Here is a 71,406-nt window from a genome sequence, read left to right on the forward strand (position 1 = left end):
ATGAATCACTATATATGCAAAATGGATTTGAAATCCATTTGCTGAGAAATAACTGATGATAACACGTCATAGGTAAACACCATGATGAAATCAAACCGAGACATGAGTAGGATGATAAAATTATCATTTGATAAGAAGTTAATTCCTATCAAGGCATAGTTAGAAATTTAGAGAAAATAAGAAGAAAAGTAAAATGAGAGTAACGACTAACTTTTCTAGGAATCTAATTAAATACAAAACAATATAATTTTTAGTTTGGATAGAACCCTTAAACTAAGAAGAGTCATACAAGTCACATCTTCCTCACACCTAGAATAAAAATAAATGCATGTGGCAAAGCCCATTATGAATGAGAGGCTTCTATCACAGTTACTTAATATCTCTGCCATATGCATCACAAGGACTTAGGTGTGATTTAAACTTTAGTTTACCATGAAATCGTGGCTATATGCTAACGCTTCTTAGTTGAAAAGATATTCTCTTTGGCTTAGAAAGACATTCCTCTTGTTATCGTCTTTACTCAAAATAACTTCAATTTCTCAACATTTCTCTCTCTCTTTTTTCATAATGCTATTGAGCCAGTTTCCTCTAGCAAGGACAAGGACTATGCAACAAATGAAGGGAAGAAAATGGAGAATTGTGGAGGATCCCTTGCTAAGCACATGCACCGAGTCACATTCACAGCCACAAGAACAAACCTGGAAATTACTTTCTTACAAATCACTGTCTATGTCTCGAGTAAAAGATCATTGCATAAACAGTAAAAAATTTCAAGGTACTACAATGTAGGATGTATTTTTTGCTCAGTAATGTACACTACTGGCTGGGTAAATCATTGAAAAATATACACAAATAGTTGAGAAAAATGCATCTACAAGTTTGACCAATCCAACTTTATCAGTTAGCTAAACAGTACTTTTAATTCACAATTCAAATAAACAACCCTTGGTTTCAAGGTCAGTGAACTTCCATCTACAGTCATAAGAAAAGTTATATTCACTTCTCAACTCTTAGTAAGTGCTAACGTCCACGGTTGCCAACGGGTTTCCAAACAAAATGTCTCGAATTGACCGCTTGATGTTCTTGAGGCCTTTCTTGTAATTGCTGCATTGGCATTACTTCCAAAGGAGGAACTGGATGTTGCTGAGAGGCCAAGACACTATCCCCTAAGGTGTGTTTCCTTTCTTGTAATTGCTGCATTGGAGCATCCAAAGGAGGAACCATAAGCTGCTGAGAGGTCAAGCCACTATCCCCTAAGGTGTGTTGCCTTTCTTGTAATTGCTGCATTGGAGCATCCAAAGGAGGAACCATATGTTGCTGAGAGGCCAAACCACTTTGTTGAATTTCTTGTAATTGTTGCATTGGAAAATTCAAAGGAGGATGCCCATTTTGCTGAAAGGATAGTTGCTGCACATTCAAAGGAGTAGTACAATTTTGCTGAGGGTATACTTGATGTGGAAAATTCAACGGAGGATCCCCATTTTGCTGAAAGGATAGTTGCTGCACATTCAAAGGAGTAGCACAATTTTGCTGAGGGTATACTTGATGTGGAAAATTCAGGGGAGGATCTCCATTTTGCTGAAAGGATAGTTGCTGCACATTCAAAGGAGTAGCACAATTTTGCTGAGGGAATACTTGATGTGGGAAATTCAAAGGAGGATCCCCATTTTGCTGAAAGGATAATTGCTGCATTGGAAAGTCCAATGCATCAACTTGATTTTGCTGAGAGGATACTTGCTGCATTGGAGCATCCAATTGTACCCCATTTTGCTGAGGGGATAATTCCTGCATTGGAGCGTTTAATTGAGGAACTTGATTTTGTTGAGGAACCAAGTCAGTGTCATCAATGGTTAGGTCATGGATGCTTGCCCTTTTTCTCCTTTTTGGTGTACTATTCAGGCGAAGATAATACTTTTGAGCATGACTAGCAATTTGAGTTGGAGTTTTTGATGGGAGAAATTCTCTTGAGATGGTTTGCCATTGTCCTTTGCCATATTTCTTAAGCCCCCTCAGAAAATTCCTATAAAATAAAATAAATGGGATGTTAAATTTTTGAATATAGTTTTTCACACATCTAAATGAGTATTATTTGAAGAAAGACACAAAATCACATCTTTACTATATTAAATTATTAATCTAAAGAGCACAGCTATATTTGACAAGAGACTTTCATATATAATTTCAATTAAATCAAAATCTCAAAATCCACCAGAAAAAGAAACCGCGATGCTACATATTTGCACAAGCACATCGTGCATTTCGTGCCACATAGCTTTTTCCTAAACTAAATAGTGAAAGACATCAAAATATTATTTTGACTCTTTTCATTATTCAAGAAAATAAAAATTTACATGTTGTATGGAGAAAAGATGAAAACATATTCTTTGAACAATAAATCACTACTAACTATGTACTGAAATTTATTTTAATTTAATTCGTGTATAAAAAACAAAAATCTGTTCTAGCAGTAAAAAAAAATTTAACAATTACACTGCATAAAAAAATCTATACTAATAACTTTTCTTTTCAATCAAATGCATGAAAACATAGTGAAATAACAATTATCATTCCTAATACAAGTCAAATGAGCTTGGAAATAAAATCAAGTCAGAATAATAGACAAATGAAAGATCATCAATTTAATGTTCATACCTGTGTTCATCGTCAGTCCATAGTACTCTTTTCTCATTTTGATTAGGAGAGATCTTCTTTGTGATTTTTTGTGAACTACTAGGATCGTTTGGAACTGGCTCTGGAACCCTATCTACAATGAAATCTGGAGCAGGACCTTCTTCAATATTAGGAGAGATCTTCTTTGTGATTTTTTGTGAACTACTAGGATCGTTTGGAACTGGCTCTGGAACCCTATCTACAATGAAATCTGGAGCAGGACCTTCTTCAATATTATCAACGTGAAGTACGAGCAATCGATACCTTTCCATGATCTCCGCTGGCGGACGACCAACTGCAGCGGCAATTTGTTCCCACCGGTCTGGCGCATCATCAGGGACAGTTGCGAGGGCTAGCTCTAAAGCCCGGTCTTGGGCTGGAGTCCAAGAATCCGACATTGTAACACTTATACTTCTGCAAGGCTTCTAAATTTTGAATTGATCTGAAACACAAGATCATATATGTGATTTATTTTTAAAGTGTAACAAAAAAAAGAATGTGATTTTAATCTCAATTAATGTTTAATTATACTCTTAAGTCCCAACTATTAAGTTCATAATCAACAGTCACAAATCCACACTTTAACCTCTAAATTGTACAATAGTCTAGAGTGAAATTAAATTCAAGAACCCTAAACCCTAATAAAATTATGAACAAACTTGTATGAATGCATGAAGAACAAAATTCCATATTACACTTCTTTTTCTTTCTTTAGCTTTTCATTCCTAATTCTTGAAATGCATTTTTGGTAAATGAACTCTTAAAAAAGAACGCATGCAGAGCCAGACACGATGATGATACAATAAGAACCAGACAGAAAACTCAACGAAATCTCAAGACTATAGAAAATACAAGGTTTGGAATTCTTCCCAGAAAAACTAGATGAATCAAAGTAGCAGAGTGTTGGTAACGAGAGATATGAAAGAAAGATAAAGAAATTATACATACATGTTGCAATTCAACGCTGAGTGTTCATTGCCGATCATACACGTTACGAGACAATTTCAACAGAAAAACCTGAAACTTCTAGTCTCTGTTGAGTTGAATGTGCTTTTCGTTCTCTATCGTGATATTATTGTTCTGATTTTATTTTATAGACTTATAATAATATTCTCACGTTTTATCTTCTATTTAAATTTGAAGTAGTTGTTATCACTTTTAATTAATTAAAAAATGGGCTAAAAGTACTTGTTATCTCAGATCAAATTAATTTGTCTAACAACTTTTATATTTCTGTTATCATCATGTTCAAATTTTGAGAAAAGACTTGAGTCTTATCATCATTTTAATTTTCTATTAATTTTAAAATTATCTATAAAATAAATTGGGAAAACAAATTACAGAATGAGACTTATCATCATCTATTTAAACTAATTTAACAGTCACTGTATTATTATTATATAATTTTTTTAAAACATTATTATTATATTACTCAAAGGATAGTCATAGTTTTCGAAACTTAGTTTTCTAAAACTGAATCAGTATTATATCATCTAAGAACTAATTTAACAAAATTGAATCAGTTTTGACCCAATACGGGTGAGTTTTGACAAATTTACACGGTTTTGTTTTTTGACATTAAACTAACACTGTTATTTTTCGACATTAAATTAACACACTCTTGTTAAACAGTTAACGTGTATGAATATTATATATATATATATATATTGGTATAAATATTACATTAAGCAAATTTCCTATATATATATATATAATAAAATATCTTAATCTATTAGAATAAAATTAAAAAAAAATTCTTAATCTATTGTTCTCTTTGTTAGGAGGATTTGATACATGTATATTAAAACACTCAAAGGATTAGAGATGATTTTTAACATAAAAACTGATTCATGTATATTCAAGACAGAGGTTTTAATTCAATCTTTCCTGTACCCCATTTCTTTTAGTATAAAATTTGTTAGAAACTTCTAAAAGTGTGCTAAACAATAGTTTGATAAGGAAACATGGGAAGGTTGTATTTTTTCAATTTACCTTGTGTTGCAAGGATGCAGGAATATTATCCACTCGCTTAACTTCCTTTAGGTCAATTGTCACCTTAGCAACCTTTGATTCCAGCAATGCAGTCTCATTTTCAGAGTCAACTGATCCATCTAGTAAGAATCACAGTTCAGTTTATGTGCACAAAGTAAGCACCATAATATTGACATGGTTAAAAACTTCAAAAAGCATACAGGCTTACAGGCAAGCAGAAAACAAGATGCAAGGGGAATAAAAGAGAGGGTATGAATAATTACATGGCAAATTAACAGTAGTAGCACTTCCCTGTATGCTTACACTAGTGCCATCACAGATGGCCTAAATGACCTGAAACTAAGAATTCTAGAATGCGAAAACAAATAAGAATTTGTATCTTTGAAAGGTTTGTCTTTAAAAGGGCATGTGGAGGAAAACTACATAGATTGTATAATGGTTGGCCTTGAACAGAACAAACTGTATGGCTTTTGTAACAGCATAATTTTTAAACACTAGCTAGTTTTTATCACATTACCGTAAGAAACAAACAATGTCTTAATCACTCCAACACAAGAAACATCTGTCATCCACTCTGCTTACCATATCCTATCTTCTCCAACTTTGAGGCAGCTGTAGTAAAAGCTTTTTGTATATAATAGAGTGCCCTTCCCTGCAAGATCAATGGCACAACCACCAGTATTAGTCAAAACCACCTCTCCCAAAAAAAATATATTACTTAAAGCAAAACAGCTGAACCGCATTAAGTTTGTCGAATCAGCCTCTAAGTACAAAGCATTACTAAAATTTCTTTCCATACCATAGTTCCGCCTGAAATTCAAAATGCCGTACCTCAACACATTAAAGACTTATGATACACTCACACCTAAGTTTCAATTACATCTCAATTCCACCAAAATTTTCTTATTGTCTCTTTTTTCTTTTCCTGATCATATAATTCATTTCTCTGTCCTATCTTCCTATCTTGCTCTAGGTGAGTAGAATTCAAGTGTTGACATACTTCTATCCCACATTTAACAGTCGGAACCCAACCACAGCTTCTGAACTCAACATTTCAGGAATTAACAACAACATCCATGCCTCAATTCTAATATGCAAGTGAGTGAAACCACATAGAAATCTAATAATGTTTACACGGGAATCATGGACGTACGATTCGAGTGGCGAAAACATTGCATAGTTGTGGAGCCTGGTAGATTAAACCATCCAAGATGGGGGTTCCATAACTTCACAGAGCACAAACTCTGTTGTGCCTGTCATTTTCCTGAAGAATCAACCAAACAATTGTAATCACAATCAACCACTTCAATACAAATTTCAAAGCGAGTGAATCACAAAACCCTAGTTACACAAATCAGAGAAAAAGTTCAATAGAGATTGAGATGAGAGGGTTACGTGAGTTGAGAGAGATCGAGAGGGTGGAGAGAGCGTATTCGGAGTTGCTCGTTGTTGCAGGTCCAATCAAAGGGGAGAGGGCGAAGTAATCGAAGACGAGGTTGCGATCCAAGGGGTACGTGTTGAGCCACAGTCATGTCCATCCCCGGAGGTTGCGGCGGCGTTCCTCCTTCCATCATTGCCGCCGGCGTCGCCAAACCTTGTGTGCAGTGCCACCCGCCTTCAACTTGGTCCCTAAACTTCTAAAATATCTCCCGTGGTCCCTGAATGTGGCAAAATCCATTCACGGTAGCTCTCTTTGATTTTGCCAAAGCCTTCACGTCCATTGAAGAATGTGACAAACTTTGTCTGGGATTTTCAATTTACCATTGTTTTATTGGGAAAGATGGAAGCTTTAACGGAATTGAACTTAGTTGATTGCAAAAATCTGGGTGAGAGATATGATGATTTTAGGGTTTTGATGAAGGGTTGAGTTCCTAGAACCTCTGGGTTTTTTTGTTTTATGGGTTTTGAGTTGAGATTTCAGAGCAGTGGTGGTGGAGTGGGTAGACAGTTGGGGAGGAAGATGGGAGGAAGAGAGGTGATGGTGGTGGGGAGAGGTAGAGGAAGATGGGGGAGAGACTTTTCAATTATAGGGACTAAATTGAAATTTTTAGAACTTTCTCAACATTCAAATGCCACGTAAGCTTCAGCTTTTACAAAAAAGAAATCCAGGTCACACTTCCGTTTGCATTTTTAAGCTCAGGGACCACCGTGAATAGGTTTTACCACATTCAGGGACCACGGAAGACATTTTAGAAATTTAAAGACCAAGTTGAAGGCGGGTGACACATTTAAGGACCAAGTTGGTTATTTACCCAAAATCTACATTTCACCTAGTTAAGAGCTTATTGAAAGATGATAGTACTTTTCAAAAAAAAAAGGTGATAGTAAAATTCTCTCACTTTAATTCAAAATTAATTATATTCAAGGTAAGATAGAGGATGCTAGAATTATCGAAATGGTTGGGTGTAAAGCGTTTGTAGGTGATTATTTAAGTTCACCGTCAAATGTTACTAGAAAAGTGGTGAAAATTACGAAGTTGGAATACGATACGGATAGAGGGAATTGTCAGAGAATGTGAAATACGTAGAGATTGAAAAGAATACCAACGATGAAAGCACCCTACTGGACTGGCTCTGACACGGAGAGAAGAAAGCTAGAGCTACATTTGGATTGAGGGAGGGGATAAAGCGAGACGGAATGAAGGTGTAGAGGAAGAAATCATTTGTTTGAATTGTTTAAAAGTGGAAGGAACAAGATGGAATCTAATAACACACCTTCCATTAGATACCACTTAATTATTTCATTTTTGTTCCCCTAATTTAGAAGGAATGAGATGTAACAAAAAAATGTTGAATCATATAATTATAAAATTACCAATTTACTCTCATTGAAACCTTGTTCACACGTTCTCTTCTTGACTTCGTTTGGTCCCGCTTCCATATGCACATCGTTAGGTTTATTTGGCATCTCTCACCCTCCCACATTACCTCTAATTTTGCTGCTCTTCAAGTTGTTTTCAATTTGTGAATTAAATTAGTTCTTTTATTAAACCTCCTGACTCTCTGCACCTTTTGAATTCAACATTTTTTATTTAATATGAATTAACATCTTAATTTTGATATACAAATATTTTACTATGATTATGTTTGACATGTCATTTCAACTAGTTTAATGCTTATTTGATTAGCTTAAAAGCTCTATAAAAGTGTTTGGTGAAAGAACTTATTTCAGTAGCTTAAAGCTTTAATCTATAAGCTATCTCAGGTAGCTTATAGCTTATTAAATATGTTATCATTTTTATCTTTATTATTTTATTAAAATTCCACCTTTAGCCTTATATGTTTTTTACTAAACCTACTCACTTATCAGTAATACACTTGTTTCATAGAACACAAATAATTACTACATTGGAATAAAACAAATAATTTTATATTACAATTTTTGTCTTCATCGGAAAACTTATATTACAAATTATTTGTTTTATTCTGTTTAATTTAATAAAAATATGGAAAATTAAATAAGTAAAAATTAATATTATATTTTTAAGATGATAAATAACTCGAGTGAAATTAAAATATTTATAATAACTAGTGTTTTTTTACCCGCGTGTTGCACGGGTAATACGTCTATTGTATTTGATACGTCAATTAATACCTTGATTATTAAAAATATATTAAACAATGGATGAAATAGAAGACTCATAAATGCTAAGCAAAGTTGACATAAAGACTTCTCTTATAAACCTAGTTGAGATCAACAGGAACTCGTTTTACATTCTTCGTGAATATGAAGACAGTAACACAAATCATAGATATAAGGAATTAGCAACAAATTAATCTTTAAAAAAATAAATGTGATAGTAGCACAAATTGGGATTGTGTAAGATAAATCATAAAGTATAACATTATTGTGTTTATTCCAACTAAGTAGGGATGACAATGGGTAGGGTACTATAGAACCATCCTCATACCTGCGTTTTAAAAAATTACTTGTTCCCGTCCCCATACTCGCGTGGGTAGCAACTCGATGCTCTCCACCTTTAGACAATTCAATGTCATTACAGGAAGCTCTTCATCTTTGCCAAAATCTAAATGTAGGGATGGCAATGGGTCTCGGACCCATAGGGTCTCGGGCCCATATGGTACCCGCAAAAAATACTCACTATGGGTAGGGTAAAAAATCGCTAAATGGGTATGAGGTTGGATATATGTAATTACCCGCAAAAAGTAGTGGGTATGAGTGCGGGTATGGGTACTATAGTACCCAACCGGCTCATACCCGCACACATATATTATTATTATTATTATTATTATTATTATTATTATTATTATTATTATTATTTTTTTTTTTTTTTTTTTGGTAATATATTAACAAATTAACTTAATTTATAGCTTTCAAACTCACTCTTTTAAAAAAAAGTTAGGGACATTAATTCTTAGTGACGTGTCATTCTCACGTTAATTCTCATAAAAAAATTCAACGTGTCATTCTCAGGTTAATTCTCATAAAAAAGTACATTTTTAAAATTTAGATTTGATTAGGATTTAGGTTGTTTTTTTCTTGATTTTATCTTAATTTATTTTTGATTTATTTTTAGAGTATTAATTAATTTGATGGTATATTTATTGAATTTTTTTAAATAGAGATAATATCTATTTAAATAGAGATAGGTTTAGATATATTTAGTTTCTTTTTATCTCTTTGTTAGATTAATAATAAACTAAATCTTAACAGAGATTCAACAGAGTCCTTATACATCTTTGGCTTCTATGCATTTTCAGGAGTTAAATAACATGTGTGATTTTTTCTCCTTGATTTGTAGGTTGAAGAAAGTATTCGTAACGACAGGGTTAATCCCATGGTAGAGCGGTGTGATTACCTTTGAGACTTACGATATGGCTCAGGTTGGTGCTACGATCTATGATGGAAAATTTGATATATGGATTCTCATCATTTATTACTTTTTCCCTTTTTTTTTAGATTTATGGTTCTGAAGAGTGATATCATTTTCTCTTCTTATTTTCAAATTTTTTTGACGGCTCAAAGACATGTCAAGGTTGATGGGGATAAGATTAAAAAATGAAAGAAAACCAAAACACAGGTTCTTGCTGAAATGCTTTACTACTCTTGCTATTTTATTTTGTTAAGCCAGAGAAACAGATTGGAATTGATATATCATTCATCTTTTGAAAACCATCACCAAAATAAAATTTAAGTTTCCCTTCAACTAAGCATTTCATCAGACACAAAAAATAAAGGGGAAAAAAAATTAAGTTACCTCTTTGCCATCGTCGTTGAGGAGGATTGTGGGAAAGCGAGAGGTAGAGGTCCTTCTTCAGAGAAGGAGATTATGCTGTTGAGCCTCCTCTGGGGGTAATCATCTTCCCTGTCGATGATCCTATGCGACTTGTGTAACACCCCATTTTCTGTTATTAGGTTATTTATTATTTTATTTTAATTAGTATTATGGTATATGGTAATTAAGTGATTTTATTAGATAATTAAGTGATTATGTGATATAGATAAATAAGGTTTTAGGGTTTAGTGTGAGTAATTGAGAGTGGGGCCCATTGTATGGCTATTTAAGGGTTAGGAGTGAAATAGAAAGAAAGAAAAGAAAAAAAAAATAAGGATTAGAAGAGAAGCAGAACAAGAAACATGTGAAAGCAGAGAAGGAGAGGAGAAAAGAGGAGAAAACTTAGAACTGATCTACAAGAGGTAAGGGTTTGAATTCATGTTTTATGAATTGGTATGATAGTGGATAATGATAGAAAGCATGATTTAGGAACCCTAGGTTGCAAAAATTCCCAAATTGAAATAGTTAGGGTTTGTCTTTTAGATGATTTTGGGGGTAGATGATAGGCTTGCATGATGCGCAGAAATTTACGTTCTCTTGTACCCTTTTTCGTGCTATGTTAATGGCCGAATTTGAAGAAGTAGTCTTCATAAAAGTTGTAGGTTTTTCTGTTACAAAACGTTTGCCACTGGTTTCACGTCATTCCGACGTCTGTAGCTCGAGTTATGTGTATTTTAGTGAGTATAGGTTAAGCTGTCCAGTTTCTTACGAACTGCGGTTAGTGTACGATTTTTCCTGATTTTTGTACTTTGAATTGTGACTTTAAAATTTATAGAGGTTTACAAAACGTGTATACGGAACCATGATAAAAATATTAGATTTTTCTGAGTATATTTGATAATTTACATCTGTTTAATAGTTCATTAGATGTGTGGTGCGCGCACATGGCGAGTTGCGCAGGAAGATGTCGCGACATGGCGAGTTGCGTAGGGAGATGTCGTGAGATGTCGCGACATGGCGAGTTATTCAGCGACATGGCGAGTTGCGTAGGGAGATGTCGTGAGATGACGCGACATGGCGAGTTGTGCAGTGAGATGTCGCGAGATGGCGAGCATGAACATGTCGCGAGTTTTTGGGAAAATTTAGAGAGAAATCAAGTCTTTAGGAAATAGTTGCAGAACCTGTTATATATGAATTATATTTAATTTACATCTATTTTTAATAATCATTATATGATGTTGTTTCTGAATTGATGTTATGTTTGAGATGCTAAGTTGTTGTGATTGCAAGTTGTATAATTGATAACATGTAATATGTGTTTTGTGCAACTGGTGATGAATATGCTAAAATAATTAGGACTTGGAGATGGTCTGAATATGCATATGTTAGTTGAGTTTTGCACAATACACTGCATAGTTGTCAAGAGGCAATGTTTGCTAGTTCTCGTGGAGGCTAGTGACTTGTCCCAAAACTGGAGTGGTTTTGAAGCCTAGAGCGAGGGCTTTATTGGTGGTTATCTGTCTGGAGTGGACGCGGTGATACCGCTAAGGATAACAACTTTGGTACCAAAGGCATTTGCACGGGTCTCACTTGAGTCATATGTGTTATGGTGATATTTTTGGAGAGATTTGATGTGGTGGTAATTAGAGACTATTATATATGTTCTAATTGAGCTATAATTTATGGAGTATTTGCCATAACTGTGAACTTGATTAATTATGTTAAAATTACATAATTTATTATTTGTTAGTGAATGTGAGTAATTTATGTGGAGCATAGATAAGCTTTTACATTATTTATTATTATGCTTATCCATATGATATGAGTTCTCACCCTTCTGTTGGAATGATGTTCTATGCGACATCGCTCAGGTACCGAAGATAGTGGAGCTTCTCGCGAGGGTTAGTTGGAGGAGCTAGTCTTTCATTTACGGTTTAGTTAGGGGAGTCATGCTCTGTTATGTAACATCGGGAAACGTTTAGTTTTGTACCTTGATGTTAAGAGTTACCTATGAACTCTCTTTATGTTAAATTTTGGAGTTGAAATAAATCCGCTGTGCTATGCATATGATGTTGCGACATTAAAGTTGGAAAATTTATATATTTATTATGAGCATGACAGGTGTTTTGATTTATGTTTATGGAGAATAAGTGTGACACCCTCTGTGTTATGCATTTTACTCTGATTTATGATATATTATTATGCGGGGTTTAGAGGGTGTTACAACTTGTGAAAACCCAAATCGGCGTTGGTTTCAGGGGCGGAGGGCATGTCCTTGAGGAGGCTTTTGGGGGCCGGGGTTGAAGAATTGAAGTGTGGTATGCGTCCCTGTCGCTTGCGCCATAGAGATCTTGTGATTGTCTACTTATTTCTTTTTCTTCTCTATATATGTTACCATACTTGTCTTTCCCTTATTGCATTATGTTTTGGTTACTTTTTCTTAATCGTAAGTTAAATGAGTAAAAATTGTACTTTACCCGTTTAAATCAAATTATCATTTTTCTCATACCATCTCATGGCCTTAATCAGTGTAATATGTGTAGTTTATCATTTTGCCCTCTCATGTTTACAATGGTGCCATCATGTAGCAGGCTGACATAGATAAAACATAAGTATCTAGTGCAGTTATCTTGGTAATGAAGGAATATGTATAATTGGCCGACTGACCATTCCTGTTTCATGAGGATTATATTAGAGTGATAGATAATTCCTTCTTTTAGAATTAGGACTTGTGGTTGTGTCTTAACTTAGTAGACAGAATCATAGAATTTATTTCTCATTGTATTTTTGTTAAAAATATATTCTAATTTTGTTATCGTAATTAAAGTCTAAGATACTTGAAAACACCAACAAAAAATCAAGAAATAAATCACCTTAATCCTAATCAAATCTAAAATTAAAAAAGATACTAACTAAAGATAGATAAAAACTACCAAAATCTAGCAAATCACAATAAAAACTCATAAAATCATGAATTAAATAAAAATCCGAAAATTCAATAAAATACCATAAAAATTAATTAATACTCCAAAAATAAATCAAAAATAAAATAAAAGACCAACAGATAAAACCAAGAAATAAACAACTTAAATCAATAATAAGATAAATTAAGATAAAATCATGAAATAAACAACCTAAATCATAATCAAATCTAAAATTTAAAAATGTACTAAATAAATATAGATAAAAACTATCAAAATCTTGCAAATCACAATAAAAACTCATAAAATCCTAAATTAATTAAAAATCCGAAAATTCAATAAAAATACCATAAAAATTAATTAATACTCTATAAATAAATAAAAAATAAATAAAGATAAAATCAAGGAATACACAACCTAAATCTTAATCAAATCTAAAATTTAAAAATATATTTTTTATGAGAAATAACTTGAGAATGACACGTGGAATTTTTTTATGAGAATTAACGTGGGAATGACACATCACTAAGAATTAACGTGAGAACGACACGTCACTAAATCAGCCTGATATGAGTTCTTCTTTTCTAATATATATTGATATTGATTGATTTTAATATTAATATCATATAGGTATTAATGTGAAAATAAAGTAATGTTAAATATAAAAAGAATTATACAAGTATGTCTTTTTATGTCATTTTACAATTTTAGCTTGTTCAACAGCTAGTTTTACCAAACACTTTTGCTCCAATTACGTAACTTTTAAGCTTTCAGCTAGCTTATAAGTTTTCAGCTTTCAGCTTCAGGTAGCTTATCAGCTAGACATGTCAAACATAGCCTATGTTTTATTTGAAAATGGCTTAAGAAATTTTAATATTTATAAGATATCTTAGACTTACTTTATAAAATAAAAGAAATAACAATTTGTTATTTCATTTAACAGTTAAATAAATTATTTAATACAATATTAAATGTTAAATTAAATAAGATTGAGTCAAAGAGAATATTCCATTAGTATTTTTAATACGTTGTTAACTTATTAGAGGGAGTGAGATAAGCAGTAAGGTGTAGTATAAATTTTGGATAAAAGTTAAATTGAGTATTATCACACAAAAAGTGAATGTACTTTTACACAACAATGTATTGTTTTTACAGAAAATGAGCAAATAGTACCTCTAATCGCAGTAGTGATGTAAGATTGAGTGTGAGTGATATGGTTTGAGAAATATGGAGTTGAAATGGTGTTGGAAGAATTCTTATACAAAATATAGGGTTCATTTTCCCTGAAAGAATGGATGATAACACATAATTGATAGACACATCATGAAATCAAACCAGAGATATGAGTAGAATGATAAAAGCACCAATCGATAAGAAGTTGATTCCTATCAAGGATGAACATTAAAGACCTAATTAGAAAAATTAAAGCAAATAAGAAGAAAAGTAAACATAAAGCAATACAATTTAGGGAAAACTATGGAAATGGTCCCTGATGTTTGAGCGAGCGCTGGTTTTGGTCCCTTCCCGGAGTAACTTCCGGAAATGGTCCCTCCGGTGGCCAAAAGCACCGCGCCTGAGTTTTGCACCGGCCACCATGCACACATGGCCACGCCACGTCAATTAATGAGATGACGTGGCATTTTTTTTTTTGTTTTAAAATAAAAAACTAAAAAACCTTAAATTAACTAAATTTAAACCTAATCTAATATCCTAATCCAAGTACACCAAATGTAAACCTAAATTCATGCTACTTAACATCTGAATTCCCAAATCCTCAATTCATGTCTTAGGGTTCTGAGTTTTCCCCAAATCCGAGCTTCTTCCCCAAATTCGAGCTTATCTCCCCAAATTCGAGCTTCTCTCTTCATCATCCCAGCATCTTCATCAACACATTTATCATTGTGTGTGCTAATCGTGCATCATCATCACATTCGACCCTTTATCTTCATCCTCCACGAATCTGACATGATGGGTAAGGCTACATCTTCTGGTTCTGGTTCCGCCTCCGCTTCCGGTGGTCGTTCTTCCGCTGCTGCCGTTATGCGTCGTGGATTCTGTGACTGTGGAGAAAGGGTTCTTTACTTGACCTCCCACAGTGACGCGAACCCAGGAAGGAAGTTCTGGAGGTGTAGTAATTGGAAGGTATGTAATCAATCATCGTTTAACACTTGCATAGTATTGTTCCTTGTTGACACTTTTCTCGATTTCATTTGCAGTCACCACCTGAGTGTGGGTTTTTTTTGTGGGATGATGAATATGCGTTTGAAGGAGCAAATACCAGAGCTGTAGTTGAACTGACCAGAACATTGCGTGAATTGGATGTGATGAAGAATAAACTGGAAGAGAGCAAGAAGACCTTGGAGGAGTGTAAGATGAACTTAGAGGATTTGAGGAGGAAGAATGATAAGGTTCAGAGGAAGCTTGAGTATGAAATGATGAAGAAGAATATGGCTATTGTTTGTGTTATTCTGTCATGGTTTTGGTTTGTGTTTATGTCAGGAAAACTTAATGTTGTTGTGTAGGTAGTTGAAAGTCAGGGATGTAATATTGAAGGATGATGAAAAATTGAAAGGAATTGAAGTTGGTTGTTGGATACAACCTAAATGTATCTTTGTTTTCATTAATGTATGAGACTTTTGTTTACAATTATCTTACATATCTCCTTTTTTTCTTGCTTTGCTTTTGGTTCTAGTAAAAGACAGCACAAAAGTGAAAGATTCTTGCACTGACAAAATAGAATAGACATATAACAAAATTGAGAATCTCAACTATTCATGTACTGGCAAAATTCAGAAGTGAAGGGAAATGGTCCACTTGGTTAATATTGTCAACAAAAGCACATGAATAATCCATGGAAATGACAATCTCAATGATCCTTGTTTGTGGTCCAGCCACTATCAAACAACAACAACAAGCATTAAAGAAAGGGAAATGGTCATGGCCTAAGTGGTCCACAATACATAAAGTATATCAAAAAATGCACCCCATGTGCAGGATTAAACTATTACAACCATTTAAAGACTCTAGATCTACTCCTTCTCTCTAACTATCAGCAACTCTTTTTCCTTTCTTGAGGTGTTTTTTTCCTCTCTGACCAGAACCTTCAGCAGCAGCTTGTGTGACACGTTCAACATGGACTTGACTTCCAAGATTGTTTGCAGCAAGGCCCTCCACCCAGGCTGGCTCAGAAGCTTGTTCTGTGACACTAAGCTGCATAAAAGAAAATGAAAATTTAAGGATGCAGAAGCTCAGAAGAGAGGTATGTATCCCAACAAACATTATAGATCTGAGTAGAATTATTACCCTTTGAGTTTGGTCTTGAGCAGGGGTTGAGGTTTTGTTCTTTGAAGGTCCTCTACCTCTTTTAGTCCTCTTGACTTGTCCAGAAGCTTCAGCAACATCAATACCTTGATCCTGTGTGATACTTGCCTGCATTCAAGAATAAGAATATCAAAGCTCCATAACAACAGCTCAAAGGTATGTCTATGTAAATTTAGATCTGGGCAAGATTTATACAATCTGAGATTGTTCTTCAGCAGGGGCAGGGGTATTTTTCTTAGAAGCTCCCCTTTTATTCTTTCTCACCTGCACACAAGGCTACAACTCAATTAATTGTACAATAAAAAATGGAACTTCAATGATAATGGATAGATCTGTGCAGGTTACTTACATTGGAATTTATCTGAGTAGGATCAAGCACTTGACTACCACTTGCATCTCCCTCAACAACAGTGTTTTCACTGTTAGCATTGACCTGTATGCAGGTAAAACACAAAGATGATTGAATTAGTTTATCCTTTCATGATTGTATGTAAAAAAGATAGAAGGAGAGTTGGTAATTTTACCCTGTCAGCAGATTGTCTTCTAGGTCTAGCAGCAGCCTGATTGCTACTTTCAGGGACATGGGAATCTGGGGAGACCACTGGATTCCTGCAGCTTCTTGAATTATGCCCAAACTGCCCACACCTACTGCGTAACCTTGTCTGATTGTCAGTTGTGTCTTCATGTGGATCTCTCCTCCTTAGCTTCTTAGGTCTCCCTGGGGCTCTCTTGTACAAAGGAGGCAGGATGTAAGGATCATTGGTTGTTGGCCAAAGTTTTTGACCATTAATGGGTGTGATGACATGGCCATAAGTTGCCATATAGGCTTCCCTCCTGTAGTATGGATGGACAAAGTCTTCTGGCCTTTGTGAACTGTGTGAAATGGCAGCAACTATTGGATCAAGCGCTTACCACTACGCCAAAAGCAATTGCTGTTAGTGAGGGCGCAACTTTATTTCCTTATAGCACAGAGTCCTCAAGGGGCTGCGATGTTAAGCGCCATGGGGTGGGATGTTAAGCCCATCGAATCCTAAGGGTGACGCTGGATTAATAAATCCAACAATCTCCCCCCCAGTGTTAACCGGGGGATTCGAACCCATGACCTTGCTCTGATACCACTTATTGGATCAAGCGCTTACCACTACGCCAAAAGCAATTGCTGTTAGTGAGGGCGCAACTTTATTTCCTTATAGCACAGAGTCCTCAAGGGGCTGCGATGTTAAGCGCCATGGGGTGGGATGTTAAGCCCATCGAATCCTAAGGGTGACGCTGGATTAATAAATCCAACAATCTCCCAATTGTAAGATCAAGTTTTGATCTAGTAGTACAACTCTATGTTTTGATGATTACAAGTTAACCTTTTGATATGAACAATTGTGGTACTCTAACGTGTTTTTCTGAGTGTGCTATTTACAGGCTCTGACCTCAACTCAATCTCACACAAATCAGAAGCACTGTGTATAAAGGGTAACCCAAGCAACGCTTTCGCATTCACCATGTTCAGTATGAACAGTGGAAAAGCTTCAGAAGTTCTGAAGCTATACAAACTCTGATGTGGACTCAGTCGCTAGAAGCTCTGAAGATCCAGAAGTTCTGATAACCAAGAAACACTGAAGGTTCAGATGTTCTGATGGTGTAGAAGACTCTGAAGATCCAGAAGCTGAATAGTGGAAACTCTGAAGTCCAGAAGCAAGAAACTCTGAAGGCCATGTTCTTCCCTCTGAGTTCAGAATCAGAAGATACAATGGTCAGAGGATCTGTGCTTTCCCTCTGACTCTGATCAACCGGCTTCACAAGTTCCAATATGAAGTATTCCCCTGATCAGAAGTCTCCTAGGTTAAAAGGTCAAGTCGCTATCCAAGTACAAAAGCAAGTGTACCTTCCTGACGACCTACCTAACGTTCTCAGCCACAGCAGAAGCTGGATTTTCCAGAACTGCCCTCCAACGGTAGCATTTCCCATGCAACGCTCAACCCTAATCCTTGGAGTATATATATAGAGGCTGAAGATTGAAAGAAGTGGCTAGAAAGAAATACACACGCGCAAGACATATTCAAAATATTCTAAGCTTTCTTTCATCTGAAATTCATTGAGTTTACAATTAGCTTTTTAGAAGCAAATCTCTTGTAAACAATTCTTTGATAAACAGTTTGTTTAGTTCCTTTAGGAGATCAAGGTTGATCGGATCCTAGAGAAGACTAAGAGAGTGAATCTTAGTGTGAGCTAAGTCAGTGTAATTGTTAGTCACTTGTAGGTTTCAAGTGCAGTTGTAACTCTTACCTGATTAGTGGATTGCCTTCATTCTAAGAAGGAAGAAATCACCTTAACGGGTGGACTGGAGTAGCTTGAGTGATTTATCAAGTGAACCAGGATAAAATCCTTGTGTGCTTTTCTATCTCTTATCTTTAGCACTTAAGTTCTCGAAAGATTTACCAAAATCTTTAAGGTGGAAGTTTTGTACTGAAAACGTTATTCAAACCCCCCCTTTCTACCGTTTTTCATACCTTCAGCAACTGCGTGCCTACAGGGGATCCCCACCAATTCCCAGAAGTTACAACTGCAAGTGTGCTCAGCCAGATTAACAACAAACTGGTCTTGGCTGACCATGTGCTTGACCTCATACTTGTCTTCACCACAACGTGTAGCAACCCAGTATCTCACCATTTCAATCTCATGCTCCAATCTTTTCAATGGCTTTGGCATGACTTCCCCCTTATACTTCTCCAACTTTTCATTCATTGTAGCAAACCTCCCCATAATGTAACTTCTGATCCAATCCACCATTGTCAGAACTGGCTTATCCCTGACCAACAATATGGTAGCATTAAATGACTCCGACAGATTATTCATCAACACATCACATTTTGGATAAAATGTGAATGCATGCTTGCACCAAGCCCTTGTAGGAATCTGCATCAGCCAAGTGTATGCTTCTGGATGCAATGCCTGCAACTCCATCATCTTTTCAGTCCATAGCTGGTGATAGGTTGCCTTTGCAGCAGCCATCATGAGGTTCCTTATGACTACCCCTCCTCCAAACTTCTTTTTAAAGTTGGCATACAGATGCCTAAGACAGAATATGTGTTCTACTCCTCCCATGAGGTCATCAAAAACAGTTAGCAAACCCTGCAAAATTTAGGACACTTCATAAATGGGTTCAACAAGGAAATTAGTGAAATGGACAGTTAGTGAAATTGACATTTTACCTTCTGTTGATCAGAAATGAATATCCACCTCCTATCTGCCCCAATGTCATCTAATAAAATTTCAAGGAACCATCTCCAGCTCTCCTTGCATTCTGATTCAACAACTGCAAAAGCCAAAGGGAAATACTGATCATTGGGGTCCCTGGCCACAGCACACCGTAAGATTCCCCCAAACTGTGTCTTCAAATGGCAACCATCCAACCCTATAAATGGCCTGCACCCTTCAACAAACCCCTTCTTGCAACCCTCCAAACACATGTAAAATCTCTGAAACCTATGATGTAAGGCTCCAGGAAACCTTTCAATGCCAATCTTACATGTGTTTCCTCTGGACTTACTAATAAGCTCTGCACTAAAGCGATACAGGTATGTGGTCCTATCATTGTTTTGATACTAAAAGTTGCCTTTCCACCAACTTTACTACAAAGCATGACGAAAGCACAATCTTCTCTCCTACACTTGATCCTGTACCTAATGCCATCATTCTTCACAGTCCTTATCTGCCTACCATTCAGCACAGTATGGTCCCTGACAGCATCTTTAAATTGTTTCAATGATCTGAATTCCATCCCAAGCTGGAACTTGAAATCCTCCCTCATGTCTTCCTCGTGAAACTGTGTGAAATTTCTGTTCTCCTGTAGCATATCATCATCATCACTGCCAGACACACTACCAAGGTCCTCAGAATCATAGGCATTCTCCATTTCATGGTCACTGTGTAAACCGGTTCCACCATCAGCATCACCAAGGATCACACTAGGCCCACTCCCAGCAATTTCATATGTCCCTCCCTACATCTTCCTCAGCTGTTCATTCAACAAAGACTCAGCAATGCCAATATTGTTATTCTGAAAGCCATCATCCTTGTCTACTGCCCTCTCTTCCTCAGAATCACTAAAGTGAATATCCTGCACAGAATCCTCCCCATCAGTCTCAGACTCATAACCAAAATCAATGTCCTCTTCTTCTTGTCCACCTTGTTCAACATGTGGGATTAGAGCTGTCAATACGGGCCAGCCCGACCCATATGGGTCAGCCCGTATGGGTTGGGTTGAAAACGGGTTGGGTTGTGTCAACCCGGGGCCTTAACGAGTCAGGAAAATATGAACCCAACCCGGCTCGCTACGAGCTCGCGGGTTGGTGGGCTGGCTCGCGGGTTGGGTGAAAAAAATATAAAATATAGATAAATTGGATTAGAAAATGTTTTAAAAAAATAATTTCACAAAAATACTTAAATAAATTGGTAACAACTCATAAGAAAGAGGTTTATCAACCCATTAATTTGTATGTCACATTTGAAATATAGTAAAGTAACTTTTTGGTTACAAAATATAGTAAAATAATTTAATTGACAAGATTTAAAAACACAATTATTTTATTGTCACATTTAAAATAAGATAAATAATATAATAACAATAAATAAAACACAAAAAATTGTCTCAAATTTAAAGAAATGAAAATTTCCATTTTTCTATCTAAAAGTAATCTATAAAACTAACCTTAAATTAAAGACAAATAAAATAATTTTTTTAATAAAAAATAACTCTAACCCGACGGGTTGGCTCGCTTGACCCGCGGGTTGGCCCGTCTAACCCGCGGGTTAAACGAGCCGGGTTGCACTAACCTAAGTTCTTTTCGAGCTGGAATTTAACCAACCCAACCCGACTCATTTAGCCAACCCGTCGAGCTGGCTCGCGGGTTGGAACCCATATTGACAACTCTATGTGGGATGTTATCAGGTACTTGATCATCACCTTGCACTTAAAATAAAAACTCTCAGTTAGATATTGAAATTCACAATTCACAATCCAGCCCCAATTTAAATTCACAATTCAAAGGAAGTAAATATCACACCTGCAACATTACTTTCTTGCTGCTGCACCCCCACAGCTTCATTAACAACTTCAAATTTATCACCACATAGCATGTCACCACTAAGCATGTTCTCAGGGACTTGATCATCAACTTGCACTTCAAATAATGACACATAATTTAGGGAAGGGAATTGTATGACATATAATTAAGGGAAGTAGGAAATTGACAATTGAAAAGAAAAGAGAGTCAAACCTGCAACATTAGGTTGCCCCAATTCTTCACCAAGCTGCTGCACCCTTATAGCCTCATTAATAACTTGACTCTGACCACCCATTTGGCTTCCTAGTCCACCTTGACCATTAGGAACCACTTCACTTTCAGCACCAATGTCTTCTTCATCACTAGACAACACCACAAATGCAGGCTGGCTATTTTTCTTTTTTTCTCTCCCAAGCCATTGCACTCTATTTGACCTTCTAAGAGGCTGTGTAGCAGGTCTCTTGGCTGGAGTAGCCTTCTTTGGTGGAACAAAATTCTTTGGTAACATCATACGTGGACCATCCTTCTTTGGTAACAGCATACGTGGACCATCCTTCTTTGGTGGAAGAGAAAATGGACCTACCTTCTGAGATGGACGCTTCTAAGATGGAGGCTTCTGAGATGGAGGCTTACAGGGTTTTTCAGGGTTCTTGGTTGGTTGGGTGGCATATGGAGTAATAGTCAGCTCATCATCATCATGCTCCACAAACATGTGGGCTAACCCTCTATTGTCAACTGCATATGTGCCCAGCACCATAGCATCATTATCGGTCAACAAAGGGCGAAATTTGCGAGCAATGGCATCATCTTGTGTCCTCCACCATAGCTTGAACTTGCCTTCTCTATACCCCATATTCTCAACAATATCAATACATTCAAGGTAACCCCACTTGTCCAGATCAACATCAGTAACGGTTGTCACTCGTCCCTCTCTGTAATGAGGGTGTGGGTCCGAAGAAAACAACCCAGAATGGTGCACAACAACTGTGAATGCCATATCCTACAACAACATAAGCAAAAATTCCAATAAATTATGTCTTTACTACCACTGATGTTGAATCATTGAAAAACCCTAAAGTGAAGAACCCTAAGCAGTGAATCAACATTTTGAGATGAAAACCCAAAATAGAAAGGGAGTATTTTCGAAATGGAATCCACTCATTAGGCGCGGTGGTTTCGAAAACAAAGGAAGAAAGGGACCAACCTTTTAGGCGCAACAGTCTCGTCGTTCTCTCACATGCACCAGTCGCAGCCACCGTCACAACCAAAACTCAGTCGCAGCCACCGTCACAACCAAAGCTCAGTCGCAGTTCGTTCGAAGAAGGTAAGGGACAAGGGATGGATAATGGGTGGGTCAGAATAGATAAGGGATGGATTATTAGGATTAGGATTTTGTTTAGATTAGGTTTAAATTTAGTTAATTTAAGGTTTTTTAGTTTTTTTATTTTAAAACAAAAAAAAATGCCACGTCATCTCATTAATTGACGTGGCGTGGCCATGTGTGCATGGTGGCCGGTGCAAAACTCAGGCGCGGTGGTTTTGGCCACCGGAGGGACCATTTCCGGAAGTTACTCCGGGAAGGGACCAAAACCAGCGCTCGCTCAAACATCAGGGACCATTTCCATAGTTTTCCCTACAATTTATATATATATTTTTTAAGTAAAAAGATTTTATTTCATCATGAAAAACTTCAAGGTCCGAACAAGGGACAAAAAGGGGAGACAGTCGAAATAAAAAGAAGGATCCAAAACTTGTATAGAGCAGAAAAATAAAAGCCCAACAAAGTAATTTATAGTTAGGGTAAGGCCCTTAAGGTAATGTTACGTCTTCCCCATACTAAGCCTAAATTTAATAATAACTAATGGAATAAACTAAAGGTAATAAAACTGTAAAATATAAAAATAAGGCTAAAAAACATTTTTGCCCCCTGATGTTTCAAGTTTGTGCAGATTCTGCCATTACTATATTTTTGTCAACGTTTCTACCCCTCATGTTTTCAAACAGTTCACCGTCTACCCCTCCGTCAGTCAGACTTTCTCATGAGGGGTTCCTGAGTGGATTGGAGAGATGAAGTGATGAGGACAAGGACAAGGACAAGGGTCATGGAGCACTAAAAGGACTTGGAGGACCAATGACTAGGGCAAGGGCTAAAAGGGCCAAGGAAGCACTTCAACAGATGATAGCATTAGCTCTTGAGGAAGGAACCCATGTGCAAGAACTTGAGCCCAAATTGGTGAATTTCCTCATGAACTATGAAGAGGAAGTCGTCCAAGATCAGCCCAATTAATTGGAGCTGAGTTCGAATTTTATTTCTAGTTTTTTTTTCAATCCAATAAGTCCCTAATACACCAAGGATGCATTAGCAATTAATGGACCTGAAGTGGAGGCATGTGGGGCGTGAATAAGAAGGCTTTAAGGGAGGAATATTCCAAGTTTGCATCAGCTCTTGATGGCTGAAGTAAAACTCCAAGAATCTCCTTCAATTGAAGTTAATTTCCTGTTTTTGTTTAATGTTATGAGAGAAAGTTTAGGGGCTGTTACAAGCTGAGCTTGACCAGCTCATTAGGAGTTTTTATTTGAATTTTCAGCTCAGAATTGGATGTTAAAACTCCATAATTAGTCATTAATTGGAGTTAAGACCATGTCTCACCTTTGTAATTCAAAAACAAAGCCAAACTCTTTTAAAAGGGAGGGACGGCCAAGCATGGAGAACATGAATGAATAAGATTATTTTTTCTGAGTTAGTTCAGTTTGTTGAGAGTGATTCTCATATCCCTTGAGTGATTCAAGACCTTGACTTATCAAAGGTTTGCCACCACCTTTGTGAGACGTCTGCACTTCCATATTCATAAAGTTTCATTCCAATTATGTCCATATTTTCCTTGCACGAAATTCTTCTTTGTTTTTCTCTTCCAACTCTGATTTCTCAAGTCCTAAAATCATCCTAGACGATCCATCAAGCCCTTGCATCAACTTGGGGCATATCATTTGGTAATCAGAGCTCCGGTTCTAGGATTTTGGTTTCTTTTCTTATCTGGAATTCTGGTTAGCAACTCTTTGTCATTTCTTGTTACCTTGATTTTAGTTTTTGTTTCTTTTGGCTGAACCATTGCAAAAGTTAAGCCTTGTTAATTGTTCAGAATCAAAAACAAATTACAAAACGAAAATTCAAAAAAAAAAACGAAAATTCAAAAAAAAAATGGCTGAATGGTTCTTGTTTAATTAGCCAAATTCAATTGTTCAAGGTAATTTTGTTGCTAGCATTCCAATTTATTTTCTTCTTTCTGTTTGTTCTTGAATTCTTCTTTAGTCTCTAAATATTTTGAGTCCTTTCCATTTCTGTTGTGATTTGTCTTGTCTTCTTTTGTTTCATATTCTAAAGTCTATTCTAATCTGTGTGATTCTACACAAATTTGGTGGCATAATTCTTTGTGTGTCTTAACTTTGATTTACTCAAGAGATTGTGAGAATTTTTGAGTGGAAAAAGGCAAGAGTGCACATCATAGAAAAGCCAATTTGAGGGAAACACGAGTGAAGTGAGGAAAACACTAACATTTGTTTGTTCTACTTGAATCTTATCATTTGTCAAAGATGTCAGGAGAAGAGGAGGAGCAACCAGCAGTGCGACTCTCGACCATCGAAATGCGGGCTCTTACACAACATCTGGAAAACTTAATGAGGAGGCAAACTGAAGAGATCCACGAAAGGCTGGATCAAATGGAGAACCGGAACAATAGTGACAGTGAAGGCGGGAGGCCACGACGAATTCATGAAAATCCTAGACCTGCTCGGATTGAAGGAGTCAAATTCCAAATTCCTCCTTTTAAGGGAAAGAGTGATCCAGAGGCATACTTGGAGTGGGAACTCAAAATAGAGCATGTCTTTGCTTGCAACAACTATGAGGAGGACCAAAAGGTGAAACTTGCAGCTGCTCACTTTTCAGACTATGCTCTTGTCTGGTGGAATAAGTTTGCAAAAGAGAGATTGAGAAATGAGGAGCCAGCGGTGGAAACATGGGCTGAAATGAAACGAATCATGAGGAAAAGATATGTCCCTTCAAGCCATGCTAGGGATGTAAAATTTAAACTTCAAAAACTTACCCAAGGCAGCAAGAGTGTTGAGGAGTATTACAAAGAACTTGAGGTGCTTATGTTGCAAGCCAATCTTGAGGAGGATGAAGAGGTAACCATGATTCGATTTATTAATGGTTTATCTAATGATGTTAGAGATATTGTAGAACTTCAGGAATATGTAGACATGGAGGAATTGCTGCACAAGGCCACTAAAGTTGAGCAACAACTCAAAAGGAAAGGGCTTGCAAGGAAGAGTTCTACCAATTCCAATTCATCTTGGAGAGACAGAATGAAGAATGAAGGGCCGAGCACCCTTAGCAAACCAGCCACCAAACCACAAGCTTCAGCTTCTTCAAAACCTCTTGAACAACCATCCAAAAAGAGCAAAGAGGTCAAGTGCTTCAAATGCCAAGGTATGGGACATTATGCTTATGAATGTGCCTCCAAAAAGACCATGATTCTTAAGGATGATGGAGACTACACCAGTGAGTCCGAAGGAGAACAAAGTGAAGAAGAAGAGGAGGCAGCCATGAATGGTGAACTGTTGATGATCCGGAGAATGCTTGGTAGCCAACAAAAGCCAAAGAAAGAAAGCCAAAGAGAGAATATCTTTCACACAAGATGTTCTGTCAATGGGCAGATTTGCTTGATGATTGTTGATGGCGGGAGCTGTACTAATGTGGCTAGTGAAAGAATGGTGGAGAAGCTGAACCTGGTCACAAAACCACATCCTTGGCCATACAAACTTCAATGGCTCAGCCACTATGGAGAAATACAAGTAAGTAAGCAAGTTGAAGTTGACTTTTCCATTGGCAAATACAGGGATAAGGTTCTTTGTGATGTTGTTCCCATGGAGGCTAGTCACATACTGATGGGAAGACCATGGCAATATGACACCAACTCTGATCATAATGGCAGCACCAACAAGATCTCATTCCAACATTATGGCCAGAAAATTACGCTCAAACCTTTGAGCCCTAGGGAGAAGCGTAAGGATCAAAAGAAAATGAGAGAAAAGATTGAACAAGAGAGAAAAGAAAAAAGTGAGACACTTGAGAGAAAGCAAAAAGAAAAGAGTGAAACACTTGAGAGAGAGCAAAAAGAAAAGAGTGAAATACTTGAGAGAAAAGAAATTTGTTTGATCAAAAAGAGAGAGGTGAAAAGGATGATAGCTTCAAAACAGATCCTATACTTGATGTTTTTCAAAAATCAGATTTTGAACACTAACACTTTTGAAAATTTTGAGCTGCCTTCTAGTGTTAAATCTCTTTTGCAGGATTATGAGGATGTGTTTCCAACAAGTGTTCCAAGTGGTCTACCACCACTGAGAGGAATTGAGCATCAAATTGATCTCATTCCGGGAGCTTCTTTGCCTAATAGGCCAGCATATAGAAGCAACCCACAAGAAACCACTGAAATTCAAAGACAAGTGGAAGAACTCTTGAACAAAGGGTGGGTAAGAAATAGCATGAGTCCTTGTGCTGTACCGGTGATTTTGGTACCAAAGAAAGATGGGACTTGGAGAATGTGCTCTGATTGTAGAGCCTTGAATAACATCACCATTAAGTATAGGCACCCTATTCCTAGACTTGATGATTTGCTTGATGAATTGCATGGAGCATGTTATTTTTCTAAAATTGATTTGAAAAGTGGTTACAATCAAATAAGGATTAAAGAAGGGGATGAATGGAAAACTGCTTTCAAAACTAAATATGGTTTGTATGAATGGTTGGTTATGCCTTTTGGTTTAACTAATGCACCTAGTACTTTTATGAGACTAATGAACCATGTTTTGAGGGAATTCATTGGGAAATTTGTGGTTGTGTACTTTGATGATATTTTGGTCTATAGCACTACTCTTGAGCTGCATGTTGAGCACTTAAGTTTTGTCTTGAGTATGCTTAGAAAGGAACAATTGTTTGCCAATCTTGAGAAATGCACTTTTTGCACTAACCATGTTGTGTTTCTTGGTTTTGTTGTGAGTTCGAAAGGAGTGCAGGTTGATGTTGAAAAGATCAAAGTCATTCAAGAGTGGCCCACTCCTAAATCCGTGGGTGATGTAAGAAGTTTTCATGGCTTGGCCAGTTTCTACAGGAGGTTTGTAAAGGACTTTAGTACCTTGGCAGCACCCCTAAATGAAGTGGTGAAAAAGAATGTGGGTTTTCATTGGGGAAAGAATCAAGAAGAGGCCTTTGCTGCCCTAAAGCATAAGCTTACCCATGCACCTATACTTGCTTTACCTAACTTTGCTAAATCTTTTGAACTTGAATGTGATGCTTCAAATGTAGGTATTGGTGCTGTGTTGCTTCAAGAAGGCCACCCAATTGCTTATTTTAGTGAAAAGTTAAGCGGAGCTGCCCTTAACTATTCTACTTATGATAAGGAATTGTATGCTTTGGTGAGAGCTTTGAAGACTTGGCAGCATTATCTTTTGCCCAAGGAATTCGTGATTCATAGTGATCATGAGTCGCTGAAATACTTGAAGGGGCAAGGTAAGTTGAACAAAAGGCATGCCAAATGGGTTGAATTTTTGGAACAATTTCCCTATGTCAAAAAACACAAAAAAGGGAAAAGTAACATTGTGGCTGATGCTTTATCCAGGAGACACGTGTTGCTTTCCATGTTAGAGACTAAATTGCTAGGACTTGAACATGTGAAAGAAATGTATGAAAAAGATGATAACTTTGCTGAAATTTTTGTGGCTTGTGAGAAAGTTTCTCAAAATGGATTTTATAGGCACAATGAATTTTTATTTAAGGAAAACAGGTTGTGTGTGCCTCAAAGTTCCATTAGAGAACTGCTTGTTAAAGAATCCCATGCTGGGGGATTAATGGGTCATTTTGGAGTCCAAAAGACTCTAGAAACTTTACAGGAACATTTCTATTGGCCCAAAATGAAACATGATGTGATCAAGTTTTGTGAACATTGCATTGTTTGCAAGAAGGCTAAGTCTAAGGTGATGCCACATGGTTTGTATACTTCTTTGCCAATCCCTGAATACCCTTGGGTTGACTTGTCTATGGACTTTGTTTTAGGCCTCCCTAGAACAAAGAATGGTAAGGATTCCATTTTTGTGGTTGTTGATAGGTTTTCAAAAATGGCTCACTTTATTCCTTGCAGGAAAGCTGATGATGCTTGTCACGTTGCTGATTTGTTCTTTAAAGAAGTTGTAAGACTTCATGGGATGCCTAGAAGCATAGTTAGTGATAGGGACACCAAGTTCCTAAGTCACTTCTGGAGGACTTTATGGGGGAAGTTAGGCACTAAACTTTTGTTCTCTACCACTTGCCACCCACAAACTGATGGGCAAACTGAGGTGGTTAATAGGACCCTAGGCACCTTGCTTAGGACTGTCCTTAAGGCCAATTTAAAGGCTTGGGAGGCGTGTTTGCCTCATGTTGAATTTGCTTACAATAGGGCTGTTCATAGCACTACCAATTGCTCTCCATTTGAAGTAGTGTATGGATTTAACCCTTTGACTCCTCTTGATTTGTTGCCTATGCCTAACATTTATGTTTTCAAGCACAAGGAAGGACAGGGCAAAGCTGAATATGTCAAGAAGATGCATGAGCGTGTGAAGGCTCAAATTGAGAGAAAGAATGAGAGTTATGCTAGGCAAGCTAACAAGGGAAGAAAGGAGGTGGTGTTCCAACCCGGAGATTGGGTTTGGGTGCACATGAGGAAGGAAAGGTTTCCAGAACAAAGGAAATCCAAACTCCAACCTAGAGGGGATGGACCTTTTCAAGTGCTTGAGAGAGTCAATAACAATGCCTACAAAATAGAGCTTCCAGGTGAGTATAACATCAGCTCAACCTTTAATGTCTCTGATTTATCTCTCTTCGATGCAGATGGAGGAGAATTTGATTTGAGGTCAAATCCTTTTCAAGAGGGAGGGAATGATGAGGACAAGGACAAGGACAAGGGTCATGGAGCACTAAAAGGACTTGGAGGACCAATGACTAGGGCAAGGGCTAAAAGGGCCAAGGAAGCACTTCAACAGATGATATCATTAGCTCTTGAGGAAGGAACCCATGTGCAAGAACTTGAGCCCAAATTGGTGAATTTCCTCATGAACTATGAAGAGGAAGTCGTCCAAGATCAGCCCAATTAATTGGAGCTGAGTTCGAATTTTATTTCTAGTTTTTTTTTTCAATCCAATAAGTCCCTAATACACCAAGGATGCATTAGCAATTAATGGACCTGAAGTGGAGGCATGTGGGGCGTGAATAAGAAGGCTTTAAGGGAGGAATATTCCAAGTTTGCATCAGCTCTTGATGGCTGAAGTAAAACTCCAAGAATCTCCTTCAATTGAAGTTAATTTCCTGTTTTTGTTTAATGTTATGAGAGAAAGTTTAGGGGCTGTTACAAGCTGAGCTTGACCAGCTCATTAGGAGTTTTTATTTGAATTTTCAGCTCAGAATTGGATGTTAAAACTCCATAATTAGTCATTAATTGGAGTTAAGACCATGTCTCACCTTTGTAATTCAAAAACAAAGCCAAACTCTTTTAAAAGGGAGGGACGGCCAAGCATGGAGAACATGAATGAATAAGATTATTTTTTCTGAGTTAGTTCAGTTTGTTGAGAGTGATTCTCATATCCCTTGAGTGATTCAAGACCTTGACTTATCAAAGGTTTGCCACCACCTTTGTGAGACGTCTGCACTTCCATATTCATAAAGTTTCATTCCAATTCTGTCCATCTTTTCCTTGCACGAAATTCTTCTTTGTTTTTCTCTTCCAACTCTGATTTCTCAAGTCCTAAAATCATCTTAGACGATCCATCAAGCCCTTGCATCAACTTGGGGCATATCATGAAGATGAGTATATGAAGTTGATGATGATCAAGAAAATGATATAAATTAAATTTTCTTGATGTATATATCAATTATGTATGTAACTGAACTGGTTAAATGCATGTTTTGCTACTTACAGGTCTTGAGTTTGAATCTCCCATGCCTCATTTTACCAATTTCACTTGTAATTTCCACGTGACAAGTTCAAAAAATATTTAAAAAAAAACCAAATCAGCTCATTACATTAGTTTTTAACGTCTTACTGACGGAGGAGTAGACAGTGCACTGTTTGAAAACATGAGGGGTAGAAACATCGACAAAAATAAAGTAGAGGCAGAATTTGCACAAACTTAAAACATTAGGGGCCAAAAGTGTTTTTTAGCCTAAAAATAAAGGCTTGTAACCAAGTCCAAACTAGAGGTAATGAGGCTTCTATCAGAGTGACTTAATCGGTTCCTTATTTCTGCCATCACAAGGGCTCAAGGTGCGATTTAAACTTCAGTTTACAATGAAACCGTGCCTATATATGCTTGCTTATTTAACTTTGAAATGCTGAGTTTAGGTTTGGTTTACCATGTTTCGTAGTTGTAAAGATATTCTCTTGTTTTCGTTTTTACTTGAAATGGTTTCAATTTCTCAACACTTGTCTTTTTTTTTCATAATGCTATTGAATTAGTTTCCTCGAGCAAGGACCATACAACAAATGAAGGGAAGAAAATGGAGAATTGTGGACGATCCCTTGGTTTATAGCACCCTGCCACATTCACAGCCAACAGGACAACCTAACCTAGTATAAATCAACAGCAAAAATCACAGCGACAGACCAACAATAACAAGAGGAAGAACATGGAACATGAAATAAAACCAAGATAAAGAGGCATAACCTTTGTTGTATGATGACAGAGCATTGGAAATTATCCATCAGTAGAAGAAAATGTATACTATTGGTTGGGCAAGTCATTGGAAAATATACTTAAATAGTGAGAAAAATGTATTTAATTACAATTTTAATGAATCCTACTTTATCAGTTAGCTAAACGGTGCAACTTTTAATTCAAAATTCAAATAAACAACTATTGGTTTCAAGGTCAATGAACTTTCATCTACAGTCATAAGAAAAGTTATGTTCACTTCTCAACTCTAAGTAAGTGCTAACGTCCATGGTTACCAACGGGTTTCCAAGCAAAATGTCTCGAATCGATAGCTTGATGTTCTTGAGGCCTCTCTTGCAATTGCTGCATTGGCATTACTTCCGAAGCAGGAACCACATGTTGCTCAGAGGCCAAGACATTATCCCCTAAGGTGTGTTGCCTTTCTTGCACTTGCTGCATTGGAGCATCCAAAGGAGGAACCAAATATTGTTGAGAAGCCAAATCACTTTGTTGTATTTCTTGTGATTGTTGCATTGGAAAATTCACAGGAGGATGCCCATTTTGCTGATAGGACAGTTGCTGCACATTCAAAGGAGGAGCAGAACTTCGCTGAGGGTATACTTGATGTGGAAAATTCAAAGGAGGATCCCCATTTTGCTGAAAGGATAATTGCTGCATTGGAAAGTCCATTGCATCAACTTGATTTTGCTGAGAGGATAATTGCTGCATTGGAGCATCCAATTGTACCCAATTTTGCTCCAACGGAGCATTCAATTGAGGAACTTGATTTTGTTGAGGAACCAAGTTAGCGTCATCAATGGTTTGGTCATGGATGCTTCCTCTTTTTCTCCCTTTTGGTGTACTATTCAAGCGAAGATAATACTTTTGAGCATGACTAGCAATTTGAGTTGGAGTTTTTGTTGGGAGACATTCTTTTGAGATGGTTTTCCATTGTCCTTTGTCATATTTCTGAAGCCCCCTAAGAAAATTTCTATAAAATAAAATAAATGGGATGTTAAATTTTTAAATATAGTTTTTCACACACAAAATCACATCTTTACAATATTAATCTTAAGAGAAAAAGTATTTGACTTGAAACTTTCATATATAGTTTCAATTAAATCAAAATCTCAAAACCCTCCGAAAAAAGAAACCGAGGTGCTACATATTTATACAAGGACATTGTGCATTTCGTGCAACATAGCTTTTTCCTAATCTAAATAGTGAAATGCATCAAAATATTTATTTGACTCTTTTTATGATTCAAGTAATTTATGGAGTAAAGATGAGAAGATTTCTTTGAACAATAAATCACTCCTAATTGTGTGCTTCAGTTTATTTTAATTTAATCTGTGTGGAAGAAAAAATAAAAACAAAACAAAAATTTGTTCACTCCGTAAAATAATATATACATTTTTGTTTTATCAAGTACTATAGCTTTAGTTTTGGGTATGATTTCAATATCCCAAATAGTTTGTTGTTTTAGGATGCCAATGCATTTTTCCCCATTTTTTAACCACTTATACCCTCATATAATACATTTTCTCTCACTTATCACCTTTCATATTAACCAACCACAACTCTTCTCTATTAATTACATTATTCTCTATATAAGTATAATTTAATAGTTGCACATCATACCAGTAAAATTAAATAAGGGCAATCTAGTCAAATTATACTATCAATAATTGATTTCTTACTCTTTGTGCCACAACCTTAAACTACAAACTTTCTGGAACGGAGGAAGTAACCATTATCATTCCTAATACAAGTCAAATGAGCATGGAAATAAAATCAAGTTAGGAAAATAGAGAAATGAAAGATCATTAATTTAATATTCTTACTGGTGTTCTTCTCTAGTCCATGATACTTTTTTCTCACTTTTAGGAGAGGTCTTCTTTGTGTGCTTTTGTGAACTAGTAGAGTCTTTTGCAATTGGCTCTGGAACCCAATCGTCAATGTAATCTGGAGCATGACCTTCTTCAATATTTTCAACGTCATGTGCGAGCAATTTATACTTTTCCTTGATCTCCTCCAGCGGACGACCAAGTGCATCGGCAATTCGTTCCAAATGGTCTTCCGGATTGGCATCATCAGAGAGGGTTCCGAGGGCTCGCTCAAAAGCCCGATCTTCGGCCGAAGTCCACCGATTCAACATTGTAACACTTGTACGTCTGCCTGGCTTCTAAATTTTAAATTAATCTGAAACACAAGATCACATATGTGATTTATCTTTCAAGTGTAACAACAAAAAAAGAATATGTGATTTCAATCTCAATTAATGTTTAATTATACTCTTAAGTCTCAACTATTAATTTCATAATCAACGGTCACAAACTCACACTTTAATCTCTAAAATTGTACAATAGAGTTCAGAGTGAAAATAAATTCATGAACCCTAAACCTTTATAAAATTATGAACTAAACTAGTATGAAAGCATGAAGAGCAAAATTCCATATTACACTTTCTTTTTCTTTCTTTAGCTTTTCATTCTTAACTTCTTAAAAAAAAATTGGTAAATGAACTCTTGAAAAAGAACGCATGCAGAGCCACACACGATGATATAATAACAATAAGAACAAGAGAGAAAACTCGACGAAATCATAAAATTGTAGAATATACAAGGTTTATATTTTCTTCCCATAAAAACTAGATGAATCAAAGTAGCAGAGTGTTGGTAACAAGAGATATGAAGGAAAGATAAAGAAATTATACATACATGTTGCAATTAAAACGCTGAGTCTTGAGTGTTCTTTGCCGATTATACACGTTATGAGACAATTTTTCTGGTTTCTGTTGAGTTGAATGTGGTTTTCTTTCTCTATGTAATTTAATTTATAGACTTAAAATAATATTTTTCACGTTTTATCTTGTTCTATTTAAATTTTGAAGTAGTTGTTATGGTTTTTTTAATTAAAAAAGGGGCTAAAAGTACTTGAACAACTTAATTTGTCTAACAACTTTTATGTTTCTGTTATTATCATGTTGAGAAAAGACGAGTGAGTCTTATCATAATTTTAATTTTCTACTAATTTTAATATTATCTTTCCGGTATCTAGAACAGAATGAGACTTATCATATTGCTCAAACCATAATAGTCAAAACTGAATTAGTTTTAGAAAACTGAAAGCCCTATGGTCTAGCCCACATAAGCCTAAGGCCCAATAGTCTGTTGTTCTTCTTGTTGTGTGCAAGCTGCAATGCAATGCAATACCTTCATCCTGATTCACGATGAGAAGAAACATTCGATTCTCAGGCACAGATCTCGATTTCGTGAATATCGCTCACAGTCACCTGATTCACTCTCAATGGGAAAATCTTCATCCTCTATCAACCTCTCTCACACCCTTCAGAGTCAAACACATTCTCCTCAAACTCAAAAACGACGACGTTCTCTCCCTCGAGTTCTTCAACTGGGTTCACAACTGCAACCCTTCTTCTCACACGCTTCAAACCCATTCCATTCTCCTCCACACGCTCGCCAACAATCGCAAATTCAAAACCGCGCATTCAATTCTCCGCAGAATCATTAATGTTAATGTTGCTTCATCTTCCAACACCCTATTTGATGCATTGCTCTGTTCCTACCGTCTCTGCGATTCTTCGCCGCTTGTTTTCGATGCAGTTTTCAAGACGTATGCTAACTTGAACAAGCTCAGGGATGCTACTCACACGTTTCTTCGGATGAAGGAGTATGGGTTTCTCCCCACTCTGGAGTCCTGCAATGCGTTTCTCAGTTCACTGCTTCAGCTTCGTAGAGCTGAGGTTGCTTTAGCGTTCTACCGCGAGATGCGGCGCGATTGCATTTCTCCCAATGTTTACACACTCAACATGGTTATCTGTGCTTATTGTAAATCAGGGGACCTGCCAAGAGCTCTTGAGACGTTGGAGAAGATGAAGGATATGGGTTTGAGTCCTACTGTTGTGTCTTTCAATGCATTGATTTCAGGGTATTGTAACAAGGGTTTGCTTGGTTTGGCCTTAAAGATGAAATCCTTGATGGGAAACTATAGGGTGAGTCCAAATGTGGTTACCTTTAACACTCTTATTAATGGGTTTTGTAAGGAGGGGAAGCTGCATGAAGCCTACAGAGTTTTCTCTGAGATGAAGGTTGCCAATGTGGCTCCCAACACTGTAACCTACAATACTTTGATAAATGGGTATAGTCAGATAGGTAACTGCGAAACGGGGATGAGGCTTTTTGAGGAGATGGGAAGAAATCAGGTTAAGCCTGATATCTTGACTTACAATGCATTGATTCTGGGACTGTGTAAGGATGGGAAGACAAAGAAAGCGGCGAATCTGGTTAAAGAACTTGATAAGGACAACTTGGTCCCCAATGCTTCTACATTTTCTGCCCTTATTACTGGGCAGTGTGTGAGGAACAACTCTGAGCGTGCTTTTCAGATATATAGAAGCATGACAAGTATTGGTTATAGTCCAAATGAGAGTACCTTCGGAATGTTGATATCTGTATTCTGCAAGAATGAAGACTTTGATGGAGCTGTGCAAGTCTTGAGGGACATGTTGGACAGATCTATGACTCCTGATTCTGGTATCTTATCTGCGCTCTACAATGGGCTTAGTAGGTGTGGAAGAAAGCGGTTGGCATTGGAGCTATGTAGTGAGATGGAAGCTAAGCGTCTGTTGCCAGAAGGTTTTGGCCAAGAAAAAATAGCCATCACCAGTCCAGAAAATGGGACAAATAATTGAACTTGTGATGTTGTTTGTCTATGTGTTCTATGTATGACTTTTTAAGCTGTCCATTACATGCTGCACTAAACTTGAGAAGCTTCACTGTAAATAATATTTCATTTAAACCAACCACAAAAGATAATTTTTTTTAGCTTGAGCTGCATTAGCTCCAATTGCTTCAGTTGGCATTCATTACTGTGCAGTAGTTCTAATTCAAAATCAACTTGCCATTACTCCATATAAAGAAACTGATAAAGTATAGTACATGATAAAGTATGCTATTACTCCATATGAAACATGTATCTGATTATTCCGTATGAAACTTCTCTTCCAACCCAAAGGGAGGAAAGCACAAAACTACCCTATAACACAAGGAAAAAGAAACTGATAATCAATATTGATTATCATAAGAAAGCTCTGCCACTTATCAGTCATCATTACCAGTATCTCCCCATCGTACATTGTGCTTTGCGGCAAGGTAATGTGCTCCAATTGGTCCTCTGCTACCATGGGGATAGAGCTCTGGAGCAATCTTCTTGTCTTCTACTTCTTTAAGCAAAGGAGTGAATAGTGCCCAAGCTGCATCTAGCTCGTCACTTCTAATGAACAGCCTCCGCTCGCCTTCAATAGCATCTAAGAGTAACCTCTCATATGCATCTGGAATTTCCGTTGGATACCTTCAAGAAATTAGAGCCGCATGTTAACAATTTCATCGAAACATGATTTATATCTCTACCAATATCGTGATCATATTTTTAGCTTATGGATGTTTTATGATTGTTAAGCTATATTTTCACAAGCAAGAGTTCTATCCAAGTATAATTATAAAGAAAGAAATGTCAAAGAGGATTAACAAGGGACAAGACAGTGACTTCTAAATGAAACCTTCCCAGTAATATTGCAGGGAAGTGTAAGTGTGTAACATTGTACTTTCTCGGGAACCTCCATGGAAAAAGGGGAAAATAAAACTTATGCTTCCATGCAATTAACATGATATAACTATTGCATTTAAATTTAACTTCAATTAGCAATAATATTTGAATTAAAACACAACTTAAGAAATGCTAGTAACACATTCTCTATCACACTCTTTCTAACACACTCTTACTGATTGAAATTCATGATGCATTCACTAAATTATAGAGGCCTCACACCAAGTATGGAGAGTCACATTCCCATTCCCATTCTGGCGGAACCCGTATGATTTTCAATGAATAAAAAATAATATGTTGGAAAGAGCATGTTCGATAGTGTTTCGATAACTCTTCTCCACACAACTTTTACAATCGAATTTAATATGTCAACTCTATGTAAAAAATACCTAGAAGATCTCATAAGAACATGGATAGAAGATCTACCTTGCTCGGTAAAGCAAATTGAGGTCACTCCTGTCTAATCTCATTCCTAGACCCGGAATTTTGTTGTTGACCTTCAAATATATAGCTTCATCAGGTTGTACACGAAGCACAAGCTCATTTGTAGCCTTATCCATATCAGCTCCAAAATTTCGCTTATACAAGTTACCTGGGACATGTCTGAATTGTACTCTGATTTCTGCACTGCACATTTTTTTTTTTTTTTTTTTAATCACAATTTCATAGAATGCATAGAGAATTAAAAAGCAAAGTTAACCTAAAGAAAGAAAGAATATTCCATACCGTTTAGTATGTAGAGCCTTGCCAGCTTTCATGAGAAAAGGAACCCCATCCCATCTAGCATTGTCAATAAAAAGAGCTGCTGCTGCAAATGTCGGAGTAAGACTACCCTTCGGAACACTTGGATCATCTGCATAACCTGGATATGATTTACCACCTTTGCTGTGGCCCTTATATTGACCGGTAACAACATTTTCAAGCTGCAGTGGTCTCATTGATCTCAGAACCTTAACCTGAGTTGAGATCATTCTCAGTAATCACTGAACATAATGATGTTGGCTGAAATCTTTCCATAAGATTATAGGAAATTTAAGAGAACTACTTGAAGCAGTAGTATAATATTATTAATAAGGTATATACCTTTTCATTTCTAATGTCCTCAGCATCCAAGCTGACAGGTGGTTCCATTGCAAACAACGCTAGTATTTGCAGAAGATGATTTTGCATTATATCGCGAATGATTCCGTAGTTATCAAAATAACTAAAGAAAAGTATAAAGACAGTCTGATTAGTTGTTTGAATTATCATTTGTATATGCAATACCATCAAGAAACATGCTATTACATTATGACTCACCCTCCTCTGCCCTCTGTCCCAAAATCTTCAGAAAATATAAATTGTACATTGCGAATGTAAGCCCGGGACCATAGAGGCTCAAAAACAAGGTTTGAAAAGCGAAGCACAGATAGATTCTCCACGAGCTCCTTACCCAAGTAATGGTCAATCCTAAAAAAATATCAATGAGTCCAAACTTTCCTCTCTAGCTTGTCAAAATAAAACAGAACTAAATGCACCTGAATATCTGATCTTCAGTGAGGTACTGCTTCAAACATCTTGTTAGCTCGTTAGATGATTCCGAGTCACGACCAAATGGCTTTTCAACAATAACCCTTGTCCAGCCCTTTTTTGAAGAAGCTTTAAGGCTAGCACATCTCACCACATTCACAAATATGTTTGGAGGTATTGACAAATAAAACAACCTGTTTGAACGTTTTCCACCCTAGGAGAGATGTCAGATATGTCAAAATTTAGTCTAAAGATGAATGCTTAAGCATAAACCTACCATGAAAAGTTTAATCTTAGTTTGTATGATAGATTTAGTTATGGAAAATAAAAAAGTCTAAAATTCTTTTTATCGAAAATAGAACCCTTTTGCACATCACAGTTTTGATTTTCAAATCACCACCATCTGGTCTAGAGGTTTTTGTGTCCTATTCTAAAGAGAGAAAAGATCTCCAAAACCCAGCATTATGTTTTAAAGGAATATTGAATTTTATGAAAGTTACTGACTCACTGGCGATTGTTACACGGTCTATTAGATGAGATTCATGTTTAGGGTTATCTAAGTGTTTTAAATTTTAAGAATCAAATAGAAAATAAGAATCGTATAAAATATCTTTCAAATTTTTTTCTTTTTTCATTTTCTGATGCATGAGTAAAGGGAGCTCAGTGGAGGAGGGAAATAAAGTAAAACATCGTAGATATACTACCTCTTTCTCCTTCATCTTGCAATCCAAATCTGAAAAGCTGCCCTCAGAATTGTATAGACCAGAATGGTAAAAGCATCTTTTCAAGAACTGATCCATTTTATCTTCGCAGTTTGCCCTGAAAGTTCAAAATATGTATAAAGATCTACAAATTGAAAGTAAATGTAGGAAAAGTAGAAGGTAAGGTTTTACATCATATTAATAACATGAAAAATGCTAAGTGATATGAATTTGTGTTAGTGATGAATAACGATATTTACTTTTCAAACCTTACTTTTTTTCCCTCTCTAACCAAGATTGTGTTACTTTGGTTAGAGACTTACAACTTTCATACAGATTTTAAATAGCACTGCTACATTAACAAGTACATCTTACTAATTCTGCATGAGCTTTCGTACAAATAATTTCATACCAAATAGTATTGCTACAATAACAATTACCTCTTATCAATTCTGCATGTTAAAGTCCTGCTAATCATGTTCCTTAATTCTTCACTGGTCATTTTGGTCCGAGCAAATCCAAACACCAGGAAGTTCTGCTCAAAGATTACAAGAATAGAGCCTCAAACGTCATAGTCATGAATATTAAAATCATTTAAGACAACTCAATTCACTAATGTTCAAGCATCACTGCAAAATGACACTGAATACTGTGACAAGTTGAACCTCTGGTAGGCAATCTTCATAAAAAAGAGCAAAAAGAGCTGGAAAAATCTTCTTTTTGGCAAGGTCTCCAGAAGCTCCAACAACAGTTATGCTAAGGTTGGATCCAGTGCATTCTGAGTCTGAGGAGAGAAATGGTCCATCAACTGGTTGGGGCTTGCTATCTTCTTTGGTCAATGAGCTTCCAGCTAAACCTACTTAAAATACGTCAATATGATATATGACTTCGTCTAAGCTTAACTTTTTTTGTGAAACTTTAACTGAACACCTTTAATTAAAAACAAATATGCACAGGTAGTCAACACTCAACAGTCATATAAACACTTATTGCAAACAAGTAAATGGGCCAGCTAAGATATGAGCTCAGTGCAATAGCAGAAAAACAAAAGAATACACTTTATCAAGAGGTATAATATGATTATTGGAATTACTGTATAGTACATAGATTCAATCTCGAACTGAAGAGTTGAATCAGTACTGACAAACTGGAATAACAACAAACCAAGAGGTTAAATGGGGGGAGAAGAGAGCAAAATGTTGCGATGCAATGGCAATAAGGAACATGGATTTTCATAACTAGAGAAATGTATCAAAACAATAAAAATTGAAGAAAATAAGACTACATTCTCTCTCTGTATCAAAGTCAAGCCCAACTCTAGTTGAAACTTTCACTTCAAGTTGATGTTTGCATTGAGAGTTATGTAACCAGGGTGTGCAACATAATTGAAGTATAACATCAAAATGATAAGATCACCAACGCGGAAACATATGGCTAGGAGAGAAGCGGTCAGAATTAGTCCTTTATAGCAAATTGATAAACCAAATCCAAGGAACTCAGCAATAAGGCTTATTTATAGTCAAAACAAGTTTGGCTAGGTACTGTATTCAGTTTTACTAAAAGAACATGTTAGTGGTTTAGGCAAGGTGAATATCATCTACCAATTTTAAAGTGGTATGATCAACAAGACCATGTATGTGCACTTAAGTGGTTCATACCTGTTAGAATATAATATAAAACCATTAATGTGGCCCTTACCCAACAGCTTAAGCTTTTGGGATAAAGTGGTTATTTGACATGGTATCAGAGCCTCTATGGCCGAGAGGTCTAGAGTTCGATCCTTGCTCCCCTCACTTTCTAATTAAAAAGTGGAATTTAATTAAGCACATGGTAGGTGGGCCTGTGCAATTATCCACGCTTCAAGCCCAAAGGGCTCTTGCGTGAGGGGGCGTGTTAGAATATAATATAAAACCATTAATGTGGCCCTTACCCAACAGCTTAAGCTTTTGGGATAAAGTGGTTATTTGACAATACCATAATCAAGAAGTATGGCTTTCCTCAACGGACCACATATCATGGTGGCACTGGGAATGACAAAGGTAGTTGAAGAATAGGTGTTCTCTACAGTCTACACAACAAAACTTAATTTCAACAAGGATAACAAGGATGCTAATGAGACACTTAATATGGAAATAATATTTTTTATTTACAAAAATGTTAGGAACTGTACAGAACAATTATTTATTTTCTCAAAATAAGCTGATTCATAAAAACACCGAGTCCAAACTTTTTTTTTGGTCTTAGACCCTCGTAATCTAGAAGTCACATTAAACCCTGACTAATTCAAGTCGTGTGAAGCTTTCAAGCACCCATTTTATCTATTGAAAATACTCAAAACCAAGACGTTGCTCAGAGGATCCAGGATCCTTGTCAATTGGACCAATGGGCATTAGTCACTTAGTACTAACTTACAACCAATTTGCCAAAACCTTTTCATTTGATGCTCAAACTATTCCCACCAGGTAAATAAGAGATTAATCTTCACAATAGGGGGTCATCAAGGTGAAGACTCCATTCATTAGTACTCTTTCTATATGAGTTAAGTTGGGATCTAACCCCAGATAATATGCTTAAGTAAGTCCAGTCTCATCTATTAGGACCTACACATTGATTGTTGAAAGCATATGATGTTACCTACGACCCCAAGACAGAGCCAAAATTGATACTAAGTGAATTAAGACAAAATCAATTTTTACACTCATAAGCTACTCACATAAGTTTCTCCTTAAAATTGATTTTGACTTCAGAATCAATTGTGGAAGGATTTACTAACATGCATGAGTAACCTGACTAACTTGTGTGCATAAAAAATTGGTTCTAATAGGAAAAAAAAAACTAATAGAAACAAGCTAAAAGTCAGTGCTTTGAATAGTGTGATCAGGATTCAGGATCACATGGGAGGATCAATTGGTAGATCAAGTAACACAGTATAGGAGTTAAAGTTAAGCTTCACATTAGCTACGATAGTAGGAGAAGAAAAAAATGACAAAAAAGTAGAAATCACAGTGAACAAGAGAATGAATAACACACCATCATGAGAATGAGAAGAAACAGCATTTAGCGGGTGCCCATTTGAGGATTTGAGCTGAAAATGGTTTCTAGGCAGGTTTCCAGGGCGAATGCAAGAAAACCACACGGGGTAAAGCTGAGGTTCATTCCTGAGTGCATAGGACGCAACAATGGTAGAAGAAGAACTCAGAACACAGGCCATGCAACTTGAGCAAAAAAGTGAAAATCCAAACCCAGAAACTGGTGCAGGAGTTGAGTTTATGTAGTTAGGGTGTGTTTGTTTTTCAGGTGGAACATCTCAAGTCGTATGTAACTTTGTGCCATTATGTTTGGCAAATTAAAACCACATTCACACAACCCACTTTTTGCTCCAAACCAACTTTCATCTCAACTATCCAAATTGTAACTTCTACATTCATTTAACATACTTTCAACCCCAAACTCTATTTTAAAATAAAAATATCCAAACATAAATCACATTACAATAAACCCACTTTGACCCAAACTCTGTTTTGTAAACCCACATTCACCCAAACTTTATTTTGCAAACTGAAATCCAAACACACACTAAGTGTCGTGATTCATGAAGGTGACGTAAGAACCAAAATTACCCCTTGAGTGAGGGGTTAGTTTGTAAACGCATGACATAATATCTACAACGAGAGGACGAGAATTTTTCTTTCTAAAAAAGGATAATTCAAATGATATATGATTGCCATTTTATTTATTTATTTTGTTAGATTTGAAAATCTAAAAGCAGACTACACAAGTGTAAAAAGATAATTTAACATTGAAATGCTTCCAAACACGAAGAGAAATGTCATCTCGCCAAAGATTCTATCTACAACCATGTTGCAATCTAACTAGAGGTCAGCAACCAGCACACCTTAGCCGGCGGCATACGTCTTGTATGCCCAATCTGCAGTTCCTATTATCAGGGTACCACAAAAACCAATTACCAAGAAGAGACAAGGATCTGTTACACCTCCCGATAATTGTACTTGTACTGCATCTTGGTCTTGTTCTGGGAGTACTGGTGGTGGAGAAGGTATGGCTGCTGCTTTCCCTTTCCCTTTTCCTTTTCCATTCAGTCTAAAACTCCCACCGCGGATATAGGACACCCCTCTCAAAGCAGAGAACCCGACATACATGATAGTCTCATCAACAAGAATTGGTGAGAGATCATCATCGTTATTCCAAGACAGAAGTGGTAAATTGGATTTCGAGGAGGAGTTTGGCGAAAGCCTGACCTCCAATTGGTTGATGGATGAATCATAATCAACCCATGCTTGAATCAACAGCTCCTCATCATCACCACCTAATTCTAATTCTAATTGTAATGATGCATTGCACTTGTTCTTCACTCCATTCAAGTTGATACCCACGCGGATATGGTTGTGTTCATCGGTGTCGAATTCCACCCGGAACCACTTGCTGGACAAATTCCCCGTGAAGGCAAAGGCAAAGGCGCCGGATTTGGTAATTGCAATAACAAAAGTTGAGGAGAAGGAGAAATTGTTGTTGAATGGGGTTGAATAGAATGCATGACCCGCCGGAGTAGTGAGGCGGAGCGTGCCGTTCACGTCGACCACAGCACCGTCGTTTAGGGTCATGTTGCTCGCTGCACTGAATCTATCAAACAACAATTCCTCTACTCCTGGACTACTACTGTGGTTTGTGCCGTTGTTGCCGCCGTCAATCACTGCACCACCGAGGAGGACTAGGAGGAGGAGAAGCAATATCTTCATCATCATCATCATCATCATCATCATCAAGTTTCCGTTTTCGTTCTGTTACCAAAGAATGAATGATTGTGAATTTCATATTTTAAAGAGACCAAACCTTATTTCAATGCGGAAATACAATCCAATCGAATCAACCATTAGATTTTTTTTATTATTATTCGATTTCATTCACACCATCAATAATAATAATAATAATAATGTGATCTTTATCTTTATATATTTGACAAAAAACAGAAAATCTAATCTTTTCCAAATCTTTTCGGTTGGAACAAAATAAATACATAATATATACAGGAGTTTTTCTAGGTCCAATCATCGCCTACGTGACATCTCATGATTGGTTAATTTCATTAAAAATCCTACATGACAATCATTCCTCCTTTCCTCTTAATGTACACACTTCTCCTTAACCTACACTCCTCTCTATTTAAAAGCCTATATAAGACTATTATTCTTCATTCATATCTCCATTATTTGGATTTCTCCTAAACCTACACTGCTTTTTCAACCATCTCCTGCGTTTTGTATTTTTTGAGCCTTTCTACATGGCTTCAAGATCTCCTTTTCTGGTTCTTCATGATTATACAAAGGTATGTACTTTTTCTCACCTGAAATCAATTTTTCATGTCTTTGGCGTATGTTATTGAATCTAATCTCATTCCTACAAAATTCATGTTTTATTAACCCTAATATGCTATTCTCCTCATTCTCTTTCAACAATTTTTTTTACAGGATTAAATTTTTGGAAAAATAGATCTGGATCTCAAGTGGTAGTTTTTTACGAACGGAAACATCCAAAATTGGTACTGACCCTCACTACATGTCAATGTGCACAATACAAATTGGTTAGTTTAATTTTAGTATTCCTTTATTTTTTTTTAACTTCAATGTGTTTTATTATGGTTTTTACAATTTCATAATTGTTTTCGCATTTTTTTCAGCTATTACCTTCTCAGATCGTTCCATTCTTTTTAAGTTTTGGAACACCTCCGGTATAACTTCATACTGGTGTGATAGACGACATCCCCTGCAACGTGCTTTCGTCAAAATCTACTGATGCGCGTATAGGATCTGGTTGGAGAAAATTCTGCAAATTAATGGAAATTAGAGGCGGTGACATAGTTTGTTTTAGGTTTGAAAGAATAGCAAATAGAATTAATGAAATTAAGGTGTTGTATAGAAATATTTAGTCAGTTGTTATTCATTCCAAAATTTAATCAGTTGTTGTTTTGTCTTGAGTATCTTTTCGTTGTTTTGTTTTTCTCAACATCCATGAGAGGATTGTTCTCATGATTTACTTTATTTATCAAATAAAATCCAAGATTAATTGTTATTTTTTTCACTCTGGAATTGTTCTCATGATTTACTTTGTTTTTCCTTTGTTTTACACGTACAATTTTTTCCTTGCCTTCATCACTTTGTCTTGTGGGCTGAATCAAGCTTGATATATTTGACAATTTTGCATTCACCGACCATTTATAATAATAAGATATCCATATATGTCAAATGGTGCTTCTTTTCTTTGTCATCCTTTTACGGTTAGGATCCAAACAAGATTATATATAAAAAAGAACTTTAGTCAAATACCAAAAACAATTTTTTACCTTACCTTTTTAAAAATAAAAAACCGTTTTTAATAGCCGATTTAAGTTAGTCTAATATCAGTATCATTCATTTAAAATTATTGCTTTATACCATTTAAAAAATCGCTTTTGAAATAAGTTCCATTTTTAAGACGAAAAAAAAAAGTTTACATAATTAGTTACATGTATCCCTTTTTCCTTGGTTTTAGAATAATTTCAAATTTTAAAATGATAAAAAATGTAAAAAAAAATAATTACTTTTTAAACTCGGTAGCCAAGTTTTATTTAAAAAAACTATTTTTGAAATTAATTATTTATTTCCTTCAATTTCCTTATATAAACCACTTAATTATATTAATTTTCTTATTTAAAAACATAAAAGACATTAAATGATTTATAGAATAAATGCTATTTTTGTTTTTTTAAAATAAGGAAATTTAAAATAATTAAATAAATTTTAATGCATTGACGATTTATTTAAGGAAAATATTTTCGAAATTATTTATTTATTTCCTTCAATTTCCTTATATAAATCACTTAATTATATTAATTTCCTTATTTAAAATCATAAAAGACATTAACTGTTTTATGGAATAAATGATATTTTCGTTTTTTTTAAATAAGGAAATTTAAAATAATTAAATAAATTTTATTGCATTGACTATTTATTTAAGGAAAATATTTTCGAAATTATTTATTTATTTTCTTCAATTTCCTTATATAAACCACTTAATTATATTAATTTCCATATTTAAAATCATAAAAGACATTAAATGTTTTATGGTATAAATGTTATTTTTGTTTCTTTTTAAATAAGGAAATTTAAATAATTAAATAAATTTAAATGCATTGACTATTTTTTAAGGAAAATATTTTCGAAATTAATTATTTATTTCCATATATAAAACACTTAATTAAAAAAACGTTTAATTATTAAATTACGTATTAAATAATGAATTTCCTTATATAAAAATATTAATGACATGAATCCCCTTTTCCTTAGTTGTAAAATAATTTCAAATTTTAAAATTATAAAAAAAGTCAAAAATATTTAAAACCTTTTAAAATTCGGTAGCCAAGTTCTATGTAAGGAAATTAATTTCCAAGACCGGTTTCCAATACCCATTTCCAAGACCCATTTCCCACCAATATTCATTAAGGAAATGACCATTGCCTATTATACCTCTACATGATAAATAGAGAGTAACCTAACAAACTATATCATTCATCCATCCAAATCATAAGTTGAAATCCTAACTTAGTTTGCGTTTTTTCTATTCCTGATACTATGAACTTTTTGAAGGTATGAAAAACGGTAGAAAGGGGGGGTTTGAATAACGTTTTCAGAACAAAACTTCCACCTTAAAGATTTAGACAAATCTTTCGAGAACTTTAGTGCTAAAGATAAGAGATAGAAAAGCACACAAGGATTTTATCCTGGTTCACTTGATAAATCACTCAAGCTACTCCAGTCCACCCGTTAAGGTGATTTCTTCCTTCTTAGAATGAAGGCAATCCACTAATCAGGTAAGAGTTACAACTGCACTTGAAACCTACAAGTGACTAACAATTACACTGACTTAGCTCACACTAAGATTCACTCTCTTAGTCTTCTCTAGGATCCGATCAACCTTGATCTCCTAAAGGAACTAAACAAACTGTTTATCAAAGAATTGTTTACAAGAGATTTGCTTCTAAAAAGCTAATAGTAAACACAATGAATTTCAGATGAAAGAAGGCTTAGAATATTTTGAATATGTCTTGCGCGTGTGTATATTTCTTCTTAGTTTCTTAGCCGCTTCTTTCAATCTTCAGCCTCTATATATACTCCAAGGATTAGGGTTGAGCGTTGCATGGGAAATGCTACCGTTGGAGGGCAGTTCTGGAAAATCCAGCTTCTGCTGTGGCTGAGAACGTTAGGTAGGTCGTCAGGAAGGTACACTTGCTTTTGTACTTGGATAGCGACTTGACCTTTTAACCTAGGAGACTTCTGATCAGGGGAATACTTCATATTGGAACTTGTGAAGCCGGTTGATCAGAGTCAGAGGGAAAGCACAGATCCTCTGACCATTGTATCTTCTGATTCTGAACTCAGAGGGAAGAACATGGCCTTCAGAGTTTCTTGCTTCTGGACTTCAGAGTTTCCACTATTCAGCTTCTGGATCTTCAGAGTCTTCTACACCATCAGAACATCTGAACCTTCAGTGTTTCTTGGTTATCAGAACTTCTGGATCTTCAGAGCTTCTAGCGACTGAGTCCACATCAGAGTTTGTATAGCTTCAGAACTTCTGAAGCTTTTCCACTGTTCATACTGAACATGGTGAATGCGAAAGCGTTGCTTGGGTTACCCTTTATACACAGTGCTTCTGATTTGTGTGAGATTGAGTTGAGGTCAGAGCCTGTAAATAGCACACTCAGAAAAACACGTTAGAGTACCACAATTGTTCATATCAAAAGGTTAACTTGTAATCATCAAAACATAGAGTTGTACTACTATATCAAAACTTGATCTTACACTTTTTTTTCTCTCAAATTAATCATTCTAAGGAAAAGTGGACCTTAATTGTTTGAGTCATTCGAAGTTGGCATGGTCCACTCGCAGACAAGTCTGGGTTACCTCTATCCTACAACATGTTGCTAATTGATGGCAAGGTAGAAAACTTATCAAATATTTAATTGAATTTAAAATTTTTTCATTCTCTAATTTATATACTACCATTTAACGTTCGTCCTGCAATTTACATAGGGTGACAAGATTCATGCTTTCGACAGAAAGCAACATGTCTATCGTTTTGACAGGATCATGAACGAAGGGGGGGGGGGGTGTACTCAATCCATGATTTTATGGTAGGAAACAACACTGGTGACTTAAGGCCATGTAAGAATCAGGATAAAATAACCTTCAAATTTGAGACCAAAGTCATTCCAGTAAGCGTTGAAAAGGTCCCCCTAAACCTCTTCAAATTTGCTGATTTTGAAGAGATATTAAGCCCTTCATTTGATCAACAAATTTTGGTTGGTAAGTATTTTATGTGACTCTTTCATCAGTATACACAAATTATGATTTTTATTATTCTGACAAATATAATTTTTTTTCAGATGTCATTGGCTCGCTTACAGCCATAGGTACAGAAGTTGAGTTCTCACGAAATGGAGTGCCTACAAAAAGGATACAAATTGAAATTACATGTGGAGGGTTTGTTTTCAATGCTTTTTTTAAATGTATTATGGATACACATATTTTATTTTCTCAATTTATTTTTCATTTACAATTTCAGCCCTCACACAAAATGTGTTTTGTTTGGTGAATATGTTGAAGAATTGAATGCTTTCCTGCAAGCTGGAAATATTTCCAATGTTGTTGTTGTGCTCTTACTTGCCAAACTCAGGACATTTCAAGGTTAATTTGATTACCGCGTCATGTTTTTTTGTTTATTTCATATTTTGTTTTCCGTACATGATATCTGACACATTTGTGGTAAACATTATTTTCAGGAGAAATTCAATTGCAGCAAACTACTGTTCAACCCGGATCATCCCGATGTTGTTTGTCTGCGAAAAAGTATTTTTCCTTTGTTTATGATGACATCTTCTATATCGTTATTAACCATATATTATGTTCGAAAGTCAAAGATATTGGTATGTTATTAGTCTTGCCGAGAACAATGAAACGTCGAACCAGACGTTAAGCCAAATAATAGATCTGAGTCGTCCGTCAGCGGAAGATGAGTTCTAAAAGCTGTATCCAAGGACAACTATCAGTGGTTTGGTCGACTATAAAGCAGTAAGTCACCTCCCTTTCCACAAATGATTTTTAAATTTTATTTATAACGACTTTGAAATCTAATTTCAAAGTATTACCAGTGTACTATATTCATTGTCCTTGGAAGTATTGAAGAGATTGTCAACCCTGATGATTGGAGCTACAAAGCTTGCAAGTGCAACAAATCTGTTAAGCACAACGAAGGCAGGTTTTGGTACTGTGAAAATTGCAATAAACATGTTGCAAATCCTACCCCCAGGTTATACTATATTTAACTCAGTACATTTGTAATTACAATATAAAACGTGGCTAACGTTGAATAGTTATTCATCATACACATTTTCTCCATTTAAACTTCATAGGTACAAACTTTGTGTTTCCGTGGCCGATAACACTGAATCTGCAGAATTCATGATTTTAATTTTGAAGGTTTTGCCATTATTCAAAAATCAGCAAAGATGTCGAGGCAAATGTTGTTAAGGTATTTTAATATTTACAATATGATAAAGGCAAAAGTGTATAACACAACATTAAATTTCTACGTAATCATAGATGTAATTATTATGGATTGATTGTAGGGGGGTGATAAATTGAGTATTCCCCAAGAGATTCGTGACATAATGCATAAGCAATTCCTCTTCAAGGTCGAGGCTAAGGAGGATTTTGGAGGCAGGTTTGAGTCTAGATACACGGTTAAAAAAATTTGCAAGGATGCAGACATTATTATGAAGTTCATTCACAATGTAAGTAGTACAACTCACGCCCTAAACATTTGACTTGAAATTTATAGTTATACATATATACATAAAAGTAAACTAACCAAATTTCTACATAACTTTATTTTTCCATGAAGGAGGCCAGCGGTTCTGATATTTCTGTTACAGATTTGAAATCCCCGACGGAGGTATTGGTTTTCACTATTTAAATATAAGTTAGTTTTAGACCGTGAACAACTTATATCGAGTTAACATACTTTTGAATTAGAATTAAAAAAACAAAATTAATAACATTAATTTAATTTTAAAATTCATCCATCACAATTAAGTACATTAATTACATCGATTTATTTTTAAAAAATCAAGCAACAACTTAGTAATAATTCCTTAATTACAATTACTTGATTATATACATTAATTATACAAAATTATGTGCGTTAATAGAGTAAATAAAATCTACATACATAAATGAAAAATTCGGAACCAAGTAAAAAATTGAATAACGCATTAATTTGTTAAAAAATTTCAACTTATACTAATAAAAATTCGAGCTTCAACAAAAAAATAAATAATAATAAATCAAAACAAAATCAATTAGGAATCACAGAAGAGCAATGAGCCTATATATATACTTTAGTATACATCTCCTTTGATACACAAGTTCAGGCCAAAATCAACAGACGTTAGTTTTCATCTCCAAAACTTCCTTGCATCATGAATTCGAACTATAGCCTACTTGACCAACTAACTCGTTTAACACATGATTGGACTATTGTCGTTCGTGTAATAAGGGCGTGGTTTGCTGAAGAAGAGGAGGAAGGACAGAACAGTTCGTTCTATAATCTGTTGTTGATGGATCGAAAGGTATGTAAACCAGAAACAATTTCGCTATTATTAAATATGTAATTGTATTTTAATTTAATTCATAGACATAAATTCATATGAAACTACTTCATTTCTAGGGTCAAACAATCCACGCAGAGTGTAGGCATAACCTTCATGAACGTTTTGCCAACAGAATCACGGAAGGTTTGGTATACCGTTTTGAATATTTCTAAGGTATGACATAATTTCCGAGGTCTTAGTGCATCTAGGCATATCTATAAGATACACTTGCAAAGTAAAACAAGGATGATTCCTTATAATAAAGATGTGTTTCCTGTGCGTGATCTGTTATTTGACAACGTGCATGAAATTCTAAATTCTAAATTTGACGAGCGGTTCTTAGTTGGTATGTAAATACCTTCATTTAAATAACTTCAAATACATCAACACTTCCATGTATTGACATTATCATTCAAACAAAAGTTATGGGCGAAGTAACGCACGTCGAAAATTACAACGAATTTGAGCGGAACGGAGTCCATACGCAGAGCAGAAACATTGAAATTGAATCTCAAGGATAAATTTGCTTTTATCAATAACAAATTAGTATTATTAATTTCTCTAAATTCCTACGGCAGAAAGTTAACAACTTTAATTTAATTTTTTTCCAGCAAAAAAATTAAATGTTTTTTATACTGTTAATTTGTCGACGAATTGGATGCACTTCAAAATTCAAAAGACAACAAACATGTTGTTATTATCATATTGTTGGAGTTGTAACAATTCATCAAGGTACATTTGATAATTTTGAGCAACAAACAAACATAAACTTCTATATAATAAATCCACATGTTCAAACTTAAACTTACAATCGATCGCTAATTTTTTTTCCAGGGGAATATAAACTGACTGCTGGGTTAAACTGCACTAAAGTAATGTTCAATCCGGATATTCCACAAGCAGTGTCCTACAGAGAAAGGTATGTATGTATTGTGGATTTCATATTACTTTGAACAAATTAAGATGACAAATAACAACATAATTTTTGTTTTTTAGAAGATTATTTGAGTGTGACGCAGTTCAGACTCAAGTAATGAACATTGTGATTGAAAGATTAAACGCTACTGAAAAAGATGAGTTCCTGACGCTTTTCCCAAGCACAAATATTAAAAATTTGGTTACTTGCAGATCGGTATGTTCTCATCACTTTTAATTTAATTTATTAGACATTTTTTTATTAAAAAAAAAACAGACATTGATTTTCAATTAACGTTTTAATTAAATAAAACAATTACCTATTATATTATTAACTTAGTATTAATGAATATATTATAAAATTAGTAAATAAACATATAATGTTAAGGATTACAATAAACAGAAATGCGTTTTAAATACAAAATCCATGGGGTTAGATATTTTTAAACACTAACTACAAACTTAAATACTTATTAAACTAATTTAATAATCACCTATTATGGGAAATTAACAACACATGAATAATTGGATAAAATATCAATTAATTAGACCATAAACTCTTATACTCTTTCATTGAATTTAATTGCTTTAAATTCACAACGTTATAAGAGAAAAAAAAGATTTTGATACACAGTTTGAACATTTTTAAAAAAGATTAATTCATAGTCAACAGTTAAAACAAAAGCTACTATATTCAATTCTTAAACAAAAACGTTTTAATTTTTTTTGTAAAAAAAATGCTGGAACACTTATTTAATTTTAAAAAAAAAAACTTAAATTTTAATCAATTTAAAAAAATTCTTTAAAAGTAAATACCGTATTTAAAAAATAAAATAAAAAAAACTCACCTACTTAAAGGTCTTTTAACGAGTATATTAATGATCATTTAATAAATATAAAAACTCTTATACAAACGTATTTAATGGATCTTAAATAGTATGTTTTATATTCAGTTATAAAAACAGTAGACACTATAATCCCTCCTTTTAGAAAAATAAAGTTTACACTATACAAATTTAATTACTTTTTCTATAAATAAATTACTATCTAAAAAAATAACAGCAAAATCAAGTACAATCATTTCCCATTTAAAAAAACATGTTACTGAGTATTTACATTTAAAAGTATTACATTTACATATGTTATTATCACTGTTAATCTAACAATCAGTTGTAACTACAATTTTTTTTTTTGCATTTAATTCATTTCTACAGCGTACAATATTCATTATATATGCCACGATTAACAAAATTGAGAGCACAAATGATTGGTATTACCATGACTGTGAATGTAACTCAGCAGCATACTCTGACGGAGCACAATATTATTGTGAAAAATGTAATAAGCATGTCACTCATACCATAAGGTAATCTACAAATTCGATAAATAAATTAATTTGTAAAATATTCAATTTATTTAATTATTAATGTTTACATCAGGTACAAATTGTTGCTTAATGTTGCTGATGATACTGGATCTGCAACGTTTACCGTTTTTGATCGCGAAGGTTGTTATCTGATGAACAAAAAAGGCAACAAGATATTGGAAAAAATGGAAAAGGTAAACATAGTCATGTCAAAAAAAGGTACATTTTCATTGCTCACTTAATTCATAATATATTAATTTATGTTGACCGGGAGCATAGAACACCCCCACAAGAAATTGTAGATTTAGTGCACAAGGAATTTCTTTTCAAGGTTGAAGGGAAGGATATATGCGGAAGGTGGTTTAAATCAGCATTTAACGTCTTGAAAATTTGCAAGGACCAACAAATAATTTCAAAATTCAAAACAAAGGTAAAATTTTAAACTCTTATTGCTAAATAATGGTTATTTATATCTACATAATGAATTTTGATATTTCCGATTCAAATGTAAAATCTCTGATTGAGGTATTGGTCATCACTATTGTCAAATAGGTTTGTTTTAGACATTGGTCATCACTATTTTAAAATATGTTTATTTTGCAGACAATCACTAAAGGTGTTAAATGAAACACACCTCCACCTATACTTGAAGACTCCAACAAACCTATTAAACGTTGTTCAGACGAAGGATCCATAACAGAAGTTGTTGGAAGTAACGATGCAGAAATGTTCAAAAAGATCAAGTTTTCAAAGAATTAGTAGCATTTCCTCAAGATTGTTTACAAATAAAGAGCCTATGTGCTAAACTTTCACTTTTATGCCTTTACCCACGTTGACAATGCGTTTTTTTTGGTAAATTGACCTCGACGGTAACTTTCAAACATTTTGACATTTGTTTTTTGTATATTGACCATGTTACTAAAATATTCAATAAATCGTTTTATGTTTGCAAATTTTCGTGCATACGTCAATTTAAATGTGCTTTCAACCCTTAAACACATTACTTTGCAAAAAAAAAACATACATCACAAATGTGCAAAAAAGAAAAATAAACCAAATACCTATGTAGAATAAATAAAAAAGATATTAATTGATTAACAAAAATAAAAAAAAATAAATCTAAAATTAAATTCCCCGTGCAAGGCACGGGTTAAAAACTAGTAATATACTTAAATGTAATAAGCTGTGGTTATGGAATGCAAGGCAAAAAGTTTGTGAGGGATTAAAAAATAGTCGTTACACTCACACTCTTATCAAATAAAGAAACACCGATTCAAACACTGAGACTACAACACTAACGTGTAGCATTCAAAGGCAAACACAACACTGTAGCATTCTGAAGAGCAAACACATGGCTTCTTTGAAGACATGGAAAACGGCTGGGTTTCTCTTTTCATTGCTCGGTTTCATTGCATGTGGGGTCTGTCGATCTTTATCATTGTTCCAAGGAAGATGGAAGATTCTCAAATCAATTCTATGGCTTTCTCATTCTATTCATGTGGGTAATGATTTTCTTCTCTCACAAGTTCCCAAAAGCCCACTGTTTTGAATTTGTGGCAAGTTTTTTCCCTCACATTTGCTATCTCATTCTACTTGGACCTGGACAAGATAAAGCCTGACATTTGGGTTGCAATCGGTGCCGCTGCTTTCGCCATCACCTTCCGAGTATGTCAAGGGCTAGGGTGATAGGGTTTCAGACAGATTGTATAACATTTTTTCTAACAGTCATGGTACTAGTTGAAACACAATCTGAAGTATGTGGGGATGTTTGTGGTATTTGGTATATTTTCTACCCGACTCTGGCTCACCATTAAAGATGCTAAAGAACGTTTGATGGTGGATGATTTGGCCAATGAAACTCACAAATTGATCAAGTGTCTCCAGGAGGGAGATTTCACAGTTTCTACTCACCTCCTCCAAAAGGTATATATATTTATTGTATTAATTAATAAGGGCTAATAATGATTTTCAATTATGGTTTTTAATTTGCTATTTATGTTTATCAGGATGTTTAAAATTTCCAAACAAGGTCACTTAAATTTGGAGTTTACTTAGCAAAGAAGTGATATATACTAAACAATTTTCTTGTTTAAAAATTGGTCAAAGAATCTTTAACTGAGGAGTGGATGCAGTTAATGACTTTAGTTATACTAGACCGAATTCGCTAGAGATGCAACAAATTTATTCTAAAGCTTTCACTATATGGTGCTTGAAACGGTGATTGGGAACTTTTTAGGAAAGTTGGTCATTTACATTTCCTATCTTGAGTCCTGACAGTACATGGGAATTGCTTGTGTTCACAACCATAGGCCACTAGACACTTTAGGTTCTGTATGGAGGTGAATTTAGAAGGAGATAAATAGAAAATGGATGCTTATGAGAAGCTTTTTAAAAATGGGGAAAGGATTTGGCGAATTTGTGAAAATACTCCAAGATATTTCCTAAATAAATCAGCCTAGGATTGATTGGTTTTCAATTGTGGTTTTTGGTTTGATGTTTGTAAATAAATTAGCATGTTTTTAGGATTAATTGGTTTTCAATTATGGTTTTTTTTTGTTTGAACAATTACGATTTAATAAATATAGAAACTAATATCAGCATATTCTCAGGATTGATTGGTTTATTAGAACCTATTGTTTAGGATGTCGTATATATATTAATAAAGGCTAATCATTGTCATTCATTGCAGGTGAAACATTTTCTAGAAGGTACCTCTGACCTAGAGCATGTCCCTGACAGCTTTGTTGTGGATGAGATGAGCATAATTAGTGTTGAGAACGTAAATGCCTTAATAAATCTTGGCTCAATGATACTAAGATTAGAGGAGGCGGAAAAAGATTTTTGTGGTTCTTTTCAGAATTGGAGGAATCAGTTTTTGACTGATTTAATCCATCTCATGCTCCCTAAATTCGAAACATAACAAGTTAGGGAGGGTGGTCTGATTCGTTGTGGTGTAATCCTTGTGGCTAGGGAGAAACAATATGTTATTTAGGGGTCAACAATGGAGGTAGATAGAATTGTAGAATTGGTTCAATTAAGATTTCGAGCATGACTTACAAGAAGGAGTAAATTTTTTTGCTATTCCTTGTCTGAGTGAGTTTCATCGCCAATGTTGTGTTTGAAGGACAATGAGTGATGATTGGGTGTGGATTTATACTAGATGGCGGGACGTTTTTGTGTGTTGTTGCAACATCAACAAACACATGAGGAAGCTTCTTATCAACAACCTTTTGTGGATGTTTTTGTCACAAATTTATTTCCTGTTTTTTATCTTCTTACTTTTTTTGTTCCTAGATCTTATTTTTGTAGTTATGTTAAGGACCATATAACGCGAACCAGTGGGTACCTGCCAAGCATGACCCGATTTGACTGGTAAAATCCAACATGGTTGAGTTTGAGTTTAAGTTTGGTATTGATGAAACCCGCACCTGAACCCAAACAATATAATGAAATTACAAAACTACTCTTATGTATATTAATAACTTGATTTGTTAACAATTTGGTCATATTAGAACAATAAGATACTACATGTTTTTTGCAAAATGATATAAAACAGCTTTTTCACAACAAAATAATATTTTGTTGTGTTTTGTTTTCCAAAAAATATGTCCATCAAATTAGGTTAGGACGTGCGTTTGATGCCATGACGGGTTTGAATAAACCCAAAAGCTGACAATTTGGGTTTGAGTTGGGCATGAGAGTTCGGGGTTGAATTTGACAAAGAGCCCTGATCCCGACCCGTTGCGCTTATGTATTTGGGATGGTACTTTTATTCATTTAGTAAATAAATTTCTTATAAGAAAAAACCAAGGTCAGAAAATCGTCCCTTAACTTTGGGCGAGATTTGATTTTCGTTCCTCGTCAGAAAATTATCCGAAAACTGTCCTCAAACTTAATTTTTTGTATGGTTCTTATCCTTGCTGATGATTTAGCCCTGGCCACTGTGATGAAAATCAAATATTGCCTAAAGTTCAAGGATGAAAATCAAATCTCGCCTAAAGTTCAGGAACGAAAATCAAATCTCTCCTAAAGTTCAGGGACAATTTTTTGATTTAATCATCACGGAGCCAAGTCACCGGCAGTAGGGGTGGGAATAGGCCAATCCGTTCGTAGGGGCCTATGGCCTAGCCTACCACAGGTCTAGGCCCGGCCAAACCAAATTGGTAAATAGGCAAGGCTTTGGCTTTTTGAAAAGCCTATTTAGTTAAAAAGGCTAGGCTCAAGCCATTTAAAAAGCCTTTTAAGCCTTATAGGCTAGCCTATTTAAGTAAAAATAATTAGTATTTTTCTGGTACATTGTAAATATGATTAGTATAAATATATTTTACAATGATGTCTATATATATTAGAAAATTATCATGATATCTTAATATTATATACTTATTAACATCTTTATATATTTAAGCAAATTGACTTATATAATGACTCAAAGTTATAAGTCTATTTAGAAATAGATATATAACGTATTTAAATACCTTAATATAAAGTTTGATTTTATACTGGCTCTCCGACTCTAAGAAACCAACATAATCTCTCATTTAGTTTCATTTCTACCTAATAGCTTATAATATTATGAGTCTGATTGTTGAAAAAGTTATTTTAGTATAATTTAACCTGTTAGTTTATAAGTTTAATAGCTTCTTTACAAATAATTTTGTTAGCAAACGTAAAACTCTTGTTGTGAAATAAGCCTTTAAATAGGCTACCAGGCCAGGCCAGGCTTTCGAGAAGGCCAGGCCAGGCTCGAAAAAAAGCCTTTGACAGGCCACAGGCCAGACTCAAGCCTTAAGATTTTTAAACAGGCTAGACCTATTTACGCAAAGCCTACCTAGGCCCAGCCTATTCCCACCCCTAACCGGCAGGGACGAGAACCATACAAAAAACCAAGTTTGAAGACAATTTTCAGATAATTTTTTGGCGAGGAACGAAAATTAAATCTGGCTCAAAGTTTAGTAACGATTTTGTGATTTAACCCAAAAAAACAACGGAAATGTTATCTACACACCTTGAATAGTGTTCCCCTCCATTTCCACCTCTGCCACATCACACCCTGCCTGATCAGCTTGCCACCGTGTAATTCTTGTCATTTGGCCTGGAAAATGAGAAAGTGAGGGAAAATTGGGGGGAAAACAAAATTGGAAAAAATTAGGGTTCTCTCACCCCAAAATCCCGCACCACCACCTCCAATACCTGATTCCCTTCTCTTCCCTTCGCGTTCCTTCTTCTCCACTCCGTCACCGAGCAAACACGCGCACCACTGCAGCGGTTCCGTTCTCCACTCTGTCGCCTCACCGAGCAACACGCGGTTCCGTTCTCCGCTCCGTCGCCTCACCGAGCAACACGCGCACCACTGCAGCGGTTCCCTTCTCCACTCTGTCGCCGCCACCTTGCTGCCTCTAGCGCCGCCAACGGGCTCCTCTTCCAGCGGTTCCGTTAGTTCCTCTGGCTCCAACCTCTTCTTCTTTACTCTTCTGTGCAGAGGTAAGATTTCCACAAAAGCAAATATTTTTTGTTTTCTTCTTTGTTCTTGTTACAATTTAGAGGCTGCATTTTTTTTTAGTCTCCTGAGAGAGAATTACAGAAAAATAAACTAATTGCCTTCCAAAATCCTTGTCTTCAATTTGTATTTTTCTTTTCTTGGAACAACTATTGCAGCTACACATTACCCCGTTGTTCATTTTAGATGAAACCATTTCATTAAACATTTCAAAGTTGTGCATGTAAAGTTTGTTAACCAATAATCCCTTGCTCTCAGAGATTCCAAATCATTGGATTCATAGAAGAGAGACCATAATTGAAGTGTTACATAATGGTGGTGTGACTTAAAAGGGATTTCTAACAGTTAATGGGATATTTAGCTTTTTAGTTCCAGAAAGAAAATGTAAGACGTTAAAAATTTCAAGATGTTAATAAGAAATTAAGTTGTGTTTGTGTGAGAGGCGAAGATCATAGATTATGAGTGAATCATTATGGATAGGGTATGTTGTATGAGATTTATTTGACAGACACTAAAAAATTGGAAAAATGTGATTTAGATTTGTTTGAATCTAATTTGTGCAATATGATTTAGAGCAAGAAGATATTTCTGTAAGCACCTAATACTCCTTTCCTTCCAGGGAGCTGTCACACCACGCCACCACGCTCCTCGTCGGTTCCAGTGCCATTGCAAGCCCTTTGTGCAGAGGTAAGGTTACAACTTCTCTAATTAGTTTGTTTTTTGCTCTGTTTTTGCATTTGTCATGTGAAGAATTGGCACTTAGGATATCATACAAGAAAATATATGTATTACCTACACACCTGGACTTGTGATGAACAAATCATTTTTTGTGTTTGTCAATAATGAAACTTGCAACACTTAGGAAGGGAACATGAAAGCATTGTTCAGACTTTAGCACTTTAGCGATTAGAATTTAGTTTCCTAAATTTATTTTCCTGAAGAAAAAATCTTCTCTTGTTTCCTCAATTAGTCTTTAATTTCGAAACCAGATAGTGCATCTTTCATAATTGATTTATATCTGAAATGGTGACCAGATGTTTACAGACATGCCCATGTTTTAAACATGAACTACCCATCCATTTACACTCAATTCAGATCAACCTTATCCACTTAATTGACTCAAATACCAATTTGTGGGACAACCAAATTTTAATTAGACAAAGTTTAAGAATGGTCTCAAAATATTCATCTAAGTTTAGGTCCAAAGTCTATTAAAAATAGCCTTACTTAAAAGCAACTACCTGCAAAGTCGGACATTACTACCCAAGTATATGTAATAACTATAATGTGATAATTTGGAGTTAGGATAAAGGACCAAACTTTTTATGGCATTATGTGAATACACATTGTATTTGTATTTTACACATAATCATGTTATGATTTTATAGGTTGCACATTGAATTAGTATTCCCTTCCAACCCCTCAAGTGAGAGCTTTGACCTTAGTGTGTTGTTATCATGAAGCGTTCCAAGTCACAAGGCGAGCATAAGGTATGAAATCATGGTGGACGTTTTGATATCTAATGTCACTAATGTTGTTCTGTTTTTTAAATTGTTGATGTTGGTCATTTTAGGTACGCCTAAGGAATAAGTGTGGAACCCGCTACATATTAAGAGCCAATAACCAGTTGAGAGACCCGAAAGCAGATAAGCGTTTGACCCAATTGATAAGTCAACGAATTGAGGCTACCCCGTTCAAATGGTGCTTGTACCTAGAGGAAGAAATAAGTATATCTGGTATATTGTTGTTAGTGCGAGTTATAACGCATAACATGTAAGTTGGGTGGAAAATCCTCATTTAATAGTACATTGACATAAAATATATGTGGTGTAATATTTATTATTTATTTGATGTCTCAAGTGCAGGTTGGCAGCATAAGTTATGGTATTTATATAATATCTTTTTTGGCAAGCTAACCAGTAGAATCAAAGACTGAAGAATGTACAGCAATATAAAGAATGTGTGATCTTTAAGTTCCACATAACCATCAGTGTTTTTTTTGTATATTTCATGTGTAAGGTATAATATATATAGAAATTTCTTGGCAAGGGAAATGACAATGTTTTGTATTAACTACAAACGTATAGGGTTATATTCAAGGACTAACAGTTTGACCACTTTGTACATGACAATGAAATCAAATGTTGAGGCTTGATGCCCATATATATATATATTCATTTTCAGATTTTGGTGTCAGTTGATAGATTTGGGTACTCATTGTGCACATAACATGATGAAATTATAGTTGTTACATATACTTGGGTAGTATCGTCTAACTTCGTGGGTAGTTGCTTTCAAATACGGCTATTTTCAGCAGTCTTTGGTCCTAAACTTGGATGAATATTTTGAGACCATTGTTAAAGTTTGTCTAATTAACATTTAGTTGTCCCACAAATTGGTATTTGAGTCAATTAAGGGGCTAAGTATAATCTGAATTGACTATAACTGCATGGGTAGTTGCTGTATAAAAGATAGGTATATATGTGTATGATTGGTCACCATGTCATATATAAATCAATTTGAGAGATAACCATGTTTTTTTATTTTTATGTAGATTAAGAACCTTTAATCTCAGAGGCACATAACAAAAGTATCAAATTATAGTTATTACATATACTTGGGTAGTATCGTATAACTTCGAGGGTAGTTGTTTTCAAATACGGCTACTTTCAATAGGCTTTGGTCCAAAACTTGGATGAATATTTTGAAACCATTGTTAAACTTTGACCAATGAAATATAGTTGTCCCACAAATTGGTATTTGAGTTAACTAAGTGGGTAAGGTTAATCCGAAATGGACTGTAAATGGATGGGTAGTTCAGGTTCAAAACATGGGTATATCTTTGTACAATTGTTTTCAATATCAGATCTAAATAAATCAAGAAAGATAACATGTTTTAATTTTGAAGTAGATTAAGATCCTTTAATCTCAGTGGAACATAACATTATAACAATTACACATACTTGGGTAGTATCGTATAACTTCGTGGGTAGTTGCTTTCAAATACGGCTATATTTAGAAGTCTTTGGTCCTAAACTTGGATCAATATTTTGAGACCATTCTTAAACTTTGTCTCATTAACATTTAGTTGTCCCTCAAATTGGTATTTGAGTCAATTAAGTTGATAAGGTTAATCTGAATTGACTATAACTGCATGGGTAGTTGCTGTATAAAAGATAGGTATATATGTGTATGATTGGTCACCATATGAGATATAAATCAATTTTAGAGATAACCATGTTTTTAATTTTGATGTTGATTAAGAACCTTTAATCTCAAAGGCACATAACAAAGTATCAAATTATAGTTATTACATATATTTGGGTAGTATAATCTAACTTCGTGGTTAGTTGCTTTCAAATAAGGTCACTTCCAATAGTTTTTGGTCCAAAACTGAGATGAATATTTTGAAACCATTGTTAAACTTTGTCTAATGAAATATAATTGTCCGACAAATTGGTATTTGAGTCAACTAAGTGGATAAGGTTAATCTGAAATTGACTGTAAATGGATGGGTAGTTCAGGTTCAAAACATGTGTATATCTTTGTACAATTGGTTACCAAATCAGATATAAATAAATTATGAAAGATAACGATGTTTTTAATTTTGAAGTAGATTAAGAGCCCGTAATCTCATAGGCACATAACAAAGTATCAAATTATAGCTATTACATATACTTGGGTAGTATAGTCTAACTTCGTGGTTTGTTGCTTTCAAATAAGGCCACTTCCAATAGTTTTTGGTCCAAAACTGGGATGAATATTTTGAAACCATTGTTAAACATTGTCTAATGAAATATAGTTGTCCCACAAATTGGTATTTGAGTCAACTAAGTGGATAAGATTAATCTGAAATTGACTGCAAGTGGATGGGTAGTTTAGATTCCAAACATGGGTATATCTTTGTACAATTGGTTACCAAATCAGATATAAATAAATTATGATAGATAACGATGTTTTTAACTTTGAAGTAGATTAAGAGCCTATAATCTCAGTGGCACATAACAAGGTATCACATTATTGTAATTACATATACTTGGGTAGTAATGTTTGACTTTGCGGGTAGTTGCTCTTAATAAAGGCTATAAATATATGTCTAAAACACATGAATAGGATTAGGAGTTTAGGACTCATATTATCAATGGACATAACAAAACCACCATAGATGGTGCATCTACATAGTACATCAAAGCTACCCCATTAATTAACAAAGATTTTCTACTTAAAACATGACCCATTCTCTTCAAAAAAGAACATAACAAAAACTGTTACAAGTTTCCAGCTTTAACCTCCTTGCCCTTGTTGTGTCTCCTCTGATATGTAGTCCAAGGTGATCTAGTTACTGCACTTTCAATGCGCTTTCTTGGTTCATCCTTAAGACGCGTGTATATGTTGGATCTTACTTGCAGATTTTGTTCCTCAATGTGGCATTCATCATGATCTTTTCCCAGTACATATAGGTCTTCCACGCAAGAACATGTGCTCCAAAGCCCAAATCTAAATCAGCACCAGAAAATCATTTAGTTAAATGAAGAAATGCAAATAAAATATTTTAAACAATCATAGCAAATTTTAGCAATAATAATAAACATACTACAAAGTACCTGTATTATGGCTGCACAACCGGTTATCCTCACAACTGATTTATTCTTTGACTTATTCAAGCATTTTGCACAACAACTCAAGCTTAGAACCAAGGTATCATAAACAACAACACCCCAACTATATTCTTGCAATGAATTTAGATTATCTAACATTCGCAACAAACATCTAGTTGAACTCTGCGGGAAATAAAACGTTGCAAACCCAAGAAGGATATATAGCCTACAAAAGTCATCAACCTTGTCATCACTTTTATGCCTCCTTAGTTGCTTAACTATTGTCTTAACTATTATTTCTTCCCCCTTAAATAAACCTTTGGTATGACATTCAACATCTTCATCCCCATTGTAATTCACATTTAGTCCAACTACACGCAATCCTAGTGACAAACATACATCTAGTGGAGTAAAAGGCACTACATTATCTTGTATCTTAAAACCGAAACGGTTCTCCACCCACCGACTCGCTAAGTTAGACAACAATATGCAATTGGTACGTAATTTTTCAGGCATTTCCATTAATGAGTGAAACGGGGTTCTCCGAATTCGAGACCTTTGGGCATCTGTTAGATGCTTATTCACCTTAACAAGCCACTTTGTCTTACAAGTGTGCCTAAAACGTACCTGAAAAAAAAATGCATGTTCAATTTTGGTGTTACATGTTTTGCGAAATATAAGTGTACTTTTAAGCAAAACAAGAAAGTACCACCAGACTTATTTTAAAAACTAACAAACTCCACGGAAACACAAAGCAATGTTGAATGAGGACAAAACAGAAATTAATTGAAGCGGGATGGTAGAGAAAACCCAATCAAAAGCAAAACTCACCATATTTTGCAGAAAAGGGTGAGTGGCTGCAGCTGGGCTTGGTGTGGGAGGAGGAGCAGCAGCAAATTGAGGCTTGTATGACCCAACCTTCTACAAGTTTAAATGGCAAAGAAAAGCAAGTATCGACATCTTCCTTTGACTATGAGGATCCCTGTTGCAGAAAAACCAGAGATTTTGTTCACAGCTGGACAATATATTCAAAAGCAGAATACATTCGTACTCTTCCTACAAATGACAAAATAAAAAACCAAAGAATCAACTTTACAATTCACTTCACCATAAGGAACCTCATAAAGCACATGTGCCAAACATGGTTTCTGAAGAAAATACTAGGAGCATTGTACAAGCGGAATCAAAATCAGTGCCTCTTAATGGACACATAACATGTGATAGATGTGCATGGATACCATGCACACAAACTTATTGATCCAGAAAGTAATGAGGAATGATCCAATCCATGGGTACAAAAAAAAAAACAGCAGAGAAAAATACCCAGAAGAAATAAAAAGAAAAATTTACAGCACCCAAATGAAACTAAATCAATACAACAGAAAAATTATTCAGGGGAGGTTCTCTAAAGTTCTCTAAACCCATATCAAAATTATTCAGGGGAGGTTCTCTAAACCCATATCAATCCACCAAAATCAAAATTTTCAACAAATACATGCATTTGGGGGAAAATAATCAGGACCCAGACGTTGATTTTGATTGGAAATAGTTACAATAACAAGCACAAGCATACCTTGTTTCTCAAGGGGGAGAAAGGGTGGTTCTGAACTAGGGAAAGAGAGAGTGAGGGCGAGCCGCGGTGGGGACGAGGGAGGACCGAACCCAGCGACAACGTGGAAGAGCGATCCCAGCGGAGGGGACTTGCTTTATTGGGGGCGACGGTGACTGAGCAAAATGGTGGGGGAGACGGTGGCTGAGCAAGAAAACCCTAAAGGTGAAGATGAGAGAGAGGCTGCTGTCTAATTTTAGACTCAAAATTTCGTTTGCCCCCTTTCAATTTTCCAATCTCTCTCATCCAACTTGATTTTACCTCTCTCATCCAACCTGTAAGCGGACATGGAAAATGATCAACAGATGCTTACGTGTACAAGGTGGAAATGGAGAGGTTTACTGTACAAGGTGTGTATATATCGGGACTGAAAAAACAATGAACATGTTTATGTCCATCTGGTTCTTGAAAATCATAAACTCAAGTAGTAATAGGCAAACAAAGCAAAGTACTTGTGCAGTGTTATTCAAAGTGTGAATTTGGATTCAGTTGCTTGGTTCTCTGAGTGAGGCATTTCATGAGGAACCTGCTCTGCAGAAGAATAAGAAGAATAAGGATAATCCAAACTCCAAACTAACTAACAAAAAGCGCGCGCGCCTTCAAACTCTGCATGGCGTCGTCGAAGCTTTTCTCGTCGAATCCGGATCTGCCACGCGATTCCTCTTCGCTTTCTCCTCTGATCCCTAACCCACCCTCCTCCATCTACACTCCCTCCAAGGACATCAAACCCCCCACCAACCTCGACGATGTCTGGTGGGAGATGTTCCAGGGCTTCTTCCTCCTCCTCCTCCTCCTTCCGCTTCCGACGCTTGCTCTTCTCTCACGAATGGGGTTTCAGCCTCGGTGGCTAAAGGGAAGAGAAGGGCTATTGAGGAGCCTGTTGATAAGGCTACTCTTCAGAAGCAGAGGAGAATGATCAAGAACAGAGAGTCTGCAGCTAGGTCCAGGGAACGAAAACAGGTTCCTTTTTTAATCTTTGTCTGTTCAAATGATTAAAGTTTGAATTTTTTCATGTGGGTTTGTTTTTTAATGATTGGAATCTCAGTGGTTTCGTTGTTAGTGGAAGGAACTGAATTAAAGTTGGGATTTTTATTTCTGGGGGGCCTCAAATAGTTTCTTATATTATTTATTAATTGTTTGTTTGTATTTTTTAATACTTTTTTGGGTTTGATTCTGAAAGCTGATTTATTTGGTGTTCTTTACAGGCTTACACTACTGAGCTTGAGGCTATCCTTCAGCAACTCGAGGAGGAGAATGCGCGATTAATGGAAGAAGAGGTGTGATTACAGTGGTTATCATTTTGCTTTCACTGGTGTTGATGTGTTGTTGTGTGGTTTGCATTCTATTGAGATGGCTTATATGATCAAGTTCAAACACTTATAGGAGAGAAACTGAACTGAATGTACATTCTTCGAATACACACATTGCATGATTAGACCTTTCTATGAAGTTGTCTCCTTGCTGGTCTTTTTGATTGATCAAGGTTTAAAACATCCTTTGGTGGGTTAATATAGTTTTGTCGCACTTAACATCTTTTGTTATAACTTTTTTTTTCTCCTCTTGTTGGTTCTTCTTTAAGTGTGTGTCTGGAAATATTTCAAAAATGGATTCTAAAGACACAATCAATCTGGGGGGAAGTAACTTGTATGAGTAGCTTCTGAGTGTCAAGAATTAAGTTTGATGAAAGAGAAACTGATCCAAACATGCTTTAAATGTTTTAACATGTTGTGCGTGCTTAGAATCTGATTTGTTAGTTTTTGAAATATTGGGTCTTGAATGCAGGCGGAGAGGAACAAGCAGAGGCTCAAGCAGGTATGTATATCTGCTGACTTCTGATAAGTTATTTTACATATTATTGTGTATTTGATCTGATATACTTCAAAATTTTCATTTAAAAAGATATCTTAATTAATAAAGCCAAATTCCATGTATGTTCTCTTTTAGTAACTAATTGATTCAATGGTACATAATATCTTTGTCTTGAGATTGAAAATGAAAAACGTAGGAAATTCTAACTAAATGATGTGGTCAAAATATCAAACACTGATGGACTGGTAATGTTATGTTACAATAATATGGCTAGAGTTGTAAATGATATCACTCATAGTGCAAGTGAGGGTGATTTATTGGCAAGCCTTGGAAAGTAGTGTTCCCATCAAGAAATCAATAAACTTGACAGAACTAAAGTAAATTTTCAAGTTTGACTTCTTTTTTTTTGGTGGGGGAACCATACTCATCATGATTTCTTACTGAGTTATAGCGTTCCAAACTAGTAGTTAGGTGCACACCGTGCATGCTTGCAAATTCTTCAACAATTGATTTTAAAGTTAAAATCAATTATGAGGAAAAGCTTATGTGGGTAGCTTTTGGGTTTCATAATTATTCTAAGTAAAAATGAGTAGATCCAAACCTTGCATTGGCAATGCCAAAGGAGAAAGATACTACTCAAGTCTTAACTATCCGTATGTGTGGGAAATAAGTCAAACATTATTTTACCAGTGTCCTTTTTCCCAATATCTAGAAAAAAATGGAATATGGAGGAATTCAAACTGGTGAGATATGTGCAGTGTCCAAAAGGTCAAAAAAAAGTTCTGTGATGGGTGATATATACTCTACTACACTGGCAACTTTCTGTTTTTCCTCCTTGTCATCTCATTTGATTTAGTTTCTATGCTTATTGTGTTTATCAGTCTATCACTGTATAAACTCGTGAGCGATGAATTGCCTCTGAAGTCAATCTTCCTTGTTGCGTGAACCTAATTGTCCTTTTGAACTAAACCACCTTACTAATGACCCTGGCTTCTATTCTTCAATACAAAAGCATATAATTATGCAATCTAAGATTGTTCTTGACTATCATTCTTTTTGAATTATGCAAGCTCACCATGACAAGACTTCTAATTCTTCAATACATTTTTACATGCCAATTTAGTTGGTCCTGCAGTTTATGATATCCTTGGGAATTGCTTTGGAACTTTGGCGGGTTGTCATGTTTGTATCACTTCAGAGCCTAAATTGTGTAGTTCTGGTTGAATTGGGAAATCAGTAGTAGCATTTCTTTATCCTTGGGAAAAGGGTCCCCCATATTTCTTCTCATGTTGTAGGTCAGTATTAAGTGTGACAACTGACAACTGCGTTCTTTATTATCTCCATCGATGAAACATTCTCATTGGAGATCATATCTGATTAATAGCATCTTTGGATCAGCTTCTCTTTTCTCAAAATCAATTCTGAATCTTAGAAGCTTCTGACAAAAGCTTCTTCTCAGAACTGATACTGGCTTCAGAATCAATTGTAGAATGATTTCTTGACATGCACTAGATAACCTACTCCATGAAGATGGGCTTGTTAGGGATTTCATCTTTCCCATTCATTTGGTACAGGAACATCTAAGGGGAAAAAAGGATTTGACTTCTCTAAACTGCAGAGTAACAATTATATGAAGATACAACTTCAAGAAGTAACTAATAACAAGGGTGGCAAGGGTCATGTGCACTGGCTTTTAGTTTATTCAGAACATGCTATTGCTTCATCTATTATTCATCCTTCAATTTTTTTTTTCCTGCAGCTCAGAGAGTGCCTCATTCCAATTGTGGAGAAACCGAAACCAAAACGGAAACTCCAGAGATCAAATTCAGTTTAAACGTTATGATCTTTTTGTTACCAACAGATCAGGTTTTGTGGCTTGGTGTAGATATAAGGGGGGAATATGAAAAAGAGGATAAATAGTTTCATGTTACACATAATTCTGGTTCTTGGAGTTACATTGTATAGAGGGAAAAAGCATCAGCCAAATAATTCAAGTAATTTGATTCAGCCTGAACATATACAATTGACCCAAGATCCATGGTTCTGGGTGGAATTTGCCCAGATAGGCCTTTCGATAGTCGAAATAAGATGTGTCATGTTAATTTATGCAATTTGGTTGCCATGCTTATTGATTTTGTGGATGGGATACAGAAGGTGTGAGAGGAATGAATAAGATCTATTACATTTTTCATATGAGCTGAAAAAAGATTGGAGGATCACTCATGTCACATGTCTATCACATGTTTTACCAATTTCAAAAGCTACATGACTTGTGATCTTTAAATTCCACTCATTCAATAGTCCATTATTTATTGTTAAGACCTTTTTTGTGTGTCAATTTTAAGTTTCTTAGTATATTTTTAAAAACATAACCGACATTTTTTTTGGTTAAAATTATAAATCTATATAAATAAATTGTGCACATTTTTACTGTCCCTCCAGAGTTATAACCCAGTGATAAATGGGTCAAAAGAAGAACTTATCTTAAAGCCCATCAAGACATCTTGACTCTTAAGGGTTTGGAGGGTTGTGGCCCTTCTGAGTTATCACTAAGTGAAAACTCGGTCAAGAAGAATTTATCCTAAAAACCCTATCGAGCACACATGCTTAAGTGCTTGGAGGATCATGTCCCACCTGAATTATCACCCAATTATAACTTGATCAAGAACTTATCTTAAAGCTCATCAAGAACATATGCTTAAGGGTTTGGAGGGCTATCTCCCTCTTGAATTCTCACCTAGTGATAACCCGGTCAAGAAGAAGAACTTATCTTAAATCCCCATCAAACACACATGCTTGAGGGTTGTGTCTTTCTTGAGTTCACCAAGTGATAACCCGTTTGAGAGAGAGGATCAAGCCCATCGCACCTCCCAAGGCCATCCTTCAAGATGCCCCAACCCTAGAAGCCAATAAGTAAATGATGGGAGTCTAAGTATTCAAGGGAAACAACTCCAGATGATAAATAATCGTATGTAACCTTCAAGAGTACTTAGGCCCATTATTACTATGTTTAATAAAAAATAAAGCACATAAATGAAAACCCTGATAACCAAATAGACAAGGAAATGACCTATAAGAAGAACAAGGTTAGGGGAAATATCTAAACTCTAGCGCTAATCCAGGACCAGAGTCAGGTATTGGGTCAGGGAGAACATTTATTATTTTTAAAAATACTTTTAAATTCTTCTTTTAAATTATATACACATTAACATGTGTATATAGTTAAAGTGGACAACAACACTGGATCTGCAAAGAGGTAAATTCATCAGGATTTGTGTTGAGATTGATTTGGACCAACCTGTAATTGGTATGGTGGGATTAAGAGGGGTGTGGTATAATGTTGAGTATGAGGGACTGCATCTTATCTGCTCTGTAAGGCCCAAGTTTTAACGTTTTGGATAAGTGAATAAAATAAATAAGTTATTTGATTAAGATAAATTTGGGAAGGAAAGAGGTTCAGGAAAAGTCCAAGAATGTATCGAAAAACCGAAAGAGTTATAGCACGACTAACATACGCTTAATCCTAGGTCGAAGGTATTAGTGAATAGTTAGTTTACGCTTTAGGACACGATGGAAACTAATTCCAAAAATCCTCAGAGAAATGTTAGAACTTCTCTTTTCCGTCCTTAAACAACCATTCCGATGCGAAATCCTGGAATGTACGAACGTCAAATTCCAATTCTCGGAAGTTTGCCGAAACGGAATCCCTGATAGTTCGAAAAACCTAAGATCGACAGACGATGAAGACTTTTTCTATCCGGAAACTCAAATGAAGATTCCACCCGCGTTCTCCTACTTCTCTCATCATTCCTAATCTTTCTTCAGAAGGAAGTTTTCTCATCCGACGATCACTGCAAAAAGTAGTTTTTCGGGATAAACCGACTTACACCGACTTATGCCGATTTTGGATCTTTTGGTTTAATTCCAAGAATTCTATTTTGAGTTCTGGAATTCTGTCGCCAGAACCTATCTTAGAATGCGCAGAGGAACGCGCAGGAAAAATTGGAATCGCAAAAAAATCATTTTTCCGTTTTTTTCCAAAACCTATAAATAGTTGAAAAATTAGATTTTTTTCACAAAACCCATTTTCCCCACCCCTCCAAGCCGCGAGTTTCTAGAGAGAGAGAGAGATCCGGATCTTCGTCGTTTCTTGCCCGTTTGCTTCACCGTTCGTCACTAATCGAAGACCTCGAGGTAGGTAATCTATACTCTCCTTCGAATCGTCGTTTCTGTCCATTTCTCCTGCGACTTTCTGAGTTCAAAATTTTGAGGTTTTTGAAAAACTGTTCAAATCAGTTGATTTCAGCGTCTAAACTTCTTCCCTGCATGCTCCTGAGCGTGTTCTGCGGATTAGATTTTGTCAAATGTCGACGAAATGCCGCCGGGATCAATTTCTACCCTAAATACCCATTTTTCGCCAAAGTCGCAACCTTTACGCTCTAATCTATCGACTTGGCTTAGTGCTAGTAGGATTTGTCGTCATAAACGTCGTTGTGGACGTCCCCATCCAATTTGTTTTTCAAAAATCCAATTTTGAAATTCTGAGCTAAAAATAATGACCAAACTACCCCTATATCAGTTTTCGATCCGAAAATTTTTCCGAGCCTAGAACCGTCTTAGTTACGGCTTATGTTAACCTAGGAACCAAGTTTGATCGAAGAAAAATCGACCCTCCCAATTAAGGAAAGTGGCCGAGAGCTATATCAAGGGGGGAGGAGAATCCGATTTTTCGAAAACTTGTCTTAACGCGTTAGATTGTCGTACCACGGAGGTAGTAGTGTACTGTGTAACCCTAGGGCTCTTTGATTGCTGAGTTTCTGACTCTTGGTGTTGATTTCTGTGATTTTTGCTTAAGGTTCGTTTGAGGAGATTCCAAGAAACCAAGGAGAAGAGCTTGAAGAACATTTGGAGGAGGAAGCTGGAAGACCCACCGGTGAGGGCTACTCTCTGAATTACTAGATAATGCTTTAGGTGTCGATGAAATTCGACTTGATTTATGTGTTATGCACCTAATTGCTAAATGTCTGAAATGATTTCTGAGGCTTCGGCCGAACTTGTTGAGTACTTGATGCCATGATATTGTGTGCTAAATGATTCACATGCTATGTGCTACATGGTTAACTTAGGATGTGTTG

General features: G+C 35.6%; 7 protein-coding genes and 1 pseudogene across 8 annotated transcripts; 3 read left to right on the top strand and 5 right to left on the bottom strand.

Moving 5' to 3' along the window:
- Positions 1-732: 732 nt before the first annotated feature.
- Positions 733-6,843, bottom strand: LOC130745989 (transcription factor DIVARICATA-like). The gene is made up of 6 exons (XM_057598478.1): positions 6,058-6,843; positions 5,816-5,926; positions 5,245-5,314; positions 4,663-4,781; positions 2,653-3,112; positions 733-2,020 (listed from the first exon to the last, which is right to left on the bottom strand). The coding sequence occupies exons 5-6, from the start codon at positions 3,066-3,068 to the stop codon at positions 1,021-1,023; spliced, it is 1,416 nt and encodes a 471-aa protein (XP_057454461.1). The 5' UTR covers positions 3,069-3,112; positions 4,663-4,781; positions 5,245-5,314; positions 5,816-5,926; positions 6,058-6,843; the 3' UTR covers positions 733-1,020.
- On the bottom strand, positions 3,196-6,233 carry LOC130744747 (mediator of RNA polymerase II transcription subunit 6-like). Its single transcript, XM_057596907.1, has 5 exons — positions 6,058-6,233; positions 5,866-5,926; positions 5,245-5,314; positions 4,663-4,781; positions 3,196-3,258 (listed from the first exon to the last, which is right to left on the bottom strand). Exons 1-5 carry the CDS (start codon positions 6,231-6,233, stop codon positions 3,196-3,198), a joined length of 489 nt encoding a protein of 162 aa, XP_057452890.1.
- A 7,944-nt stretch (positions 6,844-14,787) lies between the features above and the next one.
- On the top strand, positions 14,788-15,341 carry LOC130744748 (uncharacterized protein At4g04775-like). Its single transcript, XM_057596908.1, has 2 exons — positions 14,788-14,961; positions 15,036-15,341. The coding sequence occupies exons 1-2, from the start codon at positions 14,788-14,790 to the stop codon at positions 15,339-15,341; spliced, it is 480 nt and encodes a 159-aa protein (XP_057452891.1).
- An 18,777-nt stretch (positions 15,342-34,118) lies between these two features.
- On the top strand, positions 34,119-35,786 carry LOC130745992 (pentatricopeptide repeat-containing protein At4g26680, mitochondrial-like). Its single transcript, XM_057598481.1, has one exon. The coding sequence runs from the start codon at positions 34,171-34,173 to the stop codon at positions 35,650-35,652; it is 1,482 nt and encodes a 493-aa protein (XP_057454464.1). The 5' UTR covers positions 34,119-34,170; the 3' UTR covers positions 35,653-35,786.
- A 51-nt stretch (positions 35,787-35,837) lies between these two features.
- On the bottom strand, positions 35,838-42,098 carry LOC130745990 (glucose-6-phosphate 1-dehydrogenase, chloroplastic-like). Of its 2 annotated transcripts, none has more exons than XM_057598480.1 (10): positions 41,807-42,098; positions 39,442-39,626; positions 39,217-39,311; positions 38,780-38,894; positions 38,084-38,289; positions 37,866-38,015; positions 37,650-37,770; positions 37,293-37,522; positions 36,993-37,193; positions 35,838-36,311 (listed from the first exon to the last, which is right to left on the bottom strand). In XM_057598480.1, the coding sequence occupies exons 1-10, from the start codon at positions 41,985-41,987 to the stop codon at positions 36,062-36,064; spliced, it is 1,734 nt and encodes a 577-aa protein (XP_057454463.1). In that variant the 5' UTR covers positions 41,988-42,098; the 3' UTR covers positions 35,838-36,061. The 2 variants fall into 2 exon arrangements, with proteins under 2 accessions (XP_057454463.1, XP_057454462.1); XM_057598479.1 differs by having other exon boundaries at positions 39,442-39,632; positions 41,807-42,097.
- A 383-nt stretch (positions 42,099-42,481) lies between these two features.
- On the bottom strand, positions 42,482-43,707 carry LOC130745993 (L-type lectin-domain containing receptor kinase S.4-like). Its single transcript, XM_057598482.1, has one exon. The coding sequence runs from the start codon at positions 43,555-43,557 to the stop codon at positions 42,673-42,675; it is 885 nt and encodes a 294-aa protein (XP_057454465.1). The 5' UTR covers positions 43,558-43,707; the 3' UTR covers positions 42,482-42,672.
- Positions 43,708-62,257: 18,550 nt separating this feature from the next.
- Positions 62,258-65,398, bottom strand: LOC130742677 (uncharacterized). The gene is made up of 4 exons (XM_057594779.1): positions 64,427-65,398; positions 63,685-63,835; positions 62,860-63,480; positions 62,258-62,752 (listed from the first exon to the last, which is right to left on the bottom strand). Exons 2-4 carry the CDS (start codon positions 63,685-63,687, stop codon positions 62,690-62,692), a joined length of 687 nt encoding a protein of 228 aa, XP_057450762.1. The 5' UTR covers positions 63,688-63,835; positions 64,427-65,398; the 3' UTR covers positions 62,258-62,689.
- On the top strand, positions 65,073-68,105 carry LOC130744749 (bZIP transcription factor 12-like; annotated as a pseudogene).
- The last annotated feature ends 3,301 nt before the right edge of the window (positions 68,106-71,406 follow it).

Source organism: Lotus japonicus, chromosome 3 (genome assembly GCF_012489685.1).
Source record: "Lotus japonicus ecotype B-129 chromosome 3, LjGifu_v1.2".
Lineage (NCBI taxonomy): Eukaryota > Viridiplantae > Streptophyta > Magnoliopsida > Fabales > Fabaceae > Lotus > Lotus japonicus.

Coding starts and splice junctions, on each gene's coding strand:
- LOC130744748 (XM_057596908.1), top strand. CDS start 14,788: ATGGGTAAGGCTACATCTTCTGGTTCTGGTTCCGCCTCCGCTTCCGGT. Junction 14,962..15,035: donor GGAGGTGTAGTAATTGGAAG/GTATGTAATCAA, acceptor TTTCATTTGCAG/TCACCACCTGAGTGTGGGTT.
- LOC130745989 (XM_057598478.1), bottom strand. CDS start 3,068: ATGTCGGATTCTTGGACTCCAGCCCAAGACCGGGCTTTAGAGCTAGCC. Junction 2,021..2,652: donor TGGACTGACGATGAACACAG/GTATGAACATTA, acceptor TTTATTTTATAG/GAATTTTCTGAGGGGGCTTA.
- LOC130744747 (XM_057596907.1), bottom strand. CDS start 6,233: ATGGAAGGAGGAACGCCGCCGCAACCTCCGGGGATGGACATGACTGTG. Junction 5,315..5,865: donor TGGAACCCCCATCTTGGATG/GTTTAATCTACC, acceptor TTGATCTTGCAG/GGAAGGGCACTCTATTATAT. Junction 3,259..4,662: donor CTGCATCCTTGCAACACAAG/GTAAATTGAAAA, acceptor TGTACAATTTAG/AGGTTAAAGTGTGGATTTGT.
- LOC130745992 (XM_057598481.1), top strand. CDS start 34,171: ATGAGAAGAAACATTCGATTCTCAGGCACAGATCTCGATTTCGTGAAT.
- LOC130745993 (XM_057598482.1), bottom strand. CDS start 43,557: ATGATGATGATGATGATGATGATGATGAAGATATTGCTTCTCCTCCTC.
- LOC130745990 (XM_057598479.1), bottom strand. CDS start 41,987: ATGGCCTGTGTTCTGAGTTCTTCTTCTACCATTGTTGCGTCCTATGCA. Junction 37,194..37,292: donor AAGGCTCTACATACTAAACG/GTATGGAATATT, acceptor AAAAATGTGCAG/TGCAGAAATCAGAGTACAAT. Junction 36,312..36,992: donor AATTTGCTTTACCGAGCAAG/GTAGATCTTCTA, acceptor AATTTCTTGAAG/GTATCCAACGGAAATTCCAG.
- LOC130742677 (XM_057594779.1), bottom strand. Junction 62,753..62,859: donor GTTGTGCAGCCATAATACAG/GTACTTTGTAGT, acceptor GTGCTGATTTAG/ATTTGGGCTTTGGAGCACAT.